Source organism: Epinephelus lanceolatus, chromosome 9 (genome assembly GCF_041903045.1).
Source record: "Epinephelus lanceolatus isolate andai-2023 chromosome 9, ASM4190304v1, whole genome shotgun sequence".
NCBI lineage: Eukaryota > Metazoa > Chordata > Actinopteri > Perciformes > Serranidae > Epinephelus > Epinephelus lanceolatus.
Window position 1 is genome coordinate 5,769,607 of NC_135742.1, and position 60,948 is coordinate 5,830,554.

The 60,948-nt window shown below is 41.7% G+C and overlaps 2 protein-coding genes across 2 annotated transcripts; both read left to right on the forward strand.

Moving 5' to 3' along the window:
• Nucleotides 1-5,164: 5,164 nt before the first annotated feature.
• Nucleotides 5,165-11,692, forward strand: prdm8b (PR domain containing 8b). The gene is made up of 4 exons (XM_033618750.2): nucleotides 5,165-5,575; nucleotides 8,261-8,485; nucleotides 9,224-9,455; nucleotides 9,777-11,692. The coding sequence occupies exons 2-4, from the start codon at nucleotides 8,267-8,269 to the stop codon at nucleotides 11,033-11,035; spliced, it is 1,710 nt and encodes a 569-aa protein (XP_033474641.1). The 5' UTR covers nucleotides 5,165-5,575; nucleotides 8,261-8,266; the 3' UTR covers nucleotides 11,036-11,692.
• A 26,861-nt stretch (nucleotides 11,693-38,553) lies between these two features.
• Nucleotides 38,554-60,663, forward strand: fgf5 (fibroblast growth factor 5). Its single transcript, XM_033620630.2, has 3 exons — nucleotides 38,554-39,270; nucleotides 43,775-43,878; nucleotides 60,096-60,663. The coding sequence occupies exons 1-3, from the start codon at nucleotides 39,060-39,062 to the stop codon at nucleotides 60,462-60,464; spliced, it is 684 nt and encodes a 227-aa protein (XP_033476521.1). The 5' UTR covers nucleotides 38,554-39,059; the 3' UTR covers nucleotides 60,465-60,663.
• Nucleotides 60,664-60,948: the final 285 nt, after the last annotated feature.

The window sequence follows — 60,948 nt, forward strand, 5'->3', positions numbered from 1 at the left end:
CTGTCAAGCACTTTACTGATGCATGCCACCACTTGGACTGCTGTTATAACAACGATGGAAATAAGTCCTGGACTTTTTCGTTCCATCCCTGACAAATGCAGACATATATTTTAATTGTTTTAAATTCTATTTATTGTTTGTGTCAATAAATCAAATCAAATCAAATGATGTAAAACTGTGGTTCTTCTAGGCCAGGGGTCTGCAACCTTTGCTATTAAAAGAGCCATTTTTGACCAAAAATAATTTGAAAAAATCTGTGTGGAACCGCAAAACATGTTTGAGCCTTATAATCAAGGTAAATAGCCTATTAAGTCTAAATTAGCTTATACTTATGGTCTAAATAAGCATTTGTTAATATGTTTTACCACAAAGTGGCCACTGTGCAGAGCACTATTAATAATTATCTGGTACGTAAATTTTAAGCAAACAAACAAATCTGTCCACGCACTACTACATTCTCTATTTTGTTCAATTTACTTTTTTGGATTTGGCGTCCATAGCTAACCAGCCACTGCTATCGAGGTTCAGCAACATTTGGATTCAAAGAATGAATTTCCATAGAATTCTTTTCTCAAGGAGCCACTGGACGGGGGCTAAAGAGCCACATGTGGCTCCGGAGCCACAGGTTGCCTACCCCTGTTCTAGACTTTCAAAATCTTATCAGACCAAATGGATTAAATGCATGGGTTGTGACACTCAAAAACATGTATCCCCTGATTTACAGGCGTCTCTTTAACAATTTAAGTCTATGGGAAAAGGGCATCACGTGACGGTGTCATTACACTGTTCAGACACTGGCTTCAAAGGCTGGTGCACTTCCTGGGGGCCTGTGTCACACTAATACACTAATATGCTAAATGTTAACATGGTATTTTTACTAAATATAGCTCACTAAAATGGTAAACGCTAAGCACTAAACATCCTCTTATTAACATCCAGTCATTCTTAACATTTTAACATTCAAATGGTTGCATGCTACCATTAGCATCTAGCAAAGGTTAATAAAGACACGGGGCATGCTAAATGTACAACACTAAATGTCCTTTGAGACGCAACGCAGTTGAAGCTAGGTTGAACTTTCGCAAGCTCTCTTTACCCCACGCACTGAAATGCTGTCATAGCCATTGAAAATAATGGGTTCCAGTGCAGTGGTGCTGTTGTCACATTGTATCTGACATGGGGTTGCAGCGATACACCGGTTTTACAGTATACCGTGATATAAAAGTTGACGGTTATCACATCGTGTACATTTGCTTTTCTACAATATCAAAAAGAAAAATTCACCTGGACAGAGAATCAAACCTTTATTTTCCAAGTAGAGACTTTTTACACATACCTACATTAACAAAATGGTTTTGAGTTTCAATCATAGTGATAAAATGTTTGTTCAGCCAAAAATAACCCTTCTGTTTTCAGTCCTTTAAGGATCATTCTGACCGATGATAAATCTGTAATACTGTGATACCGTGAAAGCACAATATTTTCCTAGATGGTTATCATACCGTGAAAATCTGCTGCAGCCCTATTCTGACAGAGCCATAAGTCTGACAGTATAGAGCTGAGCCTGAAACACTGAGCCTGACATGCCCTGAAACGGCCACTGTAACAACAATAAACCCTTTGATTTAAATTACTGTCAATAACTTTGTAATTAGAAGGTTTAATTTTCTCAATATCTGCGTCACTTTCCATGTTCTCAATCTCTGTATTTATTAATCCCAATCATCACACTGATGTGATCGTGCACTTCTTTTGTTTCATACCTGAAAACTCTCTGAGCAGCTCTCACTCCCTCTCTGCTGCTGCTTCCTGTCTTTATCTGCACAAATTAAATTCCTCAGTGATGAAGTACAAGTGGCGACTTCATAGTCTGTGCCTGGAATCTGCTGGACGGAGGGGAGAAACAATACAGCTGTCAAGTGATCCAGATGACACACACACACACACACACACACACACCGCTCCCTCAACTGTGACTTTCTGTCTTACGCACAACACGAACCCTCCCTGCAACATCACACACTCCCTCTCTGTCTGTGGCGTACACACACACACACACACACACACACACTCACACTCACACACACACCTATCCTTTCATGTCTTTACGTTTATAGCATGCGAGGTATTTTATTGTTGAAACTGCACAGTTTATATTTTCTTGTCTTATTTCTCAAGATTTCATTGCAGAACCTAAACTATGATCCAAAATCTAAAAAGATCAGAGCATCACAATTATTATCATTATTAGAATTTAACATAAATATGTGACACAACAGAGCCATGATCAGGAGGGATACATGAAATCTGATTTTACTGTAATTTAAATAATTCCTTAAAATTTCTCTGAGTCAAAAAAGTATTTCTGCTGCTCACATTTTTGTGTTTCATGTCGCATAAATATTTATTTCTGGAAAAATTGGGCTTCTAAAATACTAAAATACAGGAGGTAATCAAGAAAATGATCTGAAATGAGTAAACTCAAAACAGAATTTTTGCATCAGTGTCATAATTTTAGCAGTTTTCATATTCAGGGCTCAGGAGCCAGTATTCCTTTCATTTCACCGTCTTATACCTCCCTTGATTTTGCGTGTACGTGGGCACACAGGCACATTTATGAAAATGATTTCAGCAAACTAGATGAAAATCTCAAACAAGCGAGAGTGTACGATTTTTCACAAACACACAGTGCGAGGCCAGAAACGCGCAGCTCTCAGCAAAGCAAGCTGTGACGAGTATATCTTATCGCTCATGGTTTTGTACTGTGAGTGCTTCCGTGTGAATTTATTCCTTCTCCAAAAATATTTGGTGCTCTGCTGATCACTCAGTCCAGGACAGGATGCTTCGGCTCATCTGCACTCCACCTCGAATTTTGCTGCGATCTCCAAGCATTTGGAAAATGTCTTGTTTTTTTTGTTGGCACACAGTATGAGAGGGGAAGAAGTTTCAAGAAATGGACACAGAAAATTCAGCAGAGTCTCAAAACTATTACTGAATCTGAACCCAAATATAATACACACAATAATTAAAATATTGTATCTTTTGGGATTTAAAGCATTTGGTTGTGAAATAATTTAACATTTGAGTATCATCACTTGGTGTCAGTGTTCACCTGTCAGCAGAGGGAAGTGAGGAGGGATTGATTTGTTTGATGCCCTGTGAGCATCCCAACTGCTCTCACCTCATGTTTCCTGCTTCTCAAGACTTGTAGTTCAGCGCCAGGATCATCTGCTGCTGCTAAGTGACCACGATCAAGTGATGGTAGAAGAAACACATCAGCTGTTTCATTTGAAAGGCAGCAGTTTGGCTCACAACTCTTCCCTTTCTTTCATTTCTCCCCCGCTGAGGCGCCCTGAAGCAGGTCGCTGTCTGTTTTAATGTAGCTGCTGTCGTGACCTTTGACCTCCCAGGCCCTGGTCATGAATTACATCACGTTATGTATCAAATTAAGAGGTATCGTTTGAGTAAAATAGAATAGACGTCCTTTATTGTCATTGCACCAGTACAATGACATTTAAAAGTTAAAAGGAACAACAGTGACAACCCAGAAAAACACCTTCATCACATCACCAAGAAATAAGAATAAATAAATGATAATTAACAATAAGAGGCAGATGTTGTTATTGCACTTAATGTGTGTAATGTCATCCACAGCAGAAATGAAAATTAGGGCAGTTTAGAGTAGTGATGTTCCAGGGAAACTGCTTTTACTGCTCCTGTGCCGCCTGGAAACTGGATTTCTCCACCAAAGACACAACAAAAATCAAAACTCATCTTGCTCTGCCTGTTGCCATTTTAAAAAAATAAACAATTAAACAACTAAAGTGTCTTTTGTGCCTCCAAACTGCAAAACTTGTCCGAAATAGTGGCGAAACAGCGCTTGCATCACAGATTGTTTTTCAGCTGAGCAAAACACACTTGACACAATAAGTTCAACATGTTGACGAGTGGTGGTTAGATGAATATAATAACTGGAAAATATGATTTGGAAGTGATTTATTGTGTGCTTTGGTTTGCCTGGCAGAACAGAATTTTACACTTTTATGAAATGATCAGCTCAATCTGCACTAAAGTGGGAACGTGAACACGACATTAATGCTTATACTTTTTTAAACTGGGGACAGGATATAGATGGTGTAACTGAGTATTAATGTTTTGTTAAAAAAGGCATTTACTGCACTTATTGTTTAATTAAAATCAAGCAACTCTTTTCTGGCTGCTTGATTCAAAACACATTCAGTCAGTTATCACCTCTGTGAGGGAGCTATAGGGGCTCAACATCATCAAATATTTTCTTTAAACTCGTCTCTAAGTCTTAAAATCATGTCTGAATTTCATGCATTGAAGTTAAAAATGAAAAGCTTAAAATACATTTAATTATGTAAGGTATTACAGTAAGAATTATGTGCAGAAATGCCTCCTTGCTAGGCCAAAAGAAGTTGGAAAAAAATCCCTCCCAACATCAGCACTGGGCTGCACCTGACCCTCAGCTCTCCTCTCCATCAAAATACCAGCCTTCACTCAATGCAAATTATACACTGGCGCCCCCTAAATGAGCCTCAACACAGTACAGACAGCAGCAGCAGCGGCAGCGGCGGCGGCGACGGTCCGCGGTGAGACTACCCGGGCTGCAGAGCCGCTGAGGCCGCGTGTAGAGCCTGCTGGCCCGGCGGGGAGGCGGCGGAGGGAGCGCACGGTGCTCCGGTGCTCCGGTGCTGCATGCTCGGAATGTCCGAGTCCAAAAAGTACTTCAGAGTGTGGCTGAAGCCAGAAAGGAAGTCTGTTTAATTAGCATATATTTAAATACATCCGGAGTCTCACCCCCAATATTTATTATTTATTTATTTGTTTTTGAGGGGTTAAAATAAAGCTTAATAATAATAATAATTATGATAATAATATCAATAATAATAATAAATGTTTTACCTCTTTTTCAGCTGAAATTACAGTTAAAATTTTGACTTTTTAATCAATATCCGCCTCCTTAACTGCCACTTTATTCTAATACAGCCACCAACTATTGTGATTAGAATTACAATAATAATGGGAGGGGGTTGGGGGGGTTGGGGGGGTGGTCTTTATCCCTCTGCTCGTCCATAAATCGCATCAAATGACAGTCGGCCAGTGAAGAGTTAAAGGGAGGAGACGGAGAGTGACACGCCTCATTGGGTAGATTATGTGCCGCAAACAAAAAGTGTGTGTCGGTGTGCCAGTCAGCCAGAGCATCGGGCCCCATCTGCACGCCTCTCTCTGTCTCTGTCTCTGTGTCCCTGTCTCCGTCCAGCTCTGTGCACCCCGCCCGCTCTCTGCCTGAGTCGGCGCGTCTCTGCAACAGCAGCAGCAGCAGCAGCAGCAGCACTGTCACTTTCACCACACCGGGGGGGAAATGTACTGACACTACGGAGCAGACCGGGAGCGCATCACCATCTCCATCACCTCCATCACCGTCACCGCATCCCTCTTGCTTGTTTCACGGGGCTTTTTCATTCCCCGGGAGGTGCAAACGGAGGTTTTGATTCGCAGCATCGCAGCGCAGTTCGTTTGTGGATTATTGTTCCTGCACATCGACGGAAAGGTAGGTTTGTGAGATGCAAAAGCTGTGTGTGGTTTGGATAGTTCTTAGTGCGGGAGGAGAAGGGGACCGTGTCTGGGTTGGTTTGGCGCGGCACATGCAGCCACACGTCCTGCAGGCGCTGAAAGCGGCGCAGAAACAGAGAGGGAGAGAATGAACCCGCAGATGTTTCAGCGCCGCGGACAAAACCCGCAATTCAGTCACAGCGCTGATTTAGGACAGTTTTCAGCCTGGCACGGCTTTAGCAGATGGGTTAAACACCCCCCATCTCCGCTCGCCCCCTACCCCACCCGCAGCGGGTCTGAATAGGAGGGTGGCAGCTTTCCTCCAGTTTCAGGATGCGCAAACAGACAGCTTTATATCTCTTATTTCAGCCTCACTTACATAGTGTCGAATATTTTATGTGGTCCTCCTCCTAATGAAGCTCTCTGTTCCTCTGAGCATAAAGAGGTTCTGTATGGCACCGGAAACAAATTCTCCAGGCTCGTAGCGCAGCGCTGAGACACTTTGGAAAGGCTCTCCATTTGCACCGTGCGCAAAATGTTCCACAGAGAAGCTTTCTGTTGCTCTTGAGCCTCTTAGGAAGATATGAACGATCCAAATGAGCCTGATTAACAAAACTAACCCGGGTTATTTAACCAGATTCACTCTTATTTTAAATTCAACACATCAGAGAGAAAAATCAGAGACGCAAAACCAGAGAGGAGCCTCGCTCTTTCTGCGCGTGCAGTCACAAAACAGCCGATATCAGGGACAGACAGACAGCTCATCTGTTCCCACTGTAGTCATCATTGTTATGAGTGTAGTTGTTAATATCTGCATATTTAAACTGGATCGTTTAGATGCGCAAATATCACGTTGCTTCCACATTTTGCGCAAAACTAACTTTTAGCCCATGTGTGGATTTGATTTAATTTTTCTAATTATTGCTGACTTCATTTTGCACCAGTGTGAAGTTTGAGTGGTTGGTGATGATTTATCACCTGCTATAAAGTGTCAATAGGAGAATTAAGCATCAAAATAAATCACGCTGTGACTGTAATGACACATAAAACTCGTGCTACAGGCCCAAAACGCAGCAGCAAAGATTTATGAATTATTACATTGTCATTTTCACTGCTAGAAATATTTTGTGCAGCTTTAATTTTCCCACACTGCAGACTGGAATATGATTATTTCAACAACTGGGAATTAATTTATAGGAAATAGGTTTTCTTTGCGATTGCAGAAGCAGCTGGAAGCCATTTATTTATTTTCATTGTATTATTTTTGTGATGCTCGTGTGTCCACTGAGCCTCATGTGCGGCCGCACAGGCGCGTATCAGGTGCAGGGCTCCGCGCACACTTGGTGCTGTATATAACGGCGGAGGGGAGGAGAAGCCGCAGCCGTGTGAACACACACTCAGAGGTTAGAAAAGGGAGAAAAGAAATAATTAACTGGTCGTGCTGCTTTAATTACAGTCTCAGAGGGGAAGGTGGTGGATTATGGTAATGAGGCGGCATACGCTGCCGCTTGTAGGAAGGAGAGAAAGGTTGGCTGACATGAAATCACTGACTTTGACAGTCCACTTGAAACCCATTGGACATGCTCTCTCCATTGGACATGCACGGAGCTCAGCAGCTCCCACTGAGACACAGAGACAGAGACAGAGACAGGGGGTTTTAATTCTTTATTTTTTCCCACAAGGAACAAAGATCCTGTAGTGATCCTATAATATCATTTTCGATAAATAAACACGTCACAGCAAAATTATGAAGCTCTAATATTACAGGAATATTCCTATTACAGAATATACGGTAATAAAACGCACGGTAAGGTAACTGTAAATCGCTCCTGAGACTTCACAAGTCACTTTAGGAATATTATAGAAATATTATGGGATTTTATTTTCGTTTTGAATGCCGCCAATCACAACACTTAGAGCTGAGATAGCTGCAGCCTGCAGAGGCCTACTAATTCTGATATTAATAATAATGTTAATAGCAATGCTAATACTTTAATGCATTTATTATATTATTATAATAATGGACGCAGACTATATATTAAAATAATTTATAATGTTTTTAATATTTATATCAAATATGTGGAAACATTCGAGATAATTATTATTATTATTATTTTATTATTATAGCAAAAACAACAACACCAATAATATTATAAATAATAATATTCTGATTTGGATGATTATTATTTTTATGTCTGATCTGCTATGACTATTTTTATTATTCATGTTATATATTATGTGACAGCATCATTTGGGAGAGCACATCATCATCATCATCATCATCATCAGGATGCTTAAGGTGATGCCGTCACGAATTTATTACGGGGTTTGAATTAATTAGAAATCAGGGCCAAAAAAAAAAAAAAAAAAAAAAGCAGAGAAAGAAGCGGGCCCCCAAACGACGCCCTGACAGCTGGTTTAGCCAATCTGTCTAGGAAGAGATTTATTTCCTATCAGCAGGGACAGCGGAGGGAAAACACACCGAACATCCAGCTACAGCAGGTTTAGATTGAAATTTATGATTTATTTATTTATATTTATTTTCGTTTGAAAAAAGAATTAAAAGGAAATGGGACAAAATTAATTATTTTAAATGCAGCAGACTTAATATTTTTGCTTTAAGCCGGCTGCTCTCAGTGTTTCTCTCCCAGCTGATCTCACATGACGTGTCTTCTCTCCGCAGTGTGAAATGGAGGAGTCCAGCTCTCAGAAGTTGGTGTGGGATGGGGACGCCAAAGCGGTCCAGCAGTGTCTGACGGACATCTTTACCAGCGTCTACACGACGTGTGACATCCCAGAAAACGCCATTTTCGGGCCTTGTGTGCTGAGCCACACGTCGCTGTACGACAGCATCGCCTTCATAGCTCTGAAGTCCACCGACAAGCGCACAGCACCTTACATCTTCAGGGTGAGCAGGGAATTCATTATTCAATTCTTTAATCATTTTTAATTTAATGCAAGTGCCAGCATTTTGTCTGTTTTTTTTTAATTAGCCCACTATATTTAATTTTCAAATACAAACTCTACTAGTAAGCATCTGAAGAGGCCTTTATATAAACCTCTTTTATTTATGCTTGTCCTGATGTGCAGCTCCAGCAAATATACATATATATATTTGCAGATTTAGGCCCTTGTCCTGTTCTTCATAGCACAGCTGGAGCAAGAAGCTGATATTTGAAAATATTCCGATGCATGTGCAGCAATACTATAAACCCATTTTCATAGATCTTTGCACTCTTATTTAAATTTTAAAAACGCCATTGTCTCCACACTACAACAAAATCCCACCTAAAAAGTCATTTAATTATTTTTGAGTTGTAGAAATTTTTCTTTTTTATTATTTCTACAAGAAAGGAAGAATCTGCCAATGCATTTGAGATAATTTTGCTCTTGTGAAAACCTATTCATTTTTTAATAAATGCCTCATACTGTCAATAATTACAGTAAAATGTGTCATGTGGATTGTTTTAAGATGAAGAGACTTGTTTATTGAAATACATATTTGGTGTGAAGGGGCTGAGTGAGATTAGATGTTCTTACGTTAAGTGCTTTTATTTATTTTACTAAAAAAAAAAAAAAAGATTTTAGGGCAGAGAATTAATTTGAGTTGTTGCACTGAGGTACTGACTCAATTTGTTTCTTTCAGGTGGACACCTCGGCGGCCAACAGCACCTCAGAGGGCTTGATGTGGCTGCGGCTGGTCCAGTCCGCCCGGGACAAAGAGGAGCAGAACCTGGAGGCCTACGTGAAGAACGGTCAGCTCCTGTACCGCTCGCTCCGCCGGATCGAGAAGGATGAGGAGCTGCTGGTGTGGTACGGCAAAGACCTCATCGACCTGCTGCTGCTCAGCTCCAGCAGAGCGCCCGCCAAGAGCAAAGGTGAGTCATCTGAAATCATATCCTCGCTTGACAGTGAACTGTGGCGTAGCTTATGTTAAGTCCCTGTTTCAACCACCAAAATAAATTACTAATAGTTCTCTACGATCTTTATTTTACTTCGCAGTCACATACGTTTTTAGATCTGTACTTTTTGGAAATGCATTCTCTTGCACTGTTGTAGACGGTGCTTCAAGGACAAAGTTACATACTTTAGTGTCTTAATCCCAATTTGATTGATGAAATTTTACAAATCTAATAATTCTTGCCTTATTTTAAGAAACATCTGGCAATGGAACTTATTTCCGTCTCTCTTCTTTACAGGTTCGTCCCACCACTCCTGTCCAGACTGCAACCAGCGGTTCCAGTTTGAGTTCCCATTCTTGGCCCATCTCCGGTTCCGTTGCACCAAAAGATTGCAGAACATCACAGGGGCCGACGAGGAGCCCAGCAAAGACAGCAGCACCGAGCGACCAAACACCACCCCGACCAGGACCAGCCCAAAGCTGGGCCGCTCTGAGGGCTTCGGCAGCCCTCAGGACAGCAACAAACCCTCCACAGACTTTCATAACCTGGCCAGGGATCTAGAGAACAACCGGACCAGCCCGCCAAGCGACAAGGAGGCTGAGATCTGCAGCGAGAGCTCGGGGAAGAGGAAGTTCTCAGAAATAGAGGACAGGGAGTGCCGAGGGCCCAACCTTCCACAGTCCAAGTCTAAAGACGAGCTTGCAACGTCTGCACAGAACTACAGAGGGGCGTACGGCTTAGAGGAGAACCACAGGTCCTTCTCCCCGCCGGGCTCCACAGAACTTGGTCAAGGCAAGCGCAGCGCCTTCACTGAAGTCAAAAAGTCTCCCCAGAACCTCAAACACCACAGCGGCAACAAGAACCTCCAGAGCTCCAACTCTGAAAACAAAGATGGTGGTCGTCCCAGCAGCAATCCACCCGAGAAGCACCTCAACATCAGGCAGGTGCTGTCAGAGACCCAGCCGCCCCAAACCTCACCCATGGGCAGCGCCTTCACCTCAGTTACCCAGCAAGGCGGCAGCGGTGGAGAAAGGAAGAGCGCCTTCAGCCAGCCGTCTCGCTCATCCTTCTCCCAGATCTCGCCGCTGGTGATGCCGACCAAACTGCTGGACTGCCACCCAGCGGTGGGTGACACCATCTCCTCCAACAGACTCTACCAGGCCGACCACCTTGCCGCCAAACTACAAGGCGCGGAACTGGGCACCAACTGCCCCGTGCCGGGCGGCATGGCCAAGCAGAACCCTTTCGTCTACGCCACCACCTTCTGGCCCAAGAACTCAGGGGCCATCCAGCTTCAGATGCCCTCGGCGCTCACCCTCCTGCCGCCCTCCTTCACCTCCCTCTGCCTGCCGGCGCAGAACTGGTGCGCCAAGTGTAACGCCTCCTTCCGCATGACCTCGGACTTGGTTTACCACATGCGATCCCACCACAAAAAGGAGTACTCCATGGAGCCTCTGGTCAAGCGGCGGCGCGAGGAGAAACTCAAGTGCCCCATTTGCAACGAGTCCTTCCGGGAGCGGCATCACCTGTCACGTCACATGACCTCCCATAACTGACTTTTAAAGACTAACACAGGAGGGACTTTTTTCTAACGAGGAGGGACGGTGACCCTGCCTGGATTTAAGCAGTCCAACCGGAGATAGGCCACTTAAAAATACAAAAACACCCCTTGCACTTGTTTTCACTTTGGACTATGATCTTCTGATTCCTTTTCGGTCTGTTTACGTTTTCTCCCCTGTACAAAATGTCATGTTTTGGGTGTATGCAAAAGCGTTTTGACTTCAAAAATGGATCTATTTATGAAGCACTTAAAAGTTTGAGAATAAGGGAAGATTTAAATATGTGTAAATGTACAGTAAGTTGTATTTTATATCATATAAATGCAAATATAGAGAAGAAATACAAATGTAGTCACATGTCATGGTTTACAACGCAGCAAGTTTTTTTCATGTCGACGATGAATATGGATGGACACAAATTAGGGATATTATGTCAGACTATATTTCAGAGTGCATGTAATATTAAATAATATTGATTTAAGATGCAGTCTATACATTACGGTGTAAATAATTTGTTTTATTTGAAATACAAAGTGTCATATTTTGTGTCAGTGGGGAATAGTTTCAGTGTTTCTTCCTTTTGCGGAAATTTACTACTTGATAGTTTATCTAATCACGTTGAATGCATTGACAATAAAATAGCTTTATTTTCAACTGTGGCCTTCCTGGATTCTTTTTTTTTTTTTTTTTTTTTTTTTTTTTAAAAAACTGCATCTGAAATATGATTTCTTGATTATTGATACCACTGCTCCTCATTTTGCATTAACAAAACACTATCAGCATTACATTTTTATTTATATTAAATGTGTATGAAGCTGGAATACCAGATTTTGTTCTATTAAATTTAGTTTTTAAAAAATGTTAAAAAAAAAAAAGAAGTGCCAATCTTAATCTTAATAAAATACAATAACCACATTTTACTTGCAGTCCAAATAAAAATAAATACAGTAATAATACATAAGTGAATTGATGGTTAATGTGGTTAATATTTCCTAATATGTTAATTTCTATTGAAAATTAAATATTGAATGGAATATTGAAAATACAGGCACGAACACTGGATATCACCACTTCCCCCTCTTCTTCTTTTTTATATTCTTCTTCTTCTTCTTCTTCTTCTTATTATTATTATTATTATTATTAATATTAATATTATTAATATTAATATTATTAATATTATTACTATCATTGACATACGTCTCAATTAAACGTCGACCACACTAATCCTTTCACGGTATTGGGGTTTTCCCCTGAGAGGTCGCTTCAGTTAGAGTGTTTGTAAAATTATAACACTCCCATACCTGTATATTAAAAAATAATTCACACAGTTTCATTTTAAAAATACAGAATATGGACCTATTAGGGAATAAGTGCTTCAAAATGAAGCAACAATTATTTCAATCCGCTCAAATTATCAGTTTCTGTGGTGAAGCAGGAAAATATAAAAATGATAGTCGGCACATCAGTGTGTGCTTATGATGCGCCATTTATGGTTTTCTTTACAGAATAAAACACATACTGCACATCTGAATTTTGGATATATTAATAAGCGATACATTGGATTAATTTTCCTCAGTATAAAAATCACAGTCGCGACAAAATCGCAGACAAAAGGCTGAATGTGCAGTCACACAACAGCCACGAGTTTGTTACAGAATCAATTTATGAATATAGTTTTGTTTTTGCAGTTATTATAAATGCTCCTGCCACCTGTAGACAGCCTGACATATATAGAACTATCATAAATATAAATATCAATAATCCACCAGCCGGCTGTGACCTTCATTTGTAAAAGCTTTAAATGAACTCATGAGACAATCAGTTATTTAAATTTTCTTTTCTATTAACACCACACACTATTAAAAGTGTGATGATGTCTGGGGATCAATAATCACCATTTACTGCTGATAATATCACTCTATGATTTAAGATTAATCAATACCGCCGGGTGGAGAGCGAGTCAGTGCAGACGCCAAAAACCAAATGCGGAAAATAGTTCAACAGCGCCATCAAGTGGCCAGTGTGTGAACTACATGACAGAGGAGCTCTGTTTCTGAGGCGGAAGTGTTTCAGCAGCTGACTCTATTTCAATGAACCGTGACGCAGACAGACAGACTCTACTAGTGTTTACTGAAAAAGGCTTTAGTGTAAATATTATATTACAGAGGTGGGATCAAGTTACAAGTCAGTCTCAAGTCTTTGCAACCAAGTCCCAAGTCCTAACCTTTGAGTTTCAAGTCCTAGACAACTTGTAAAATGCTTGTACCCAAATGTAATACCATTTTCACAACAGAGTAATATTATATTTTAAAACAAAATTTTAAATTTGTGCTTTTTTTTTGTTAAGTTTGTTGGAAGTCTCTGAGAGCGGTTTGTCTCCATCTGTAATTTTTTAAACACACATTTTGTGTACTGCAATTCGTGTTATCTTGATCATCTTTATTTCCGTACATAAATTAAATATCTTTGACATCATTTTATATAAACTGGCAACCAGTAATGTTTGCTCTTTATGATTCTCGCCCACAACTTGACTGGATGCTGTCAGACTGGTTCAAACAAATGATCTGGGGAATGAAGTGTGGACATGCTGGGAATTAAAAGTGTTAATGTTAGATGATTCAGGAAGTGAAGGGAAATTAACTGAGTCATGGTTCACTGTTTCATATCATACTTTTTAATCTTTGACCTGAAAATTCTTGATACCGTCCCCCAAGCCAAGAGCCTCAAGTCCAAGTGAAGTGAAGTTCAATTTGCAAGTCTGTTCTGATTTTGTCAAGTTTAAAGTCAAATTTGTGGCTCACAAGTCCACAAGTCGAGTCCACACCTCTGTTATATAATAAGATAACATTTCAGGGGTTAGTGAGTCATGGAAATCATCATATGGCTGATGCTACTGATTACAACAAAGTGAATTTAAACTCTTAAAGCTCCACAGAGTCTGACATTTTAATATGTATTGAAATATTTATAAATCAGGATGAATGCTTCTCTCTGTTGCACCGTGAGACTCTGGGTGGAATGTAATTGTGTTTTGGCAACACATGAGAAATGTCATGCCAATAAAGCTTATTGAATTGAATTTAATTTAATTGAAATTAATAATAATAATAATAATGATCAGCCAATAAAACAAACACAAAATAAATTTCAGTTCCTGGATTGTCCACATCGACAGCAACTAAGAGTGAGGTCAAAGGTCACAGCTGTAGTTTCTTAGCAGATTTCAGCTTCTAAAGCTTTGACAGTCATTTAACGCTACGATTACTCAGTTTGCAGATCCTGCTCTCTTACACTTTTGGATTTTAGTTATGAGGGAACTTAAAGGGTCAGTTCACAATTAACAATAAGAAGAAGAAAGAGAAGAAGAAGAAGAAGAAGAAGAAGAAAAATGTTTATTTGCATAGCACTTACCAAACCCTGCATTTCTTAGTGTTTCACAGCGAGTTTCACAGTTAATGTTTGACTGACCAGGAAAGCATAAAGAGAAAGGAAGAATAAACATAAGAAAATGGCCATAAATAAAATACCAAGGACAAAATATAAAAACAATGTGTGAATTAAAACTTTAAAAAAGGAGCAGTTCAAAACTTTAGTGCAACATCAAGTGTAACTCAACAGTTCGGCCTAAGAATAAAAATAAACCTACAAATTTAAAGGAGAATTTAAAAGAAAGTGTTTTGATGAGGATGAGTCTTCAAAAGTGTTGAAAAGAAAGATACTGATGCAGCATGCTGGAGAGAATTTTGGTTGAATTTATCTAAGTTATTTGATCCCTGCAACATCTGCTGCCACTTATATACAATGGAGTTGAATTACGTTTAGTTGGTATTGAAATAGTATTTCGAAGTTCACCCAGTGTATGATGTATAATGTACAGACGTGTCAACTGTTTTAGTTATTTTCTCCCAAATTAAAAAAAAAAAAGAAACATATTGCTTTTATAAAATTTAACTCTGTTGTAAAAAGCAGCAAAGTTGGAATTATTTGTCAGGTCACAGTTTGAGCTCTTTTTCCATAAGGAAGAAAGTTTATTTTTTGAATATGCTGCAGCTCTGATTTGCCAATCAGATGGGCTTCTTCGCCTTCTCAGCTGAGGCTCCTGGGAATTGTAGTATTCAGAGCCAGGCTTTAAAAAAAAACATGATTTTCTAAAAACAAACATTTAAATAATTCAAACTGATGTACACAACTTAAACGTATAGGAGACTTTCGTGTTTCTATGTTGATGAACCTTAAGTATATCATTAAAAGAAAACTCTGCAATGGGAATTTACAACACAGTCAACAGGATTAATTTTGGCATTATACTTTTTTGTAAACCACAAATATGTTACACTTGTATGTTATTATGCAGCAGATACACTGAAACTTTGTTCCTTTATGGTCAGCAATGTTGTGGTTAACTTGTGGTTATGTTTAGACACAAAAACCTCTTGGTTATGGTTAGGAATAGATCATGTTTTGGCTTAAAATACCCAATTTCTGTGGCACTACCCTGCCAAGAAACGCAGTGATGTCTTGGTAAAAAAACAACTGCTTTTCGTGACACTGACCCTGGTGGAAAAACAGCAATAGTTCATTAAGAACCACCCACGTTTGATGCCTAAAAAGCTGCATGAAAAACAGCTAAAACTTGCTAAAACACAACCAGTTTTGTCATTTGTTGCCTGCAGCTTGGCACCTATAGGTGACACGGCATCAACAACCCACCTGCCAATGAAAAAGTCAGCTCATATACTACAGCACCTTAGAAACACTGATATGATGCAAATGAAATGTACAAATGCAACGTAATCATAGCTTGCAGAAACATATGTCAACATTTTCTTCTGGCGACTGGACTCGACCTCACAGTGGGAAAAATACTTCTTGAACCTGCAGCTCTGTTGAGTTAGCAACAGGGATCTTAGGCAGGTATCTAAAAACCTTAGGACATACAAGCAAAATTATCTGCATAGCTACATATCACTTGGATACAGGGGATAAAATATGTGTTTTGGGATTTGGGTGGAATGATCCCTTTAATGAGACCAGCGTAACACCACGAACACAAAAAATGTGGACAACTGGAGTCCACTGAGCAGCGGCGAGGACGTAGAGAGACATGCTGGCAGGAGATGAAAACCACATAAAGAGGTCGAGGTTGAGAGGAGTGGATACAGCATGCCGCCGTGTCGCTCACATGATGATAAATTACAGCACCGGTGCACATGTCTGCACGTTACACCTCATCTCACATCAACACACACCTCCCATGTCAGCAATCCAAACGGGTCAATCTCACCACCAAGGCATGTGATCGACGAGGGAGGTAGGCATCGCTAACATCACCCCTCTCTCTTCCTCCTTACACACACGCAGACACACTCCAGTGATATTTAGTGCCCTCATGCTTTGCTGCTTGTGTCATCGTCCCTTTTGTGCCCCAACTTCCCCCTGACACATTTGTCACTGCATCACTCAGCGCCAAGCGGCGTGGGACAGTTTATATCTCTGCTAAGCTGGCACTTCCAGTTGGCCCTTTGCCCCGGTCACACTACATTTTTACATTTCAGGCATTCAACTGACGCTGGGATCTGCGACGAGTGAGCAGGGAAGTGAGCAAGCAGGTAGAGAAACTGAACTATGCTTCCGTGGTCACTGGATTTGAACCAGTGACCTTTTTAGGTTACAGTAAAGGCTCAAGAACTGGCACACGAGATGATTTAAGTTCCTCTACTGCCATTGATTAAACCCCTAAAAACATGGACCCTCGGCTTAACTGCGTTATCAAGTAGGTACTAATGTGTTGCTAATGTTAGATAAACCTTGTAACCAATCACCAGCTCTCACAAGCTGAAGTGAAAGTGTGCAAAAAAACCAACATGTAGCTACACCTGGCTTCTCTGATACCCCTCGCTTTGCCATAGTGTTATGGCCAAAACACAGGGGGCACGGACGCAACGTGTCACATGGGTGGAGCGGTGCAAGGTTTTTAACCTGCTACAGAGACTCAGCCTTTGTAGCTTTGCAAACGAATAACGTTACGAAATTAAAGTTATGAAGGTTAGGTTTAGGGAAAGAAACATGGTGACGACGTACCTTAAAATGACTCAAAGTTCACTCAGAGTTCACACGGTTCCAAAAACTGGTCTCCTGGGGAAAGTCCTGTGTTTGGCGACCCTTCTACCTTCCCAACCTGCCTCCTTATGTACAAACAGTGCAGAGAACAGCCTGATCCACACAGTTGAATGCCTTATTATAAGTCACTTTGGATAAAAGCATTAGCTAAATGACTCTAATGTAATGTGATGTAATGTAACGCACCACAGTCAAAGGGAGGTGATTGGGTTGGATCTTGTGTACAAAGTCCAAGACTGTAACACCAAAGGTCGGGGTTTGCATCCTGACTCCTGTGTGTTCAGTGCTCTGCAAACCTTCTGCTCACTGTGAACATCGTTATCTATCCCATACAACACGTCTGTAGTGCTGTGGTGGTGAAATGGGTGGAATTTAATGCTGTTAACCCAAAGTGCAGCATCTTTTTAACGCTCAATCACCAAAGTTTCATCTCAAGGCTTCAAATTGGTTTTCAGCAGTCACAGAGCAGCAGGAGTCACTAACCTTGACCCTTAAGTGTTTTCTTATTGCATCTAGCTGCAGGCCGAGGTGCCCTGTGCACACTGGGGGTTCAGGCAGGGAGCTAACAAGGCTGCGAAAGAAAGTTCAGATCAGAAGTATTGATTTCACAGAGCAACAGCGTCCTGACCTGCAGCTCTGCTCACACACTCCACAATCTGTTCTAAAGTCCTAATCCAGGGTTTACACAAGGCCAGCTCCCCCTGCTGCTTTCTGATTAGGATATCGCTGTCACATTATTATTTTGTGATGGTCTAAATATACACAAACAGCATCGTCCTCTGTGCACTTGCACTATTTCCGACCCACAATGCACTCAATCTACAGGTCTGCTGACAGGGACAAATTTACACATCATGTCCACTCTGAGATCATCCCCGCGGGGCAACGTGCCCGTGACAGAGCCGCTCTCCATCTGGGACTCTACCTGTCTTCAGGGCATGTCTGAGTCTTGGATTCTTCACATCGTGGAGATGGCGAAGACTCCGGAGGTTAGATAAGTAGGTTACACCTGTTTCTCAGCTTCAAATGGACAGAAGAGCGTGGACGTAGAACGCATTCAGTAGGTAGCTGAAAACTTAAAGGATGAACGTGTTACTGCTCAGTGAGTAAGCTAATGTAGCCCATGTTATTGTCATGTAATCATTTTTCTCAGCCAGCCTTCTGACCATAAGCCGTTACTCACGTACACTTTGTTGTTTCAATATCGATGTCTGTTTATAAGATTTAGTATCATTCAACTTCTGCTGCCAAATTCTCTCGAGTGTTTCGTTGCCTCTATTTTTTCTTTTGGGGTGTGACATTTTCAAGAGTCACTCCAAGGGTATATATACTGTATATATATATATATATATATATACAGCCTTATACACTAAATTTAAGAAACTCCCGTCAGTATATCACAACGCAATTCAACAGCAGCAGACTGCAGCCTCCAACATGAGCCACCAGAGAGCTGAATCAACACGTCTCTAGAACCCGGTCTCACTGTCAACTTGGGAAATTGTGACGCTTGGTACACTTGGGCACTAGCAAAGTACAAGGGCATTTGTTGACACTCTGGGCAACTGCCGTAGTTTAAAGAGTAAGAAAGCCTGCACAGAGTGGGAGGGCGGGGAGGTGAAACTCAACTGAATTATTTAAAAAAATTATGCAATGTGTTCGTATATTTGGCGTACAAAACCATGTTTTTTCCTAAGCCTAACATGTAGATTATCTGCCTAAACCTAAAGAAGTAAACCCTAAGTTTTTACCAATGTTTTAAGTTTATTTTAAAAAAAGACTGTATGCATGTGATGAGCAGAAACTGTACGTTTCCTGTGAAAACGGAAGTTCATTTTAAAAAGAGATGATGCATGTTACGAGCATAAATTGACACACTGTCCTTGAATGTCCAAAATTAATGCAGGAAGGTACCTAGTGCATCAGTTTTTGATGTGTAGGGCCACTGACCTCATGTCGGTATTTGACAAGTCAGGATGAGAATGTGTTGACAGTTTTTCTTTTTGCAAGTTTTAGGATTACAGCATTAAAAAGCGATATCTTAAAAATGATAAATGATTTAAGGATACACTGTATTATTAAACTGTATTATTCTGTTGTTGTTTTTACTGAAATATCCCCAGGACTCTTGATTTGCTGCACCTTTATCTTCTTTCTGTCGGCCTCGTTAATGGACACTTTTTGTGCCATCTAGTGGTAGCGAGACCACAATACACTAATCCATGTAAAAACAAGATGGCGGCCAAGTCAGTCAAATCAGTCTGCAGATGATCCCGACACAAAAGTGGATAAAACCTGATCATATTAAATGGTTGAATCTTGTTTATTTATGATTAATAAAGTGTGTACTTTGATACGGCAACACATTTGACCAATTTTAGTCACGATAAGAAACTAAGAAGTTCTAAAATAGGAAGTATTCGCTTGAGGTCATTGGGACTTTAGTATCGTCTCGTAACATGCACAGTTTTAAACATTATTACATAGTTGTGAACATTAAAAATAATCCTATTGTATCCATATGAGGAGATCATTATTTTCAAAAACTACTTCCTGTTCGAGGACAACGCATAGTTTTTATACTCATCAAGTCTGACTGACCCCAGACAATTCGGAGACATTAAAACTGTGTACCAAACAGAAGCCGAGGTCTCAGGGGGGAATAATGAATAATTTCTGAATGAATTTGTAGCAAACATTTTAAAATAACTTATTTTTAAAGTTACAGGTACCAATTTATTTAGTCAAACATCAACAAAACTTTGAAGCATTCATTCAATGTTTTGTAATGAAAAACAAATAATTTAACTGCCCCTTAAATACAATAAAAAATCTGAATAAAGACATTGAGTAACTGCACGTGTGAGTGCACTGAAAAAATGTGTATTAACAATTATGCATTTGTCTTAAAGTAAAAATTAAACAAATCATAACTGATGATCTAACTCTTCAGCTACCAATATTCGATTATTCTGTAAAGTTATCTACATGATAAGACTGAATTTATATCAATGCAACTAAGCTGCATTTTTGCATTTTATTCAGGAAGTCACATAAATACAAAAATATGAAATTTCATCATTCAGCTTCCAAGTTTGTAGAATAGTTAATTCAATCCACTAAAATTAACAGATATATTTTTACATATTATTATTATTATGTTTTAAATTTTGCGCTGAAAAATCAACATTGTGCTTTAAATGTCGTCTTAATTTATTGACTGTCGCAATCTTCATCAGTGCTCTCCATACAGTATGTACCGCTGGTCGGCTGCTGTTTGACATGCATGATGTAGTGTCTGTGTTTCAGCAGCAGGAGCTGATGAGTCTGAATATGGTCGCATTACTTTGTTACACATTCCACTGCTGCTTTTGAAGTGCATCTCCATAACAGCCAAGGCGTACGGTTTTCCTGGAGGCTGGGTAGGCATGTTGCCCCCCCCCCGCCATGTCATGAAAGTCAACCCAACTTCATCAGTCACAGTAATGACCGGAGTGCGAGGCAGGGCTCAGGTTGAGAGTTGGCCCGTGTCTTTCCGGGATGACAGCTAAAACAGCAGAGGACATCTTACTTATTTACAACCGGCAGCCGTCCACTTTAAGCTCACAACAACACCACACACACACACACACACACACACACAAGCGTCTCCTCACAGACCGCAAAGGAAAAACCTGGTAAAACGAGACGGAAATGATCTGGTTTTCGCGCTGCTGGGAGCACATGTCATTCCAAATCTGATTACACTCCAGTTTAGACAGACAGAGGCAGAGGCCACCACCAGGCAGTGGTGGAAGAAGGATTCAGATCTTTTACTTAAATGAGAGCAGCAACACAAGTCCTGCCGCATCAGTTTAATCATTAGTTTTATCATCTTATTTACTGTAATGCTCTATACACTGGCTTACTGAAAAGTGCCATTGCAAAACTACAGACCATTAAGAACGCTGCTGTTGCTGGCTCCCAGTATCTTCTAGAATTGATTTTCAAGTCCTTCTATTGGTTTTTAAGGCTCTTAATGGCATCGTCTTCTCCTATATCGTAGACTCCCTATGACCTAATGTTCCTCCACGAACCCTGAGATCCTCTGCAGCTGCTCTTTTAACTGTTCCTAATGTCGGGACAAAAACCTTTGGGGTGCTTCTTTTACCTACTATGCCCCCAAAATATGGAACAACCTGCCTTTAAATATTAGACCTGCTGGCTCAGTCGACAGTTTTAAACGACAACTCAAAACTTATCTGGTTCATGTAGTCTATAACTAGCAGCTATCTGTTTTAATATTTCTAATATGTATTTTTTCAATCATTTGATTCATTAATTAATTGATGTATTCTTCTCATTTCTCTTTGAATAAGTGTTGTATAATTGCATGGTTTTATTTCTTTGCTGTTTGTCTCTGCTGCTGAATTGTAAAGTACTTCGTAGTGCATTCTGTGCAGGATGCAGCACAAAGTGCAAAGTTCAATTATTCATTATTCATTCGTCAAGCATCACAACTGGGTAGTTTCAAGTGTAAAACAGCAAGTTATGTGAGTGAAATCCTTCAGTGGACAAAAACGGTGCAGTAACAGGTACAAAATTCCCTTGAAGATGCAGTGAAGTAGAAACAGTCAGTAGCACAAAATGAAAAAAAGTACCTCAAATAGTAATAAAGGAAATTAAAGCTCCAGTAGGCAACATTGTTTTGGTATAACTGAGTAAAAATGTTATAATATCCTCTAAGCATAATGTAAATCAAGTGGTCTGAGACAAACAATAGGTTTCTGCACCTCACCATGGCTCTGTGTTCAGCCTCTAAAGAATCAGTATCGTGACGATGTGCACCAACCAATCAAAGGTCAGCTCAGACCACTGCGTTCCTATTGGCTGTTCTACTGCATATGCACGTTCCCGTGCCGCCGGCAGAAGGGGAGAGCAAGCGGCAATGGTGAACAGTGCACCAGGTAAAATAGCTATTCCAGCATTTAGCAACATGGCTAAACAACGCAAAAAAAAAGGAAGACAGAACTCGGTTCCCCGGAGCCCCGGAGGGAGGGGAAGGGTGAGGTGATGGTTGGCCGTGGGAGCAGAGCCAACGAAAACTTACTCAGATGAGACTCAAAAATCAACCGTTTTCAGGCTTCAGGAGAAATTGTACTTAAAAAGAAAAGGACTGGTAAATACACTACAGTGAAATTGGACGTGACGTCACATAAAGCGCAGACACACCAATGTCAGCCATCATCAAGCATCTGTTGCACTAGTTTTTGCCATTTGTCCTGCACTGTTGGCACTATTGGCCCTTGTCACCTGTTTTTTGACCAGTTCGGCATCTTGAAACGGCATCAAAGCTGGCGAGGCGAGAAATCATTCTGATTGTGAGGGTCCAAAGGACAGAGGGATGCTGTAAAGCCCTGTGAGGCAAATTGTGATTTGTGATATTGGGCTTTATAAATAAAATTGATTGATTGATTGATTGATTGATTGATTGATTGGCAGTTTAGCACAGTGACGAGAAGAGAAACTGAAGTGAGGAAAGTAAACAAATGTCAAGAGGGCACAAGCTCAAAACAAACTTGTTGCAATAGGTAAGATTTTTTTTAGCTATTGAGCTGTAAAGCAGAGACAGTTCTTTGTTTGTGTTATTGTTCGCTAGCGCATGATAAATATCATTTGTTCTTTCAACATCAGGTTGTGTTGTTAATGTGCTAACTGGCTAATAAGCATCTTGAATCCATCCTGACGGTCTTCCTGTTTCCCCTTTTAAATGAAGAATACGGACCCCTGCCGCCTGCTGGTATTTAAAGTTATTTCCTCTCACACAGGTGAGAAACATACGTACTAGCTGGACATTGGCTGTAATCTTTGTGGGATGTTCAAGTGACACTTTCTGTCCAAGAAACAGATGACACAACAGTCAGCTGTTGTCACTGCTCGTTCTTTAAAGTCTATCTGACGTGTCTGGGCCTTAAACGAGGGCGGCTACGCGAAGTCAAATTTAACAATTATAAATACGGATCCTAATGTTAGTTTTGACAGTAGGTAGGCTGAATATACATATTGATACACAAATAATGGACTGTTGTTAAAAATTTGATTTCATTTTTCCTTCAACAGGCCATGTCTTGTTCTCTGGTGGGAGGCGTTCCTAAATGTTCTGTCTATCTGCTAACTCTGTAAAACACAACTGTCGTATAACGTTAGCTTGTCAAGTGAGGCAGTGTGCATAAACAGCACACAGTCGGACTGGATTTTGCCCTACTTGTGTGCCAAAACAGGAAAAGAAAAATTAACATAACATACATAACATAACATAATTTATTTGAAAATGTGAAATATGCATTAGGTAGTTACATTTTTTCCAGCTGAGAGCCCTGCTGTGTGTTGAGGAGCTTTTGGGTTTAAGCACTAACACCAAACTGCTTCAGTTTCTGAATATGTAGCAGGAATTTACCAAAACATTATATTTTAAAATATTTACTTAACAATTAAAGAGTGTTTTCTTTTTTTCAAAGTCAGGAATTAATCAAGATAAAAGAAAATGAAACGCTGCATAAGGACATATGTTATTGTCAGACTGTCGAGGCTTTGTGTGTGTGTGTGTGTGTGTGTGTGTGGTGCTATTAGCATGCTTGGGAGTTCAAGTGTGTGATCAGGCTCAGTGAAAGGTCCAAATGAAGACGTATGTCAGCCCAGGGGTGGGCCAGATGCAGAGGTGGATAATGGATTAGTGAAGATCAGTGTTGTTCAGCTCGGCTGTTTCCTGTGAGGAAAAACAGAGCAGATTTATCCTCCGTCCCACGGCCACCCAGAGACCACTTAAAGGAAAAAGATCTAAGTCTGATGTGTAAATATCTTCAGAGGGATTTTCTGAGAGGAAAAATGGATGAACCATCGTGAGTGGACCACAACAGAACAAAGAGGAGAGGAGTCTTTGTAAAGTATGACCTACACATCTCTCAGGAACGTTTGTGGAGTTTCAGGAGAAGCGAACAAAGATCAAATCTACACAGAAGTTCTTGTAGAAGTCTTTTATTTTTCTTTCTTCTTGAAGAACTCGTGTTGCACTTTGGCTCCAGTTTGGAAAAGTTATTCCTTTCAAAATAAACCTGTAGGTAAAGGGAAGGGTCTGGAAACAGTGGTTGGCTCAGAGACACTGCAGTCTTGTGTTATGATACTAATTTGTTTCCAGCTGCATGTTCAGCTGCAATAATAGGAAATTAAGATTTTATCGTATTTGTGGATCGATCTCAGGAATCGCTGAACAAAAGCCTGGACATCAACCCTTCACTAAATATATTATTTTTCCAGGACGTCTGCATCTACATCTCAAGCCTCCTCCAGACTGTGAGATTTTAGCAGTCTTATAAGTTTAGTGCAGCTACACTGTGCGACATCAAAATAAACTTGGGTACACCATCAAGTTAGATGTATGCAGACTGTACGATGACAGCACCTACTGAATCACAAGTTATGACGTACGATAGCTTCCCATACTGAGTGTGCAAAGATGCTGCACGGGTTATTACCTCTCCATCTTTGAAGCTCAACATAGAGGGTCACATTATTAAATAACCTAAAGTTTTGTGGGCACTATATACTGTGGTGTGGCTGTGTTTGCTAGCTGCTAGGTTGCTCACTTGACAGCTGCAACTATTTCCTTTCATGAAGGAAGGTTTCACACACATTTCTTTTAGTGTGTTTTGCCTCCATGGTGAGCTGTTATCCATCTGTTTGTTTGGGTTTAGCGCCGATCAGTCAACATTTCATGCTGCATTTCTATTGGTTGGTTAGTAGACATAGGTGGTAACAGCAGTCAGAATTTTATCCCAGGCTGTCTTTGATTACAAGACCATGTCAACAGCCGTCCTTGAACCTCCCACTGTGTGACGTAGGACCAACATTTTAAGCCCTTTTTAAACAGGAATTGTGCAAATTTGCAGGAAAGCCCAATCAGTCTTTTTTCAGCTTTGGCAGTATAAAAACAAAATCAGGGATTGCAGCAAAATGCTGCCTGCCTACTTTTGTTCATACAGAATACGCCTTTTTCGGGGCAATGGGGGGCGTGAGCAAGTAACAAAACGTGTAGCTCAGCATGTGACGTAAACAGTGACGTGGGAGGGAAGCCCCGGCTGGTCAGTCTTTCGCCGATTCTCTCGTAAGTCGGCCCGTCCTTCACCGTCCCCGTCATCTGATGGTTAATGGCCTCTTCGTTTGCGAGGACAAGGAGGGCGCGCAATTCCTTGTCTCCCCAGTTGCTCATCTTTACAGTGTCTGTCAGGTTTGCGTTTCCCTCTTGCTACTAGCTGCTCGCTAATTCCTGCTATCAGCTGTTTCCTGTTTATCCACCGCCAGTGGCTCGCCTCGTTCTGTTTAAACCAAAAAGGATTCCGCCAATATGACTCCATGAGGCGGAAAATTGGGCACCTCAGATCAACTCGCCAATCCGGCTCTGTGTGTCTAAACGCTTGCAGCCTGCCGGCAAAACGGCCCAACATTCGCCGAAAATCTGGCAGAGTAAAAGGGGCTATAGAGTCACGACCAAAGATGTCGCCTCGTTTCTTTCATGTTGGTCATCTTTCTTCTTGGACAGCCCAAAATCGCACCTTGTATACCGGGCTCTAGGTTCTGGAAACATGCTTGCCACTCCTCGGGCTCAGATTTCTAAGAACATTTATATTCTTGTCTGCAAATTAGGCTCATTTAAGTATTTTAAAAAGAAGAACAACATGCCTTAATTTCTGATTGATGCCTGTGGTTTTGAAGCCTATCCAATGAGACTTTAAAGAACCAAAGGTGAAACTCCACGCAAAATAATTAAGTATGAAACACTCTCAGTAGAATCAAAGGTTGCTGTGAAAAAAAAAGAAACTTCTCAAACTATTCTTCCAATATAATCAAGTTCTGTTGTTGATCTGTGAGCTAATTTTAGCAAAAATATGGGGTTAAAATCTGTTCACTGGGAGAAGAAGTTCATATGAATATTGACTGCAGCCAATCCAGCATGATGAATCCGGGCAAAAGGTCCGACTGACACAGTTTATATTTAAAAAACAGTTTTAGTTGGAGAATTTTTTTTTGCAATTATAACAAGAATAATCACTAAATCTTCTGCAGAAGCAGAGGAGTGGAATGTTATTTTCATAAAGCATTCCCATTCTAGGCTTTTATTGTGAAGACAATACAGTATAAGAGGGGATCATTCTGTTCTGTTCATGTCCCAGGCTGATATTCAGAGGCAGATCACTTTAAAACAATCAGGTAAAAAACTGCTACATTTCCTAAATAACTACAATAACTAGTCCATACCTACTGAGTGCACAGTTGCCCACGTACAGTTTCACATGGTGTGTGTTTGGGATACAGGTCATAGGAAATTGCAGATTAAATAGTCAACTGAACCCATTAAGAAGAGCAATGTATTCAGACTGACAGAATGACACACTGACAGTTTCTGTGATTATGCACAGCATACCATACCATGACTTAGTCACACCAAACATTAGAAAAAACACCAACATTGGTCCACAGGGGGAGCCACAGCGATCGGTCGCATTTTAGCCATTTTAAGCATTTTTCTGTTGTTATAGCGCCACCCAGTTGCCAATTAGAGTTAAATTTCTCCAGTCACCTTGAGGCGTCCTGTTCTACATATCTACCAAGTTTAGTAAAAATCCATATGGCGGTTAGGCCTAGATAAGAAATGAGCTCTCTAGCGCCCCCATTTTGTTTGATGGGGTCAATAATGGAGGGGTCCCCTCAGATTATGTGTGGTCATATGCCTACAAAGTTGCGTGGTGATGGGTGAAACCCTTGAGATGTTATACACCTTTATGTGATGAGCCACGCCCTCCGCAATATTCATTGCCTTATAGAAGCTCAGTTTTAGTAAGTTTTCCAACTTTTGCCAAGAGGGAACTTTAGATATTGGTCCCTAGATTATGTTCACCCAGTTTCATGCAGATCGCTCAAACTTCCTAGGAAGAGATCCATTTGAAGTGTTTTTCAAAAAATTCAAAATGGCGGAAAATCTATATAAGCGGAAGTTATGGATTCTTGAGGCAAATGTGTTCCTCATGAGGAGAGGCATCTCTGTGCAAAGTTTCATGTCTCTACGACATACGGGGCATGAGATATGCCCATTCAAAGTTTGCAATTTCAGTCGGTTGCTATAGCGCCCCCCTTTGGCCAATTGATGTAATATTGCTTCATTCTCATCCTCCCATGACCCTCTACCACTGTGCCAAATTTCACATGGATTGACCAAGTCAGTGAGGAGAAAAACGTGGAACAGACACACAGACAGAGTTTTCGTTGTTATATAGTAAAGATTAAAACGTTTCCAAATAATGTGTTAAGGCTGCGACATAATGACGGGGTGAGTAAAAACTTTTTAAGTTCTAAAATACTTTCAGTTTTTACATTACTTTAAAATCCAGTCACACAGACACATAATTGTTTTTCAAGACAAGCAGGTTGGCTCATCATCACCGTCACTTTGAAACACTGCAGTTGCAGGTTTTCTAATAATCTACAGGGCTGTTCAAAAACACTTTACGGCTCTATGAATTCTCATGTGTGTCTGCTCGAGCATAATATGTGAGTGTAAATGCAACCAACTTTCGATTAAAAATATGACTTAGTAAAGGTTTTGTGTGTGTGTTTTTTTTTCATGTTTTAACCAGCAACGAATGGTATTTTAAATATTTTAACTATTCTCCAGCACGAATGTCACAAAGTCAAATTCCAGCAGAAGCGCACAAAGACACTGTCAGGCACAAGCTTCAGCTCCATTCCTCCCTGCTGGACCTGCTCCAAGTTTAGGACTGCGATCAGCTGCTCTCAGCTGTTTTCACCGGGAGGTGAAGACCTGCAATGCAGCCTCCACAGGGAACATTTCATCACCTGAAATCCAACCAGCACACTTCACCACCTCAGCCTCGGGAACTGGACCTGAACTCTGCGGGAACCCGAACCTGTTCCAGGACGAATACTGCTGGTGGGTTCACTCATGCACTTTAACTCTTGGCTGTGTGAGTGCACAGAATGCTGTTCCGCACATATGTGGAGTAGCACACTGTTTTCTACTTCTGGTGTGCGCTGAAGTTGCACGGCTGGTTTCAATAAAACTGATCCTTGCTTAGGTTTATCTTTATTTTGCTTCTGAACACACAGATGTTGATTCAGAGTTTAAAGCAGAGTGTGGCAACAGGTAAAAAAAGAGCTGGTAAATATAAAGCAGGGGAGATAGTAAGGAAATGGACTACAGCTGTGCCGCTGGGTGAGGAGATCAGGTGATTACAGTGCAGGTATGGACCAGCAGAGCTGCATCAGAGTCTCTTTTGCTTAGGGAGGTTCCTAACTGAGTGAAATGACCCTGAGGGCAGATGTGTTCATTCATAAGATCAACATATTTTGTACATAATCTTGTAAATAACCTTTACAGTGTAAGGAGCTTGAGTTTTTCCCTTTGCTTTCTGTTCCCTTGTTCTTTGGTTTGTGGGGTATGTGACATAAGGTGCACACACTGTTGTGAATTATTGAGAAACGCACCCACACCTGATTAATTCCCCCACACCTGTGCACACCTGTGAAAAGCAGTTTCTATTGAAGCTCAGTGTTGGAAATAATGGTGTTGCACACTCTTGACGAAGGTCCAGGAGGACTGAAATGTTAGTGTTGCTAATGAATTGTGAAGCAGAGCAGGAGCAGTGTGTGGGATTGTGTGTTGAAAGACTCAAGAATGTACGGGACGAAGTAAAATGCACTTTTAGTCGTCCATCTTTGAAACATTGCTGTGTCATTTTGGCAGACCCATGTCAATAACATCAGCAGTTGCTGGTGAACCTTGTGTTATGTGCAGTCAGATTCTCTTAGCACCACATTTGTCTTTTCCTAAGTCCTTGGATTCTCCCTCACAGCTCTCCTTGACCCCATGATGCTTTATATCAAGGTGAAGGAAAAGTGTTTGGAAAAATACACAGGACATCATTTTTTTGAGCATTCGACTGCAGCCTCAGTGTGCTTTACACCAAGTGTTCATTAGATGGCTGATCGTGGTCATGGTCTGCAGACACCTTTCTAAAGTTAGAAGTTGGGAGCTGCATCCTACAATGTTTGCAACTTTCCAAAACTGATAATCTGACAAGTACTCCTACTTCACACATTAATTTGCCAGTGGCCAGGTGGAGATGAGAAAGTAGTCAGGATTTGAACTACTTTCTTTTTTCACTCTTCACACAACTACTTTTGGCACTTTAGTGTGAACAACCAAGTGAGTTCCTTCAAGGAGAGGCTGTCCAACAGTGTCCCCTGTCTCAGCCCTTTATACAGTTGCATGTAGACATGTTTGGATGAGACTTTGTAGGAACTTCTTCTTTTGAAGCAAGCCTTGATAGCTGAAACTTGACACTAGTCCTACGTATGTTTATGAAACCACTAATTGTGTTTAGTTTTTAATGCTCTTAAAAACTGTACCTTTTAAATCATCTGCTTGTGCCTTGTATCTAGTGTCAGCAAGAACTTTGTTGGGCACAGGGAAAAAGAGATCTGTGTGGGTACATGAGACCCTAAAAAAGAAGGTGGGCCACCAGTTGGTCCAGGAGCTTCTCCTCCATGATGGACGTTTCGTCTATCCTATCGTCCTGTCTATCGTCGGGCCGTATAGCTCTGGGTATCATTGTTTACCAACTGTAAACTTGTCGTGACCACCACAGAAGGCCCTCCTCTCAAATCATCCGATTGCACAATGGGGAAAACAATGACGAAAAAAGAGATGTCGTGCTTTCTGTATAGTCAAGGACCACATCTCAACTCTGTCACTTCCCTGGATAAATACCCAACGAACCCACTCCTCCTGTCTGGTTGTATTCTTTGCTCCTCCCTCCCACCTCGTTTTCCTCTTCCTCTCCTTTACGTAGGGTCCTAAGACGATCCGTCATGCCCAGATGCTGTGGCAGATTCCTTGATAAATCTTCCCCACAACACATTCAGCCAAGCGGATGGCCCACAGACAGTCCAAGCCCCACACATCAGTAATGTTTTCCTTTAATAAAGTGGTTCAACACATCTTATTGATGGTGTGGTCCTTGCTGGTGAATTCTCAGTGAAGCCACGTGCCCTCTCCGAATTAACTCATGCTGACTTGGTTTTAAAAAAAATAAGATTCCTGGTCATAGACGTCCAGTTACATTTTCTTTCAGGGTCCTCCACACACAGCGAAGCTTGTGAACAATGGATCAGACCCCCCACCACACACACACACACACACACACACACACACACACACACACACACACCCTCCCTTCCTCTCCTGACAGGTGGTGGTCTGTAACAAGTAAACAGGTGTTGCTTTGTTGCTCCGCCAAGAGACAGCAAGCTGAAAAAACCCAACAAACAAGCAGCAGCATCCTTGTCCTGCTAATTACTGAGAGAGCGTTACGTTGATGACCTCAGTCTGAGGTTTAGTTAGATCAGTCTCTGCACTTCAGTGTGTTTCTCATTTCCCCCTGTGACTTTTCTTCCTCTCAAACTCTGCCATCTCATTTCTCAGGGCTGTCCTTCAGAGCAGGCCCTGAACCTTGAGAGATGGATGGTTCAGTGAAATGGGGATCTGTTGTAACTCAGCGTAGTGGGAACAACGTGGCCGGTGGTAGCTGTTCAATGCAACAGACGGCATGTCGGCGAAGCTCCAGAGGGGCTCCTGATGGTGGGAAGTGCTGACGGGGACGTCTAGCAATGTGTTTGTAGATTTAGGGACGCATTTGACATCACGCTCCTTAAAGTCAATACAATCGACTGGCAGTAATTTGTTTGTGTGTGTAGATGAAAATGGCCTCTTCACACTGAAGGGCACGTCTCCATTCTTGTACAAAGCCTTAGTATAAACACTGTAAATCATATATGAACAGGGCTGATGAGTATGAAGGGAAGTTGGCTGACCTCTTTAGCCGTAGCAGGAGACTCAGCCAAGCCACCACAGGGAAGTCCAGGCGAACCATTTTAAAATATTAAGTGGCCAAAGAATATGTACACACAAAGTAAGCGTGCTCGAGTAATTTGACTCCCATGACAAGGGCTCACAGAGCAAAATAATATACAACCATCGGAGGCACAGCTCATTAATTCTGAGCCGTACATGCAGGACAAGCAACGGCTGAAGCTAATTCATTTGTCCACATCAGTGCAAGCATGACACTGGAAAACCTGCACACTGTCAGAGATGAGCTTCAGGAAACTCTTGTGTGTCTCAAGACTTTGTGTTTTGCAGAAAGAAAGACAAGTGCTCACCTTGTTGAAGTCAAACAGTACGTATAGAGTAGTGATGTAGACCATGCTTTTGGTGACCCAGACAAAATACTGTAAATTGCTCTGTGGGTTAGCAGCTAAAAGAAAACTCCACTGTACACCTCGGACTTGAGTGTAGATAATTCTAGGCTTGGGCAATATGACAAGATTGTTGTTCAACACAATATTGACTGGCCACGATAACGCTCCTCATGTGACCATGTTAATTGAAAGATACTGCTAATAAATCAAATCTGTGTATTTAGCCATGTAAAGGCAAATACATGAAGAGCCATGCAAGGTAAAACATATACCTAGCTGCACAACTAACGGTTGTAACTGCTCTTAAGAACGACACATGTGAATGGTTGTCTGTCTCTATGTGTCAGCCCTGTGATAGTCTGGTGACCTGTCCAGGGTGTACCCTGCCTCTCACCCAGTGTCAGCTGGGATAGGCTCCAGCCTTACTTTTGTCCAGTCCTCTTATTCCTGCATTCCATCATTCCCAAACTCCATCCAGGTCTCACTCATAACTCATCAAATGCAGATGCTTGGTCAGTAGACCGTCAGTGTCAGACAGTGATGCACAGATGCAGCATTTGTTGACGCTCCAGGCAACTACCATGGTATAAAGAGCGAGAAAGTTCACCTAGGGCTGGAGGGTGGGGAGGTGGATGACTCCAGCAAACTCTGGACTCAAACAATTTCCTCGTGATTCCAGAGATTTTTGGTCATTTATGACGGAACATTGTTATAAGATGGGGGGCGCTGTTACTGTACGTTCAAACCAGAAGCTTCCAAAGAGGCAAAGTCTGTTGCGGAGGCCAAGAAGCACGACTGTCAAAAACATTTGTGGCAGCTTTGGTTGCTCTAGTCGCTCATCATGTGAATCATTGAACGTTCGATCATGTTTGTGAATTTAAAGGAGACGCAAAGCAACTACTGGCTTGAAAGCAGCGTAGTTGCTGCTTGCTGTTGTCCAGTCAAAAAGCTCATCGTTGGCCTACAGAAAGTTATGTTTGGTCAATGAAAACAGAAAACGTATGTCATCCCATTCAAACCAAGCAAGGAAGACTTGCATGCTACGTCGCAACATTAGCCTCCAGTTCTCTCCTCTATTACTAACATTACACACTTTAAAACTCACCAGACCAACCAACTACCTCCGCGACGCGGTCCCAAGCCTCATTCTTTTTATTTTGGTCTCTGTAACTGAACAGTGACACGTTATAAAGGACTGAGTGGGCGCCAACGCAACTAATAAACTTGTCGATATCCATTGTCGGAACAAGTGTGCTATAGGAGCCAAAGTTACATGGCTTGTTCTCTGGGACCTGCTTCATCGATGCACGTCAGCATTCTGATTGGTTGTCGCCGAACTGCGTCAGAGCTCATTACCATAAAATAAAATGAGTTTTAACTCCCCTCCGAGAGGCGCGGCTGACGACGAGGTCGCCCAAGTCGCCGGGCTCTCATTGAAAATGAATGACTTCCGCTGCTTTGGAAGCTCTGGTCGCTGTTGGTTTGAACGTACAGTTACACATCTTCTGCAATAGAACAGCACTGCCGTGTCCAAAAACAAAACTGGAAACTGGAAAAAGATGTTGTTTACAGAAACGTAGCCGCTTGTGAACTGCACAAAACTGCCGGCGCCAGTGGAAAGGTTTACGACTGCGCAAACCATGGAGATGTTGATGGACTCAGACTCCAACAATTCCTGTTCTGATCAACATTCTGAATCCAATTTGGATGAAGAAACAAACAAGTCTGGTGGGACGAAATGGGATCTCCATGATGGTGACAGTGACACATGGACAAGATGACCACAGAGAAGAAGAAGAACACTGAACGTGGCAACGTGTTCGGCTATACCTCAAAGAGAATATTATTTTCGTCATTATTATTATTATCTATACAATTCAAATTGACATAAGGAAACATGGAACTGATTTTATACTTGAAAATGACATTCTTTAACAAAAATGCATTTTTCTCAGCATTTTGTCCGAAATGTTTTTTTATGAAAATGTACAAATTAAAGTGTTGATAAAAAATGAATGTAATAAAATGTTTTTTTTTTTGTGTGTTTAAAAACAGAAAGTCTCTTCTACAGTTTCATATATACACTGTTCACATATTCATAGAACAAATTATTCTGTGGGTCTTGAAAGATTAGCGAATACGATCAAAAATGCTCGCGGTGGCTGGCAAGTTCAAAATAATACTCTGGCTTGGAAAGTGTTAACCACGGAGCCCACTGTTCCTGTCCAATGTGAAACCATCAGTCAGTTGACTTTCTTATTCACGACGTAATGTGCCAGTATGTTTAGCATACTACGCCACTGATATAGTCACATGACATTATATAACGTTAGTAACAAGCGTTTTAGCCAAACCATGATTTTTTCCTAAACCTAACCATGAACTTTTGCCGTCTAACCCTAAAGAAGTAAACCTAAAGTTTTTTTTCAACCAGCTTTTGAAGTCTCTTTTGAAAAGGACTGTTTGTATTTAATGAACATAACCTTACTTTCAAAAAGAGAAAACGTATGCGAGAACGTGTTGGTTCCTTATTCCCCAAACTCATAAACACAGTCCCTAGTGACCTGATTCCTTCACTTTGAGCATCTTCTTCTCTTTTCTTGTAGATCAGTGAAACTTCCCTGACCTCTGTTGGCATCTCAACATGTTTCATCCTTTAAGTGCTTTCCCTCCTGACCAATATTTACTTTCACCCTTCATCACATAAACACATACGTTCACAATTCAGAGAGTCTTGAGAACTCATGCAGAGTTGCATTTATACTACGGATATAACTTCCACGTCTAGTTTGATTTTCTTACTTTGATCCAGATTGTTTAAAGCTGAACTGAGACCCTGTATTAAAGATACAGCACAAAGGACTTTTTCTACAATGATGACTATGCAGACTATTTACCACCCCTGGACATCAGAGGCGCACTGTCATTATGTTGATGATTGAGGCTTTGGCAGGTCAGATGCTCCCAAACGTTGCCCTCGACCCTCAGATTGATCACCGTCTCTGAGCTAAGACGGTTCAGGGCCGCAGCAGAACCTGCTGTCTGCTGTTTGCTTAGACTAAAAAGCTGCTAAAAGCTGGGATCAATGGGGCAGGAGAATCAATCAGGATCATCCATGTTTATACGACTCAGGAGGATTACCTCACTGTTACTGGAATGGCCTCACAGGAATGACTGGCCATTAGAACAGTGGGACTAAACACTGCCCTGCTGTTTACATAAAAGGTAATGTGGGCTCGGCCCCGGCTCTGTGTGCCAGAGACAATTAGGCCCCTATACAGGCTGTAATCCACTGCCGGGCGCGAGGTAATCAAATTCAAACATAGCTGGGCCCCTGAAAACAATGAGGGACGGGATTACAATGAATGCATGTGAAGATAGAAAATTAATAAGCTTAACAGTGAACATGTGCTTCAGTGATACAGTATCACATGGATGCTTTTGGAGTGGCCCGTGTTTAGCATCTTTGACTGGTGTAGAAGTATATTTTGAGTCATTAAGTACCTGTACGTATTTTTAGAAGCAAATGTCAGTAAAGAGCAGAAATGAAGGTAAGATGTCATTAATCTGATAGCTGTAAGGTTGTCCTTTTCCGTAACCAAAACATATATTTCATATTTTTCCAGACTTTGGGTAAAAAACTGCAAAAACATTCCTGCTGCCAATAATGACCACGAAGACATCCCTTTCTAGTGTGACTCTACTGCAAGTGATGTCCTTGTGTAATCTAAGGCCAACAGAGTGGTAAATGAGTCCTAGACCTGGAAATAAGTTAGCATTTTTCACTCCCGGTTCCCTCGTCTCTTAGTCAATGGGTTTTTGGTTCGACGCCTGAAGTAAAGTCTGTGGTTAACACATACCTCAGAGACTTTAATGTTTTGTTCTGTGACATAAAATACATAAATGTTGAAGCCTTTACTGTCTTAAAAAAGACAGTACCTAACAAGTGGCTAAATGAAACCACAGAACGTCATTGTGGTGGCGATGTTACGTTATGCGACCGAAGTGTAGTTTGATTATAGAAAAAAATTATGTTAGCTATTTACTTTTGGTGATTGCATTCAAAAACCATAAAAGTGGTGTTCATTTGTGAAGCTCATCCTGCTCAACAAAATGTCCAAGTATCGTAAACTTTTGTTGGTCACAGAGCAGAGTCCTGTACAGGTCCATTTTTGAAAACTCACGCCCGCCCATACCTGTAAAGCTCAGTACCTGAACCAACTAATTACCCGTCCTGCCCTGTTTGGTTTGGTTTAATCAAACTCAAGTTGTTTGCTCCCTCAGTGCGGTTCGTTTGTGCAGGTGTGAACACAGCAATCACACTCAGGTGCGCACCAAAACAACCAGACTGAGACCTTCTTGAAGAGGTGGTCTAAACAAACTCTGGTGCGGTTTGTTTGTGGTGAGAAGGTGTTCCGACCTGGATGTGAAGCAACTGCAGTCACATGACACATTGTTTGGGTTAAACATGAGCATGTTACAGTCCTGGAGGATTATTAATGTGCACCTCCTCCTGTACTGCCTTAATATGCACATTCAGCACATCCAATGCATCAAAACATTGTTTTCTAGTTGGAGCCGCGCCTCGTTTTCAAACTGTATGGTTTGACTAAAATGAACAATGACAGCAATATAGTCCACAATGAGCAGCGCTAAAATCAACCTGTGTAGTTGTCCCTCCATTGTGACATTAGAAAGTGTCACATTTATCTTGCAAGTGTGCTCTTCTTCAACGTTTGCTTTACTTCCTGGATTTTTCCAACATGGAAATTCTGACCAATCAAGAGCAGCTTTCTTGTGCAAGGCATTTGATCTGGTCCGCTTGTAAATGCTGCCGTGAGAACACGAACCAACTCTAGGCAATTATACAACTTTGTGTCAGAATCAGTCCCTGATTCAGACCAAAGCAAGACGACTAGGTCTGTAAGAACCCTCAGTCAAACCGCATCCACCTGCGCCCATTAATAAAAGTCCTGCGACCCAACCTGCACCCTGATTAAACACACAGGCTACAGTCACTCACATTAAGCTGAGTTCTCCATTCGTGAACTACAAATCCAGCAGAGGAGATGTCGCTTTCACTGGATGATGAAAACATTCAATCACTGTCAGGTTAGGAAACATGTTAGCATGCTCCTCCCACCACCTTAACACCTTAGAAGGATCCTCCTCGGGTGTCTTGAACTCCATCTAGGCTGCCACCTCATCCTCGGGCTGCAAAGTTTCATGGCTGGAGTCCTCCAAATCAGTGAGGACGGGGTCAAAGATTTAACTTTCATTGACTTTCAAAATAAGAGGAGTTTCAGCTAGATAATAGTGATTTAGATGTCAAAATATTACACATACACTGCACATCTTTTTACTTTGTTTTGTGCTAAAAAAAAATTGTTCTCACCCGCTGCCCACCCGCCTGTTGTTCAATTTAACCATGCCTGCACCCGTTAATTTATACAGATATATATTTTTACCCATTACACTGCTTTTTGCAGGTTACTCATGGTGCAGGACTCACAGAGCTTATTTTCTGCAGTAATCCAAAATCTAATGGAAAAATACCATAGGCTTGTTTTTCAAGGAAACCACACTGAGGCTAACTTGCAGGTTGGACGACAGATAAACATCATCCCTTCAGCTCTCTGTTTGAAGTTTCAGCAGCATGTGTAAGACACATTAAGAGTGTGTTTTCCAGAGTTAGTCGTTGCATTGAAACACTTCCTGCTCACATTAAGGGTTCAGGATGCTTGTCACAAAATTTGTTTGTTCAATGTGTTGGATCACGTCTAAAGGGAAAAGAGTTTATACCTGTTGCAAACGGCCTCAGTCAAGGCTGGGGTGGAAAAAAGTTGTTATAAAGTCGGGTGACAAGTGATGAATTATTCAGATAGGGAAGAGAGGACATACTTTCAGTCTCTGTCCCAAGAAATTCAAATTGTTTTTCACTCATGAAAAGAGACGTGAAGAAAAGCGAGCCAGCCTGCCTCACCCTGACACACCTGAATGGAATTCAGCTATTATAATTTTATTATTTACACCTGTGCTTTTCCTTCTGCAAGTTGTCAGACTTTTTTTTTTTTTTAAATTTTTTGCTCAGATAAAATGCTGAACTTTAGGGCATCAAAACATTCTCGTTTAAATTGTTTCTCTGCAGGTTTTGGTTTGATACTGCGTCAACTGGCAGAACAAAGATCAGAAACAGACGCTGACTGCATGATTTGTGTTTTTTGCCAAATTCAGAGCAACAGAAAATGAATCAGCAGTTTGGATGTCTGTGTTTTGCTCAAAGACACATAGAGAAGAAACGAACCTGTGACCTTTGTCACCTATTCAGATTTATTATGTTTTTTTAACCAAATGTCTCGTTAATTCTTATTTCTCAGCTGGTGTGGGAGAATTTGTACCAGAATATCTTTTCATCACAGACAATTTCCATATGTGTGTGATTGTTTGGTGTCATAACCAAGCCAGAGCTGATACTTTACATACATTATATAACACAATAATATTGAATATTAACCTGTTTAACGACTTAAATCAGAGGAGAGGATGTAATGATTTTATACTGCAACTAATCAGTTTAAATTAATGTTTGTGTTACTTGTGGGTGAAATTCTTATCTGGGGCACTCAGTGTTTTACTCAAGGACACTTTCACGGGTCACATGACTGTTGCTGGGACACCAACTGCAAAAGCTGCCGCCCTAAATACTTATTAAGATGGTTTTGAGAGGGCATCAGGTAGCAGGAGATTTAATTTTATGGGAGGACAGAAAATTAAAAAATATGATATAAATATGACAAATAAAAATGCATTGAAAAAAAGAAGAATTTTGTATTTTTAGTAAGTGCACAGTATGTTTTTCTGCTTTCAATTTTTGCAAGAATCCACAATCTGATGATCACAGTGTCTCCTCTGCCACTGCTCCCTGCTCTGAGCACATGAGGCAGCCTGACAGACGCTTCTCCTGGAAGCATGTGGACGTATCAGATGATAAGGTGGACTAAAGCCTATAAATACGGCTGCCTGAGTCTCCCGGTGAGCCAGTGTTTAAACTCTGCTGCACCACCTGATGATCTCTGCTGTCTGAACCCCAGCGTCCTTCTCTCTGCGTTAACGGGTCGTTATTTAGATTCAACTCTTCTCATATGGAGAGAAGCGCCGCCAGAAGAGAGACATTTTCACGTCTTTTAGTGTGTGAGTTAATCGCGTCCTCGATGTGTTGAAACGATGTCTCCCTGTGCGTAAAATGCCGCGCTTAGTGCGTCCTGGCGCGGACGATTCCTTGGAAAATGTGCGGTGTCCGTCGCGCTTCCTTCACGCCCCGCTGCTGTGGATCGGTGCTGAGCAGGAGTGGCATCTCGGCGACAAAATCTGGATGAAAGAGCGTCCTTTAGAGCTGAGGCATGCATCGAGTAGTGAGATCATTGGCGTTATAAATATCTCCGTGCCAGCAGAACTACTCCAGCTACTGCAGCCGGGGTAATGCCCAGGAGCGCTGCATGCGTGTGTGCGCGCGGTTCGTGGTGCCCAGACCTCAGGAGCGACACCAAAATGCTGGAAGTGGCCTAGCGAGTGTCTCCTTGTTGGAAGAATGAATGTTCCTCTTTACCTTCTGACCGTCGCTCACTTGATTTGCGCCGCCGCCGGAGCAGAGCACGTCTCTTTGGAGCGCCAACTTCTGGAGGAGGGGATCCGTTCGGGACGCAGGACTTGCAGGCTCTACTGTAGGGTTGGCATCGGCTTCCATCTCCAGATTCATCCCGACGGCAGAGTCAACGGCAGCCATGAGCCCAACCAGCTGAGTAAGTCATTCACTCCGGTTTCACGGTGCACAGAGAAGCCCAACTACTAAATTATAAACGTGTGACGCGCACATGAATCCTGCGCGTCCCGCTGAGAATGCGCACTTGGATCTACATTCCTGCATTCGCTCTAATTGATCCCCTTGTGTTTGCAGTCGTGTCTATTTTAGATGCCACCCCAGGAAGTTCTAACAATAATGATTTACACAGGAAGAGTGTAAGGACCGCGCACCTAAACTTAGGCTGCCTGACCCTGTGAAATATCTGAGCAGCGGGCACCTGCTTGACAAGCCTTGTTTGTGTCTCTCCGGGATGTTGGCAGGTAGACTATTTGTGGCAGTAACAGGTGCAGCAGAGAGACACCAGGATGTGTTGGATTGCCAGTCAGCACGATTGTCATCACAACAACGGTACTCCTTACACTGCAAAAAATATCCACCTTAAAATCAGACTATTATTAGAAAAAGATGTATTGCTAAGTTTTCACTTAGAAGGAATTCGCTTTGGTTTTTGGTGCAAACATTAAACATGCAATAAGAGGAATAAAAATAAGCAAAGTACTGCAAGACTCAACTTAAATATAGAATAGAAAATTGACAAAAAAAGGCGCTTTTAAAAACTATAAAACAAATATGTACAATAAAGATTGTCTGTTATGGAAACCGACTGTTTTCCTTCAACTCTAGTAAAAATATATTTGTTTTGGATGCAAATTCAACAATTTTACTTTTATAGGTCTCAAATAAAGAAATAAAGTGCAACACACAACTGACTTAAAAATGGCATAAAGTTATTTTGCAATCCAGATGGCTGATATAAGCATGTTCAGAGAAAAATAGTCTGTTGACATATGTTATAAACCAAAACTACAAACTTATTGTCTCATAAAGAACAGCTATATAATCTGAATAAAAGACAGAGATCCCTGTGTGCACAGTTGCACTCAGGAACGTCACCATTAGTCTCAGAGACTGGAAGGTTTAACACCGCCCCAGAGGAGGACAGGATTTGGTTGTTGTGGTATTTAGGTGAAGCTGAGAATGAGTTTTACTGTCCTGTATATGACGACATAAGGAATTTAATTTTCAGTAAGATGACCTCCATCGATGTTGATTTTTTTTGGTTGGATGATCATGAAAAATGTGAGTTTTGTTTCAGAAAGTGAACTTTGTTTGTGGCTGCGTTTCTTTGCCAGGTCTGAGATTGAAGGCAGAGGATTGTGGGTAGTGAAATAACATGTACTTTTGATACTTACTGCAGTGTCATTGTAGTTGTGTCTTGTAAAGCCATGAGGGTTAGGCACATGTAAGTGTGCATGACACAAAATAAAAAAGCAATCGAAGTGCCCAGAGTGGTTTGAAGTATTTCTCCAGGGTCCTGTAATTTAATCAGCGTGGTTTAAAAACATATCCCGTATATTGGCCCGCATATATCAGAGGATTCATCAGTCTACCTGTAGTAAAAAGTGCCGAAATTTCAAATGTAGCTTGAGAATAAGACAGAGACTGAAACATGTCAGTATGTTACACCGTCAGAATCCATGACCTAACCTATAACCCTCAACCCTAACCACTCAACAACTCACAAAACTCAACGATTTCTTCATAGACTCTGGTTCTGGGTCACAGATTCTGATGTTTTGAGAGAGTGACGATGTCTTAAAATATCAGAGATGACTAATATCAACATTATCTAAGATGTTTAAATTGAAAATGATTTCCCTCCATTTGAAAACATCTCTGAATTTATACAGAAAATAAGTTCAACACTTAAACTCAGAAAGATATAAACAGTGACGTAACAGTTTTCAGCTGCATCCAGACCAAGACAAATTATGACTATCAGCATGACTGGAAACATTTATTTAAAACTTTGAATACATTGTTAAATACAGCAGTTTTTCATTCCAAATCTTTCAGCGTCTTGTTTGTGAATCTTCGTCCTGTCTCTTCTCGGCCAGAAGACAAAAGTCATAAATCAGATTTTCAGCTTTTACTGCCCCATCAGATCCCTCATCGCTGCTCCGCTGACGAAACAGCCGAAACTCACCGTGAAAGTGCACTTGTGCCTCCATTTCATGGTCCCCTTTAGAAGAGTTGTCAGGTTACATGGATTTCAACACGACAGCCATGTGGTTTTGAATCCTGCATGACAGCGCTGGAGACGAGCAGGAGACTGGCCGTCTTGGATTTGTAATATGAAGATTCTCTTACCATCACACTGCATTACGTTTCATATCACTGCCTCACAGAATACCTCGGACAGTACTTGATACACAGTTGAGTCACCGCAGAGACAATATTCATCTGGGATAACACTTAAGTGTCCTTTTATTTTGACTTGTCATTCACTCTGGGGTACTTAGCTGACCTTGGTAGATTGATATAATGGTTTTACAACATTGTGTCAGTAGATCTCTGTCCATCATGATGAGTTTCCCCTTTTCACCAGGGTTGTTATCCTGATTTTCATCAGTCTGGGTTTCAGTTTAGAGTTTTAGTGTCGCACAAAGGCCCAAAAGTTTTAGAAGAACCTACTGTACATTGGCACGACCCACTGTTTTGCATTTCCTGGCACCCGAACTCACCCTACAGTCAGTGTGCCAAGAGGTTAGAGCAGAAAAAAATACATACTTGGATCATATTTTCTTTATCATAAAAGACAGAGTGACATATTTATTCTGATTCTTCTCATACAGTATCCACTATACTATAAATCATGATTGAAGAGGACCTATCAGCTTCATATTTGTTCACACTTTATTTATTGTCTGTGCTGGAACCAACACATTTTCACTCTGACCTTGTCACATATCAATGCTTGGGCGTCAACTTCTCACATCGCTATGACGTGCAGGGTGCCCTGGAGTGCGTTGAATGCAACTCGGTCTCACTCCGACGTCGTGGAAATCCAATGCTTGGGCAGTGACTTCCTGCGTCAGACACCAATGAAAAAGCAGTCCATTAACGTTGGCATGATATGCAGCTGGTTGCCGTTATAGTTAATGGCACTCAGTGGTGCCAGGGGGAAACACGGCAGTCCAAGTAGGGCTGTGGGAAGGGTGGTGGATGGGTCAAACAAACACGGACTTTCACCTGAGAGAGTCTTTGCGTCCTGTGAGATTATAAAGCCAAACCCTGTTCTTTTTTCCTAAACCCAACCACATGTGTTTGTTGCTGAAGGCAAAAAAACTTAAATTCCTGGTGTTTCACAGATGTAGTGCTTTTATTTTGAAAGGGACTGTATGCAAACTGTACATTTCCTGTGAAAGCAGAGGTATACTTTGAGAGAAGACAATGCATGTAACAGTCAGAACTTGACACGGCGTCCCAGAACGTCAACAACCAACACACCCAGAATACCTTGCATGCTGTACCTCGATGTGGAAAGTCTATGAACAAACGTCGCTATGTGACGAGGTCGGAGTGAGAATATGTTTTTTTTTTTTTTTAAGATATTTTTTAGCCTTTATTTGACAGGACAGACAAGTGTGAAAGGGGGAGAGAGAGGGAGTGACATGCAGCAAAGGGCCACAGGCTGGAGTCGAACCCGGGCCGCTGCAGTAACAGCCTTGTACATGGGGCGCCTGCTCTACCACTAAGCCACCGACGCCCCAAGAGTGAGAATATGTTGTTGATAGTTGACATTCTGGGACGCCATCCCAACATGTATTGTGTGTTTTAAAACACACTCCAGTTTTCACAGGAAATGTACAGTTTGCATACAGGCTCTTTCAAAATAAAAAAACGCACTATGTCAGTAACACACCACAAAGTTTTTTTTTCTTCTACTACAAATGCATGTGGTTACGTTTAGCCTGATTAGGTTTAGGCAACAAAAGCACATGGTTGGGATTTTAAAAAAAAGAACAAGGTTTGGCTTTATAATCATACGTGACGTGAACAATGGCCTCCCAGATGACAGTCGATGGTTGTTGGACCCACCCACTCCTGTGGAGCGTTGGCTTCATTTTTTAGACTTTGAAGTTGCCGCTCGCTCAGCTCTCATTACAGCTGCAGTGTTCTGTTGCACTTGCATGACTTTGATTAGTTTGTGTCGTAGGGGTGATGAAACATGACGGCCAAAAACAATGATTTAATTAAAATTTAACACAGTTGCAAACTGCCATGTGCAACTTCTTCACACTGGAGGATGTTGCTGTGAGCGTGCAGCCAAAAAGGCCATGAAAGCAAAACTCATCCTTGTTTGTTCCTTTTGGATCGCTGCTACTATGCTCACCCTCTTTTTTAAAACTGAAATTCACTCTGACTGCTAAAGAAAGTTGACAAAGACACAAATTGCTCATTGCCCAATTCGAACGCCAGTTATCTAACTACTAAGATCAAGCAGAGTGCAGCCGACCTGGATGACTGAGCCGACAGGACAGCAGAGCAGATCGTGTCCACTTGAGTGCGGAGCAGCGATGAGATGCAGAAAATGACAAGGAGAGTAAAAATACACTCGTCGTCCATCAATCATCAGAGCATGTTGTTTGTCCTCCCAGGTGTCCTGGAGCTCTTCGCGGTTTCTCAGGGGGTCATCGGCATCAAAGGGGTCTACAGTAACAGATTCCTGGCCATGAATAAAAGAGGACGGCTCTACGCCACTGTAAGTATCCACACGCTTCACAAACTGCTTTTGTTCGTCACCCTGAACTCTTAAACTTAGCCTCAGTGCACAAATACCACCGACTGTGCAGGGTTACTACGTGTTATTTTTACTTAACAAGTGATGATTGAAATGTTGTTGTCCAATCATACAGCTGGAATGGCTCTTCAAATGTTTACTTGACCATGAGGGTAAAAGCGATAACTTCATGCTAATGTTTAATTTAGTTAATGCTGAAGATTCATTTAAAACTGCACTAGTTGATTGTTTGGCCAAGACAGACACACATCCTGACCTATACCATGTTACTAAGTTAGCAAACAGCTGCCTATTTACACATCTGGCAGACACAACACAATATTATCATCCCGCTGGTTTGTGTAACTTCAAGACTCACTCTCCAGTTTGGTCTCCACTAACTCCTGCGGAAGAGATTTGTCTCTTTAGCTGCCAAATGTTCCACCATGTTCACTCGCCAGCGGTGGTGGAAAGTAACTAAGTACTGAACCCAAGTACTGTACTTGTTACAATTTTGAAGCACTTGTACATTCCTTGAATATTCTGCCATTTTATATTTCTACTTTACTACAACTCAGAGCCAACTATTGCACTTTTTACGTACTACATTTAACTGATAATGTATTTTGCAAATATACATAAAAATATAATCAGTAAATAAAGTATTCTGGATTATTTTAGGGCTATTTTAAGTAAGATAATGTTTGACTTTATTGATTCCTAGAGGGATGTTCATAATTAATTGAAATGAAAATCCACTTTTATCAGCTGCAACATTAAACAGTCCCTCCAGAAAAACGCGATTATGCGATCGCATAATTCAACGCATAATCAGCCAAAGTCCACATATTTTTTCATAGATGCTGCACTTTTGCCGCATAAATCGCTGATTTCCATGCAAAATGCACAAAATATGCAGGGCTTGCATGATTTCATAATTCCCGCATTTTCGTTGCAAAAAAGTCACATGTGTGCAGGAAGCACACATTTTATTTTTTCACATTTTTTAAGAAAATGTGTCGCATAATCAAGGATTTTTGCCCGCAACAATCACAAAAAAACTCACTCACTCGCATTTTTCTGGAAGGACTGATTAAAGTGATGACTGCATTAATGCATCAATTATTTTGATCCAATAATATGATAAACATTATTCTGAAATTTGCCATTCTGCATATTGACATGTTTATACTTTTACTTTTGGCACTTTGATTACACTTTTGCAGTTTTACTCAGCTCGTTCTTGTTTCCAGCGTGTCAAATACCAACACCATGTCGTGCCCCTCAGTGTGTGATTATAATGCCAAAGACACCCTTTAGAGTCTTTGTAAGATGCACCAGGTTTCAGCTAACTCCTGTGTAACAGCAACACTTGATGCTCAGAGCAACTGATGTAGTATAAAGAGTCAGAAAGTCTGCATAGGTCGTGAGGGAGAAGAGGCGGAGAGGTCAAACAAAACGAGACTTTCCCATTTGACACCAAAAGTCACCAAACAACAAATGCATTTTTTTTAACATGATCTTTTTTCTTGAACCCAAATGTGACAGTTTCACAACAATAATCACGTGTTACAGTTTGTTCCAGTGGTGCATCACATAGATATGCTAAAAGGGTGCTGTTTCACTATCAGATGCAGAGGGGCTGTCAAAGCAAAGGTATCTGATAACATGGGAATGAGAAAGCATTGTTTTACTTCACTTAAGTATAAGAGTTGAGTACTTCTTCACCTACTGCCTCCAAGTCGCTAACTTTGTCTGCTGTACTAAGCAGGTAGTGTACAGTGTATTTATCAGAGATATTTTTGCTGAGAAAAGCCAACTGTTACCGAAAACTGAGTGGATGAGAGGCTAAAAAGCTATATGAAGCTAAAATAAAAAATATTCATTATAAGAGCACTCACATCTGTGAACTATCTTTTTCTGAATGAACGTACTAATGTTGTTAACGGCTGACTCTCTTGTGCATATGGAAAGTGTCAGAGGAAGTTGTGAGAAGGATGAAAAAATCTTGAGAGAGTTCAAACCATGTATCAGTTTTAAAAAGTTACAGAAATTGTTGGACGCAGCTCCTCAACAAGCAAATATTGTTTGAAGCATCCTGACGACATCTCTGTGCTTCCCACTGCATCTCATGGTCAGATTATTTTGTTGTGCTGTTTCCAGAGATCAAGGATGAATTTTTGCTGTTTACTTCTGATTGTGATGAAGCATTTCTTGTGTTCTGAGCACACCTCCTGCCAGTGTCCATACCTGGCACCAGAATGTAATTTGGCCAAACACTGTGAATCTGCATCTCATTTGCAGCTGAGATGTTGCTCCTCTCTTTGTTGCAGCCCAACATCTTCTGGACATATGAAACGGATGTATTTCTCATCAGACCCTGCCTAGTGCAGCTATATTTGTCATATTTATTAGTTTGTGCAGCTTTGCATCTGTGCTGCATGACAAAATCATGTCATAGCATACTGCTGTAATCTTTAGCCACAGTTTCGAAGACTTTCAAATCCCCCCAAACACACAGTAAGCCCAAATCTGCCCACAGCAGCTTGGCCTCAGTGCCGTAAGCAGGCCGGCCGGCCAGCCAGCACTGCCGGCCGCACTGACGAGTCATCTGTGGGAGCGTTGGCAGGCGTATAGATAGAAGCAGCTCCCTATTAGCATGTGTTAATGGGAAGAGCAGATTAAGTCCTGTCTGGGACAGCTGATAATATACAGAGGAGTGAGCCACAAAGTGAAGATCAATATGTTGAGTAAACAATCAGCCAGGCGAGCAACAATCAGAGAGCGGAGAGTCTGTGAGCTGCGGCGGGTGTGCATGCTGAGCAACTGCGATTTATGCCCCCTCAGCTCCTGGTATTGTTTCATGAAACCCTGTCAGTGGGGAGTGATGTGGTGTCTTTCCTCAAAGTGCATTCTCAGTCACGGCTTTCTAGAAATGTACTAATGCGACTGTGAGCTGTCCACCAGCAGACACATATTCAGCTGTCATTCCAGCTTATATAGAGAGAAAATTACAAACTTTGTCGAGGTCAAAGCACATCCCAAACACGATTTAAATATAAACCCAAACTGGGCCGACGTGGATGATAGGAGGAAATAATGGGACAAAGCACAACAGCACACTGCGGAGCATCAAACTGAAACCTGATCATCATTTCAGTTCTGCTGGATGTTTGTCATGCACAGCCACAGTCTGACTCAGGAGGATTTCCTTGTGGTCTTTTTTGTGGTCCAACATGTCTGCAGTCTGGTCTCATCTGCCGCTTCATTTCATGTCCAAACTGTCCAAATGTCAGCAATAAAAATTCAGTTTTTCACATCCACTCCTTCTGCCCCAGCTCAAAGGTCGATCATCTGTTGTTTATGGCTGGTTTTGTTGTGTCTGCATGACATCATCAGGCTGAGGTTGATCCTGTCCAGCATGAAGAGACAGGAGGGATCCAGGAAGTCCCTCAAGGAAAAACAATACACTTATATTAGCTTATATTAATGCACTGTTTGTATGTTTTCCTACGAAAATAATGCACTATAATTTGTACATATCCAGCGTATTCATGAGCCAGTATTCATGCATAATCTACATGTTTTGGAAGGCAGCGATCATGTGACCAATACGCTGACGGAAGTAGATAAGGAAGCAGTCCCGAGCGGTCGAGGAAGGAGGCAGATTGGGGTGATGGGTGGGTAATAAAACATAGGACTTTCCCCAGGAGACCGGTGTTCAGAACCATATGAACTTTGAGTCATTTTTAGGTACGTCCTCAACATGGCCTCTAGTTTCCCGGCGCAGCGCAGGGTGGTGAACCCCGCGCAGAGCTAGTTTCGAACAGCGCAACCCGAGGCGCGCTCAGTTTGGTAGTTTGGCAGACCGAGGTGCGCTGAGATGGGTGTGGCGGTGCAGCAGGGGGGAGGTGTTGACAGATCCAGCTTGGCGCAGTGACAGTTTCGTGCCAAAAGGCTTCGCCGAAGGTGCGCTAAAAGCTCACCAGCTGAAACCAGGTCTACTGTCAGGCGGAGCGCAGCAGGTGTATGCAGTGAAAGTTTGGCTGACGGGTGGACAGTGCGCACACGTCACCAAACCTCACAGGCGGGTTTCCAGAATATCAGGCACATTAACGATGCAATAAATAGCCAAAAAAACACTATTCAATGCAACTATCTGCAATCAGCACATAAATGTATCTCTGTATCGACTGTCCCGTCACATCTGATGTCAGATCAAAGGGGATTGGTACCGTTTGGCACGTTTGGCACGCGTAATGGAAACCCAACCTGATTTGATTAACACAGCTGCAAACTAGTGAGTTCACATCCCTCTCAGCCAACCACAAACAGCCACAGCATCAGATAGGGAGTATATATTCAGCATCTGTCATCTTAGAAAAGTCAAAAGAAAAGAAACAGAGTGAGACTGCGAGAGAGAAAGAGAGAGAGCGCGCGCGAGAGAGAAACGCAACATTGATTTACAATTGTGGTGACCTCCTCCCAGGCTACCTTTGCATCATCAGCCCGTGGAGGTCTGCTCGCAGTTCCGTATATTCGGACACTGTGAGCTTGGACCTCCCGGACCAAAACATCAGTTTCCTCCTGGGAGAAGTTTGGCCGTCTGACGCTGCTGCTCTCTTCTGCCATGACGAATTAAGTCAACTCTCATTACGCCTTTGCGCGGCGCATTTAAGGGAAAGTAGCTGAGGCCTTTTTTTTTGTCGAAATTCACCATAACTTGATGCAGGAAAAAAAAAGAATGCATAAAAATTCACCAGGATGCAGGAAATTAGGTGTTTCATGTTCAAACTGCCTGAGGAATGACCCCAAGCAGTATAATCCAGGTATTATTTGTCCAGTCATATGATCAGTACTTCCCAAACACATTCATTTTCGCTAAAACTGTAATGTTTATTACAATTTTGTGCAGGCGCACTGCTCGTGTGTGACTCTGTTTATGCAAAAATGTATATTATTGTTCAGTTTTAGCAAAAATGCATGTGTTTGGGAATTACTGAGCGTATGACTGGATAAATGAGGCTTTAGTTATTCTGCATGAGTTGTGTCAGAGTTTGTTATCAGATGTTTTTTTTACAATTTTTCTGTTGTTTAACGTGCCCCCCGTTTACTTAAGTGCATCAAGAATTTTTTCTGTTTTTGGATTCTTCCTTCACCCTGGAGACGTGCAAGAAAAACAAGGTTAATGTACAAATAATCATCTAGGGGGGTTGGCATAGTCCTTTAACACAACTGTTCATTTATCCTCTTGGTTAGAGAGCAGGTTTACTTGCAGATCGGCTGCCTTGCTTCGGAGCACATCAGCACGGGGGATTCTTCCTCACAGCTGAAGGACAGTCTACTCTGTTTTCTGAGTGGAATTATCTTTGGTTTGGGATTACTGTGATTCCCAGTTTCAGAGTTGCCAGATTACAAGATCTCACTGCCTTTCTTGGGGGATAGAGTTTGCTCCATGACAGCTTCATTCTCTGAGGAAGACTGGTTGAAAGCTCGGCATAAAGTTTGCAAGACGACCTTACACTTTGCAGCCTCTTGAAGCTGATACCACCTCTAAAAAATGTTTTATATTTCTGATAAAAATATCAGTTTCATGTGCAGTAAATTTAAGTTTGATATTTTAATCACAGCTCCTTTTTGCAGCTTTGCTTCTTATTGTAGATACCTCACACTCTGAGAGAACGGTTCTCTGGCTCCAACCGTTGCAGTCGGAGCTTATTTCTGCCTCCGGAGCAGCTCTGCCTCTGAGAAATATTTGTATAACTAAAACTCCAATCTGTGTCTACAGCTGCACTGTGCTATTTAACCGCCTCGATGATTTGGGGTGGATGTAAACCTCGGGGGCCACAGACAGGCTCGGGCCTCACGTCGGGGTGTCAGGTGACACCATGAACCTTATCTTGTTGCATCGTGTGTCATATCTAATATTTAGATGTTTTCACAGTGGCAATTTATTGGCTGAACAACGGGGAGACAGATGCACAGTGCTCTGCGTGACCCACCCAGCAAGCCATCGCAAACATAATCTGTAGGAAGGTGAAAGGGTCACCTGCATTTGTTGAGCAAATATGACACAGCGAGGGAGAGTGAGGCGGAGACGGGGCACAGAAATACAACCACTTGACTTTTGATTTGTCCTTTTTTTTTAGATATGTCTCAGCTATAGTTTCTTCTGTACCTCTGATGCATTAATACACTTTCATGTGCGACTATTAAGTGTTTCCATCTCCCAACTAGTTCACCACAACCACTGTTCCTTAAGTAAGAACACATAAGAGTAGAGTTCTAATATGGTCCCAGCCGACTCCAGCTTATTAAACCACTGACTGGTTTGGTTTTAAGCGACATATCTCAACAAATATTTGATGGATTGCCATGAAATCTGATACAGGCATCCATGATCATCCCCAGAGAATAAAACCTACTGACAGCAGATCAGTGTTTCAGATAGTGCATTGAAATGTCTCCACATCTGCTTAATGGATTGGCACACAGTTTGGAGCAGACATTCATTATTCCCAGACGTTGCATAATTATGACAAATTAATTTTCCCCCGACTTTCCTCAAGGGCCACCAGCAGGTTAACAGTTTTGGTTTGGAGTGAAGTCTCTACAATTATTGGATGGATTGCATTAATATTTGGTCAAACATTCATGTCTCCCTCTGGATGAAATACGATCATCTGACTTTTCATCTAGTGCCATGATCAGGTCGACATTTTTTTGTCCAGTAGTTTTTATGACAACATACCTGCAAAGCTAATGTCCAGGCTCCAGTGATGTATGCAGATTTTATTATAATTATTAGTATTCTCTTTGTTTGTTTTTTTTTGTTTTTTTTTTTTACAGTTTTCAGTGGTGATCCAAAAGAAAAAAACTGCAGGATATATTTATTTATTTATTGCTTGTAAAGTGATTAAAAGTCATTCATTTAAGATTACTTAATTACTGTGAGAATGATAAACATTATCTGGTAGCAGCATGTTAGCACTTATTGTTTCGAAAAGCGAAGCAGTCACTGGATATTTTTTTATTTTTTATTTTAATTGTGTCATGGTTAATAAGTCTTATAGTTAACAGGGAAAACAAAAGTGCTCTTTTCTGTTTGTTTTGGATGCACAGTTGTTGACACATTTCCTTTGTGCCGTAAATCGAGCCTTCATTTTCTCTGTGGCAGACAGAATTGCACAGTTAAAGGGATAGTGCACCCAAAAATGAAAATTCAGCCATTATCTACTCACCCATATGCTGAGGGAGGCTCCGGTGAAGTTTTAGAGTCCTCACATCACTTGCGGAGATCCAAGGGGAGAGGAGGTAGCAGCACAACTCCACCTAATGGAGGCTGACGGCGCCCCAGATTCAAACGTCCAAAAACACAGAATTGAAACCACAAAATATCTCCATACTGCTCGTCCGTAGTGATCCAAGTGTCCTGAAGCCCCGACAAAAGTTGTTTGGAAAAACGTCATTTGAACTCTGTTTTTAGCCTCATTGTAGCCTGTAGCTCTAACTGCCTCTGTGTACATCTCGTTCACGTGTGGACTTTTGAATCTGGGGCACCGTCAGCCTCCATTAGGTGGAGTTGTGTTGCTACCCCCTCTCTCCTGGGATTTCCGCAAGTGATGTGAGGACTCTAAAACTTCACCTGAGCCTCCATCAGCATATGGGTGAGTAGATAATGGCTGAATTTTCATTTTTGGGTGCACTATCCCTTTAAAGTGAGGCTAATATTAGCAATCACCATGATGTCGTGCTAACAACTATCACTCCTGGCTACACAAGTGGCAAGTGGTGTCAATTGCAGAGATGTGAAATCTATAAATTGATTTCTGTTGTGAGCTGTACCTGTAATTTTTTAAGATATACAGTTAAACACGGTGGTCGGACCTATCTAATGTTTCTGCTGTACTTATCTTATGTACTGTGTGACTTTGCTAGTGTCCTCGATAAACCAAGTCTGCCAGCATGGAAGCAAAGCAATGTACTGCTGTGAACGGGGGCCGAAGCAAAACATATTTTTAGCCACCTATATTTCACCAGCTTTATCTACTAACAAATCAAGCAGCAGTAGACCAGCAACTCCTGTGTTCTGTGATGTAAAATTACTGTTTGAAAGGGCTGTTTTACTTTTTAATGGTGAGGTAAAACAATGAAAATACTCTAAATATAGCATACACTTAAACTGAAATAGATTTTTTTTAGGTGGCGAAAATTTAACCAGTTGAGGCAGCCTTTGCTCAGCACTGTTTTGTTTTATATGTGTGACACAGGGTTTTTTCCCCAGAGGTTACTGTCAATAAATGCTGTGAGTCAGTCTATAGGGAACCGATCTAAACGTCAGTGATGTCATTATTCTATAACCATTACATTTTGCAATCAACATTTACACCATCATGATAATATAAAGGAAAAAAAAATGAAATTTGAATTGTTCTCCAACCTGTTAGTCACAAACTGAGTCCCTGTATCTTTTGCATATCAGAGGAAAGTGTGGCTCTGATCCAGTTTGTCTCATATTTGAGGAAATTGGAATTAATAAAGTACCCCTGCGCTTTGTCTGTGGTATAAGTCAGGATAAAAAGGACGCATTAGTGAAGAAATATTATTTGGGTAGAGGAAATCTGTAACTTTCCACCTCTGCCCTCTGCACAACTAACCCCGAGGATCATGGGAAAGGTCCCTTTAAAAGTGTGTGACCAATCCAGCAGGGCAAGAGCCAGGTTAAACAGCTGTACAAGCATTATGATTTTAACAATAAGATCTCTGGAATCTGGCTGCGGCCATTAAATCCTATGAAACACAGCAGTGGCCAAAGCTTTTTCTTGGTATGCCTGTTTGTGTGTGTGTGTGTGTGTGTGTGTGTGTGTGTGCGTGCATACGTGCCTGTGTGAGAGTACATTCATACATGCTCCAATGGATTTGTTTCCAGATGTGTAATTCCCTGACTGGTACCAGAGCTGGTATGTTGCTCAAATGTAGCGTTCTGTTAAATCTTTGCAACCCACCCATAGCAGTGACTCGGGAGCTCTGTTCAAATTTCTAATCATCTTTAAAAACAACAGCCAAAAGGAACAGTGGGTCACTTTGAATAACTTTAAGGTTTGTGCTGTTCCGCCGCGGCCGCAGCGCGCTCTCCTGTGACTGGCATGTTTACCAAACGCTGTAATGGCATCATTTTCTGCTATGCTGCACTCTTCAGCAAAGCAGAACAGTTTGTTTTATTTCAGAATGGCAGGAGGTTATACAACGGAGTCATACTGCAGCAAGAAACCAGGCATCCCTGGGTACATGTCAGAGTTTCCCACCCGAGATATTTTTAGGCACAAAACGGGAACATTTAATGAATATCTGCATCTCTGTCTCTGAACTATGGCGGGGCAGAGTGATATATAAATATATCAGTGCTGTCTTTACTTTTTTACTCAGCATGTAGTAACACATAGTCCGAAATATTTTCTTACACAATATGTTTGACTTAGGTAGATTTGATGTGACCCATGACCCAAATAATTTCAGTCTATTACACTCTAATTACAGTTTACATTCATTTTTAACAGTAGGGACGCACAGATTTGATTGGCTGAGTAGGATCGCGTAAGATGATTTAACACATGCTGTTAAAGGTCTGGGTCTGGGGTAACAAGTTAACAAGGGGGATGCAGTTTGGTCATTTTGCTACAACCTGGTCTCACACCAAGTCTTCGAAATCCAGCGTTTGGGCAGTGACTTGTGGCGTCAGACACTGATGAAAAACCATTCTTTAATGTCAGCATGATATGCAGCCGGCTCAGTGGTGTCAGGAGAAAAGCAGCAGGACAAGAACAAAGGTTTAGGTGACGAAAGTCCAAGTGGGGTGGGCACGAGGGGTGGTGGATGGGTCCAACAAACACGGATTTAAACCTGGGAGAGCGGTGTTTGCTTCCCATAAGGTTATAAAGCCAAACCCTGTTCTTTTTTTCCTAAACCCAACCGGACGGATTTGCGGAATATTCGCGTAGCGCTTTTCCGCGTTTAAACCACACACACAGGCACAGTACGGACGCAGTGTGGAATTTCACGTTGTTGTGTTCCAAGTCCGCGCCGTGTGAACGGGTGTGGGTGAACATGGAGGAGAGTAGCAGCAGCAGCAGCAGCAGTGAGCTGGCAATGTTTAACAAGCGTCAACATCAACTTTCTTTAGCACTTACCACTCTCACCGCAGCCACTAAGCTGGACAATGGACTGCCAGATGTTGTCCTTCAATTGACTGTTCATAAAATCATCCCGTCTTTTATCAAAAAGGACAGGGCGCTGTGAAACGAGGTTTATCAACCTGACTGGATTTTGGACTCTCCCGGCTCTACGCGACTATAAACAAACAACTTCATTGGCCCAGCTGTGTAGTTCCACCGGCGAATTCCACGGGGGTCAAAGTCTGGGTGGAAACTTTTCTCACCGCACAAAAGTTCCGCCCTGGTGTGCAAACTTCCAATCCGCTTTTATTTTTTCCGCGAGAATAATGCGCGCAGATATTCGCCCTCAATGAGAATGGACTTTAAACCTAGACATGTGAGTTACAGTATTTGTTGGAGGAAAAAAATGTCAGTTTGCATTGTTGTACTGATGTAGTGCTTTTATTTTGAAAGAGACTGTATGTAAACGGTCAATGTCCTGTGAAACTGGAAGTGTATTTTGAAAGAAGACAATACATGCATCCCAGAACATCAACAACCAACACACCCAGGGTACCTTTCATGTCGTATCTGACTGTGGAAGGTCCATGACCGAATGTTGATATGTGACGAGGTCGGAGTGAAAACGTGTTGTTTGCTAACGAGGGATGACGTCCCACTTCAAATCGAACATAAATGTAGTTCTACCTGGAAAGCTTTCTTTCGGTTATTGTCTGCCAGCCCAACTATGATGGTCATGTTGAACCAGGGGTGCTGTGGGAAGTATTTTGACGCTAAACCTCTCCAAACAGATATCTGCATATGTATGTGGAATCTGTAGTCAACAGGACAAGATTTGTATGTGGTATTGCAGTTTGTGGTATTGGAAGCATTCTGGTTTCTGTCATGTGAGTAATGCTGACCAATCATGTCAAGGGGGCACCTTAGCAAATTGCCTGCTAAGCTGTGGACCACTGTTCGAGACCCACAAACAACAAAACCAGTTGTGTTTTAGTGCAGTGGTTCCCAACTGGTCCAGTCATGGGGTCCAGATTTCTCCTTCGTCATTAGTTCAAGGTCCACACAGTTTAATATATTCAGAATCATACTTACATTTGGCCATGTCGTCAAGCTAGTTTGCTGCCTCTGTTTAGTATCTGTCTGTTAGTCACTGACTCTACAGCAGGAAACGGCACTTCAAAATAAAAGCTTGTGCTGGAAATTCACTGTACATCAAAAATGAAGTGTTTTTTTACAAAGTGAACGTACTGAACTGAATCACTTCCGGAACTGATTCGTTCATTTCTCAGTTCAGTTGAGCTCAGCAGCGAGCGTGCAGGCTGGGAGTGGAACTGCCGATTCAGTCCGTGTGAACGATGAATTACTTGCGAGTCGCAAGGCAGCCAGGGTGCAGGGAGGGACTGCCTACTGCGTGACGAATCACATGGTGAACGAATCACTCGGTGAACGACGTAACCCAGACCTGAGTGATTTGAATAATTTCTTCTCAGCGATACACTTTCATAGGGACCGTTTTTTCCAAGCTAACGGCTAATGTAGCCAGGAGTCAAGCCACAGGAACACAATCACACACCTCCCCATTGTTTTAACAGGCTTAGTTTCCAGATAAACGAACTTAAAACGTTAGGCTGGCCAATACTGAGACTCACCAGTGCAGGGCAGACGCAGCAGCAGCTCAGCCGTGTATCAGTTCAGTGAGTCGGACTACGCAGTACACAGTCACGAATCTTTACACAGAAACGAATCTTTTGAACAAATCTTTTTAATGAACTGATTCTAGTGATTCAATAACATCTAAAGAACTGCTTTGCCCATCACTAGCGTATGGAAGAGCAAGTCTTGGCCTGGATATCCACTGGTTACACTGGATCTCCCAAAATATATCGGCTGTTGCCCTCAGAGGCTTTACGACTCTGTAAACCAGCATAGCAAAAACATAGCTAGCATCATCAGCACTGGCCACACAAATGAGAAACCAGAGGTGATGTACCCTTATATCATATCACCTCCGGAGATCTTTAACGTTTCTCAGTAAGATGAAAACTGTTGTGTAGACATAGTTTAACCAGGGTTGGAAAACATAATGTTCTGCATGCAGTTATAGATTTACCAAAAATTCTTATGAATTATCAAATTGGTCTATTCAGTGACACGATTCTGTGAAACAATAATCCCGCTGATCTGTCCGCTGCTATTCTAACAAATAAGATGATGAGAGCAGCAGCCTGTGTGTCTTCATTCAGAGGTTCTTCTTGGATCATACACAGACCATAATGAGTTTCTGACCAGTTCAAAGGAGGCTCTGCTGCTGTCAGTCAAATCATCTCTGTGATAAGCATCTCCTTTTCTGATGACTTTGAAAGCCACCCAAGATGAAAGACAAGTCTTCTGTTATTTTGGAGCGGTGTCAGTTTTACAGCAGCTGACCCAATCAGATCACAATCAGACACTAATATGTAGAACAGCGATGAGGCCGTGCAGTGAGCAGCTACAGGTTGAGATAACAGTGTTTGACGTTTTCCCACTCTGAACTCAGAAAAATGACCCCGCTCTATTTCACTGGAGATTTAAGAACTTTTGTTTTTTACCTCAGTTTTGGTCATTACATACAGCAACAGGTCAAACACCTGCTTTCCCTTCTCATTTTGTTGCCTTTGTGACCAGCTATTGTGTAAAGAAAAACTAATTTGGCTGTTCTGCAGAATTTTAACAACTACATGGTTGGGTTCAGGAAAAAAGAACAGGGTTTGGCTTTGTATCTTTATAATCTAATCACCGCTCTCCCCGCGTGAAAGTCGATGTTTGTTGGACCTATCCCCCTTCCTGCCCACCCAACTCGGACCTTTACTGCCTCAACTTTTAGTCTTGAGCTGGCTGCTTCAATATGCTAACGTTAAAGAACAGCTTTCTTCATCAGTGTCTGATGCTGCAAGTCAGCGTCAGATTTTGAGGACTTTGGAGCAAGGCCGGGTTGTATCATAACTTTTCTAAAGTGATGTAAAATATGAGCTGACTTTGTCGTCGGGAGATGGAGGGACTGGTGGACGGTGTGACACCCAGACGAGATGCCTGCCAAACTGCAAACTAATGTTTGAGACCAACAAACAATGAAATTGGTTGTTTTTCGGGACCCATTGTTGTATTTTCAGAGGCTTTTTAGCCCCAAAATGTAGGGTTTTTTGGAGGGATGTGTCCCTCTGTTTCCTGCCGGGATAGCGGGTAAGTGGGTATTTTAAGCCAAAACATGACCTTTTCATAACTGTAACTAACCACATGTTAACCACAGCACTGTAAAACATAAAGGAATGTCAAGTTTCAACATATCCACCACATAAATGTACAAATGTACCTTATCCATGGTTTACAGAAACTTACAATGCCACCATGTTTTGGCAAATGGGTTGCAAATGGCAATCCTTAGTGACTAGGTTAACTTGTACATCAATATCGCACTATTATTTAGAATTTGACAACTTTCTGAATTTGATGTGGGTCATGTGAGCAGCATATTACATTTGGATATTCCCAATCAAGGCTTTTTCTGAATTTAACATTTTCCGATTAAAGGGAAATTTCGGTTTATTTCAACCTGTCTCCTATCGTCCTAAATTTGTTTCAGAATCAGAATCAGAATCAGAAATACTTTATTGATCCCCGAGGGGAAATTATTTATGTTACAGGTGCTCCTTGCAAGAGAGGAAAGATACGTGAAAATCAAGTGACTAGTGACATAGAAATAATAGTTAGCATGTTAGCCGTTAGCCTAGATACAGCCGGGGCACATAGAAGTGTCAGATCTGTTAAAACATAAGTGAAAGGGCAACCTTCAAGTGCAAAGTTAGTCCACTAAACAAGCTTTTTTTCCACAAAGAGACCGCCTCATATCGTTAGGATAAATGTCAGAGAACATATAGAAAACAACATGTAAACGTGTTGTCTTACCTTACCGGTGTGCTGCCATGTTTGTTTACCATTTAGCTCTGCTTTCCAAAGTGCTGCCGAAATATCGTGAGAACAAGCAGCAACAGCTGGAAGGCAGAACCAGACAGTAGCCTGAAAAGTTCATTCATTTATTTTATGAAAGATTTATAGAATAATGGCTGACGTTTTGCCGGACTTCGACTTTGTGGAGGAGGAATTTGATTTTGCAGAGTGTGATGGCCGCCCTTATTTATTTGAGCCAGAATACACTGACGAAGAGCTTCGTGAAATTGAAGAACGGAGGAGGAGAGAGAGAGAGGCAACAGGTAGAGGACAAGAGAGGAGGAATGGCTGCTGCAAGGCTGCGTAGCTCTGGAGATTGGTGGTGTACCTGTGAATGCTGTGCCCCAGTGCCCACAGCAGAGGAATGCCTCTGTTGCAAGGAATGGGACCGGTTGCAGCCTTATTTTCAAGGTCTGGATGTGACCGAGGACGAGACACCTCCACCTGGAGTAGTATCCAGCTGGGCTTTATCTAGAGCTGGCGAGATATATTTCGGCCGCGCTTTGAAAAGCAGAGCTAAATGGTAAACAAACATGGCAGCACACCGGTAAGGTAAGACAACACGTTTACATGTCGTTTTCTATATGTTCTCTGACATTTATCCTAACGATATGAGGCGGTCTTTGTGGAAAAAAAGCTTGTTTAGTGGACTAACTTTGCACTTGAAGGTTGCCCGTTCACTTACATTTTAACAGGTCTGACGCTACTATGCGCCCCGGCTGTATCTAGGCTAACGGCTAACATGCTAACTATTATTTTTATGTCACTAGTCACTTGAAACAAATTTAGGACGACAGGAGGCAGGTTGAAATAAACCTAAATTTCCCTTTAAGATGGAGACGTGCTGGTGTTAGACTGGTTTTAATAGTTTCGTTTCGTTTCGTTTTGTCATTTTCCAACTTATAAAACTCCAATACACACAAAACACAAAGTTAATGCATTTAAAAAAAAAAGAAGGAACATTTGAGCATTTTATGATCATGTATACAACACATTTACAATATGCGCCTCAACTGGAGTTTTTACCGCAGTTTGCAACACATGTCCTCGTGTCTGTTTACAGTCAGCTCTGCGCACTTTCATGGATACGCTGCACACAAACCAACTTGCCAACAGTTTGCAAGCTTCAGTACAGCTGCATGCCCAAAAGAGAAAGCCCACATTTCAGGTCGGAAGGAGAAACACACCTACTACTACACATTATAAAAGACTTGGATATTACAAGGTGTTTGGATATGCACAAATATCGCAACACCGACCTTTTCAAGAGGGTGGAAGAAGGAATGAAAGAGGGAGGCTGTGTTCACGTGGTCCAACAAGTCCGACACCTGTGGGAAACTTAGGAAAATTAGTTTTTGGGTGCAAAGAAGCAAAATGATGAGCAGCTTCAGCTGTGCCACATTTTAATATTTTATAGACATGTGATAAACAACATGTTAGGGCATGTTAATCAGAGCATGCATGGCTGCTTTCAACAGCTTAGTAGGAATATGTCTTTTTGGTAATAAGGGCAAAACCTGGACTTTCTTGTGCATGTAAATGTAGCCACTGTGTCCCCTGCTCCTTTCTGCTCCTTTGTCAGAGGGAGGAAACATATCTCATAATGAGAAGATCACAAAAAGTTTCTCACTGTAGCAGTGTGTGTGTGTGTGTGTGTGTGTGTGTGTGTGTGTGTCCTTGTGTCAGATCAGTTTTAACAGGGAAATAAAATGTAATCAGTGAGGAGAATCTGGCAGCTTGTTGTAAAGGAACAGGAGCCATTACTATCTCTTCCCCCAGTTTAAAGATAATGATCTGAGCAGCAGCTAACAGGAGATACTCAGGGTTAGGTTACATGGTAGCATGCAAACAGAGTTCCCACATGTTCCACAGCTGAGCTTTGTTAACGTGGAGAGATCCAGTGTCAGAAATTAAATGTGGAACAATTTACAAATTTTGCAGATTTGAAGGTTTGTTAATTGAGAATCAATGAACGACAGTTTTGTAAGATTTAAAAGCAAGTGATAACACCTTTTCATACCTTATCTTTCCCTTCTTTTGCAGGAGTGGTTCACAGATGACTGCAAGTTCAGGGAACGTTTCCAGGAGAACAGCTACAACACTTACGCCTCAATCATCCACAGGAACCACAGGACTGGTCGTGAGTGGTTTGTGGCCCTCAATAAAAGAGGGAAAGCCAAAATGGGCTCCAGCCCGCGGGTCAAATCCCAACATGTCTCTACACACTTCTTGCCCAGGGTCAGCCTGCACGACAAGAGCGAGCGAGGTTTCACCATCACAGACAAGAGCAAAGAGAGGAGGAAAACCCCGCCGCTGCCTCCACCAAAACCTCCTCTGGCGAAGGCCGTCCACGCAGGGACAGCACCGAGACGTACGCAAGTCAAGTACTGGCCCAAGTATCGGTTTGGATAGACGTCATGGGGTTTGGCTCTATCTGGGGGACACAGAGATCACAGACTTATAGTGACGGACGTGCCCAAAAACCTGACAAGGGTCATTTTTGACATTCGAAGCATTCCGGGTATCTATGACATGTGTGACAAACCTCAAAGGGCTGCCAGGTACAACTACTGAACTTCTCTTTGCTGAAGCTATGATCATAGTTGGGAGTTTCCACCTGAGCTGATGATGCTCTGTCCTGTTTTATGTTCTCATACGTGTACATGTTGAACCTCAGCAGCGCCACAGGCTGAGAAAATGTCCCCTTAAATCAGATGCTGTTAAAGCTGAAATCCATAACTTTACACATCCCAGCTGACACTGGGAGAGAGGCAGGGTTCCCCCTGGACAGGTCACCAGACTATCACAGGGTTGACACATAGAGACAGACAACCATTCACACTCACATTCACACCTACGGACAATTTAGAGACACCACTTAGGCCCCGTTTATACG

Excerpts from the sequence above, each read along its gene's own strand:
- prdm8b (XM_033618750.2), top strand. The coding sequence starts at position 8,267 with ATGGAGGAGTCCAGCTCTCAGAAGTTGGTGTGGGATGGGGACGCCAAA. Across the intron at positions 8,486-9,223 it reads CAGCACCTTACATCTTCAGG|GTGGACACCTCGGCGGCCAA; the intron begins GTGAGCAGGGAA and ends TGTTTCTTTCAG. Across the intron at positions 9,456-9,776 it reads AGCGCCCGCCAAGAGCAAAG|GTTCGTCCCACCACTCCTGT; the intron begins GTGAGTCATCTG and ends TCTTCTTTACAG.
- fgf5 (XM_033620630.2), top strand. The coding sequence starts at position 39,060 with ATGAATGTTCCTCTTTACCTTCTGACCGTCGCTCACTTGATTTGCGCC. Across the intron at positions 39,271-43,774 it reads CCATGAGCCCAACCAGCTGA|GTGTCCTGGAGCTCTTCGCG; the intron begins GTAAGTCATTCA and ends TTGTCCTCCCAG. Across the intron at positions 43,879-60,095 it reads GAGGACGGCTCTACGCCACT|GAGTGGTTCACAGATGACTG; the intron begins GTAAGTATCCAC and ends CTTCTTTTGCAG.